This window comes from Oncorhynchus mykiss, chromosome 4 (genome assembly GCF_057628025.1).
Source record: "Oncorhynchus mykiss isolate SJ-2025 chromosome 4, ASM5762802v1, whole genome shotgun sequence".
Taxonomy (NCBI): Eukaryota; Metazoa; Chordata; class Actinopteri; order Salmoniformes; family Salmonidae; genus Oncorhynchus; species Oncorhynchus mykiss.
In genome coordinates, this window is record NC_143025.1 from 83283380 (window position 1) to 83355468 (window position 72089).

Here is a 72089-nt window from a genome sequence, read left to right on the forward strand (position 1 = left end):
GTAGAGGCGGACCAAAATGCAGCGTGGTTTCTTTGATTCATGTTTAATAACAAAAAAGATCAACACGAACACTCCCAAAAACAGCCCTATCTGGTGCAAAACACAGAGACAGGAACAATCACCCACAAACACATAGTGAAACCCAGGCTACCTAAATATGGTTCCCAATCAGAGACAATGACTAACACCTGCCTCTGATTGAGAACCATATCAGGCCAGACATAGAAATAGACAAACAAGACATCCAACATAGAATGCCCACTCAGATCACACCCTGACCAACCAAAACATAGAAACATACAAAGCAAACTATGGTCAGGGTGTGACATATCCTGTGACAAATAAACTTTGATTTGATTTTGATTGGTACTTGTTCTAGAAATGTACAGAATCAATGGATGGGTTGTCTCTAGGGTCCCAACTGGCTTTAGTTGAGTGGCTTCCATCTTTGGGGAGCCTGAGATGCTATTTTAAGGTAATTTCCTAAAGAATGTCAATCAGGTAATAAGGGCTCTAATACTTAAGCTGGAACTGACAGCACATAGCAACATGCAATATTACTCAAATCTGTTCATATACACCTCCAGGAAGAAACTGGAGATTTTTTAAAAACATTTTCTGACAAGCGAGCACTTAGATATGGTCATTTTCACGTTTTCATACATGCATAGAATGTTTGGGTATAACGTAGGGTAAGGCATTTGTGAAAATTCTATAACAATAGAGGGAAAGCAGACATGCATTTAGACAATCAATAGACAATGCAGTAAATAACCCCCCCCCCCACCCAAAAAACATCTGTATAGTCCAGGACCATAGTCTACAGACCGGTATGCCATAGCCAATCAGAGCTACAGTGGGCCTATATGCAAATAAGTAATTTGCCATACGGGCCTGACATCATTCACTTTGAACTGGACTGTGTGTTAACAGGCAGTAGCAACAGTGTTACTTTAGATCATTATAAAGCATTCAAGAGAGTCTAGCTTGCTACATTTTCATATACTTTTCTAATGTTGTAAAAGTCATTTCATTGCAAGTTAAAGCATACTGTTAGCTAGCTAGCTAACGTTAGCTGGCTGGCTCACTAGCTAACGTTACATGTATGATCTGTGTAGTAATATATATTTTTTACATTTATTTCACCTTTATTTAATCAGGTAGGCTAGTTGAGAACAAGTTCTCATTTACAACTGCGACCTGGCCAAGATAAAGCATAGCAGTGTGAACAGACAACAACACAGAGTTACACATGGAGTAAACAATAAACAAGTCAATAACACAGTAGAAAAAAAAGAAAAGAAAAAAAATAGTCTTATACATTGTGTGCAAAAGACATGAGGAGGTAGGGCAAATAATTACAATTTAGCAGATTAACACTGGCGTGATAAATTATCAGATGGTCATGTGCAGGTAGAGATACTGGTGTGCAAAAGAGCAGAAAAGTAAATAAATAAAAACAGTATGGGGATGAGGTAGGTAAATTGGGTGGGCTATTTACCTATGGACTATGTACAGCTGCAGCGATCGGTTAGCTGCTCAGATAGGGAGAAAAAAAGTCTCCAATTTCAACGATTTTTGCAAGACCTGCTCCAAAATCAAATTGGGATATAACATTAGGCCAACAAGACAGTATCCAAGCTCTACAATTCTTTGGTAGAATGGCCTATTTAGTCACACTCACAATTGTAAGCTATTTTCTCTTCTTCCGTAGTTACATTTGTCCATTATTGTCCAAAATATTGAGTCATTGAAACTGAAATATTGTATCCCAAATGGCTGGAGGAAGCAAACAACGTAGCAGGCCAGCTGTGATTTACAACCTAATAGCAATATTGGTTCCACTACCAAGAAATTAAACTGAGCAAAAATATAAACGCGACATGAAACAATTTTTAAAAAATGTAGTTAGTTACAGTTCATAAGGAAATCAGTCAATAGAAATACATGAATTAAGCCCTGATGCTCAATGGGTGATATGTCTGGTGAGTATGCAGATAATGGAAGAATTGGAACATTTTCAGCTTCCCAGAATTGTGTACGGATCCTTGCGACATGGAAATGTATGTCACGACAATGGGCCTCAGGATCTCGTCACAGCATCACCGTGCATTCAAATTGCCATCAATTAAATGCAAATGTGTTTGTCATCCATAGCTTATGCTTGTCCATACCATAACCCCACCGCCACCATGGAGCATTCTGTTCACAACGTTGACATCAGCAAACCACTCGCCCACACAACGCTATCACATGCTGTCTGCCATCTGCCCGGCACAGTTGATACTGGGATCAATCCGTGAAGAGCACACTTCTCTAGTGTGCCTGTTACCCGACTGAACTGCAGTCAGGTCAATAGCCTGGTAAGGATCAGAAGCACGCAGATGAGCTTCCTGAGACGGTTTCTGACAGTTTGCGCAGACATTCTTTAGTTGTGATAACCCACAGTTTCATCAGCTGTCTGAGTGGCTGGTCTCAGACGATTCCGCAGGTGAAGAAGCCGGATGCGGAGGTCCTGGGCTGGCGTGGTTACACGTTGTCTGCAGTTGTGAGGCCGGTTGGACGTACTGTCAAATTCTCTAAAACAACATTGGAGGAGAATTATGGTAGAGAAATTAACATAAAATTCTCTGGCAATAGCTCTGGTGAACATTCCTGCAGTTAGCATTCCAATTGCCAGCTCCCTCAAAACTTGAGACATCTGTGGCTTTGTGTGGTGTGTCAAAACTGCACATTTTAGAGTGGTCTTTTATTCTCCCCAGCACAAGGTGCACATGTGTAATGATCATGCTGTTTAATCAGCTTCTTGATATGACACACCTGTCAGGTGGATGGATTATCTTGGAAAATTAGAAATGCTGGGATGTATCCAAATTTGGGGACAACATTTGAGAGAAATAATGTTTTTTGTGTGTATGGAACATTTCTGGGATGTTTTATTTCAGCTCATGAAACATGGGAACAACAACTTACATTTTGTGTTTATATATTTTTTCATTATATATTAATCATGAATTTAACTGAATCCATCTATTCTGCCTTACTATACGTCACGGAATGTTTTGTCATAGAACCTCTTATAAAGTTGTTTTTGTTGCATAAACTGGGAATTTTATATTTTTTGCTGATATTATGATTGTCTGTTTGTTTCATATCTGCAAAGTCATTAAAATGCTGTCAGTTCCACTTTAAGGTGACCAGATACCCAGAAGGACTCTGTGTTCCTCTTCTAAGCTTTCTATGCCCAGCACTCCCCGTTGCCTAAGTCTGATCAGCACACATGTGCACACACACACACATATTACGAGAGGCATCCCCTGTCCAGGCTGTTTAGTTGGAGTCATTTGGTACGCCAAAGCCCGTTGTTTTTTTTACCCTAAATAAAAGATAAGTATGAAATTGCACAATAGCAAAGGGATTTCTCAAGCCAACTTTTATACTCAGTACAAGCTTGACTGAGAAATCAAAGGTGTGAGATTATTTAGAACTTACTTTTAAAAGTACATAGCCTCAGTAAACAGTAGAAAGCATCTGAAAACTAAATGTGTATTGTATTTCAGTTGCCATGCCAAAAGAACAAGTGACCACACTAAATATCAAACGGCCAAAAAACAATCTATTTCTAGAGATGTTCTGATATATTTTACTTGCTGCATCAAAATGAGAAAGTGAAGACAAAGAAAGTATCAGACTAATTGATTTACTCTGAATACATGAGGCTCCATCAGCGATTCTATTGAATGTCTGGAGGACTTGGCATAAATTAATTTCCTCTCGGTTACACACATCATTGCTCTCTCTCTCTGCGCTGGTCCAATCATGGTATTCATGTGTGTCTCTTGTGCAATAAGATATAACACCTCGACATGCATTATCAATGGTTAGCTTCATCTACTGTACATAGAGGGAGAGGTTGTCCTTCATCAAGGTGAATGGGGAAACATGGGGTGATACTGTATTGGTCTTTAGGTTGGGAGGAGGGTTCGTCTTTGGAGTCAGTATTTATTGTGCATTGAAGGGTGTCCTCTCCAAAGAGTAATCCATAACAATGCACTGAATATCAACCATGGCGCCGGCAGAGTGTAATAAAGAGGGGAGACAGCGAGCTGGTTTCAAGCACACGGCGCAGCAGGTGTTTATTACAAAGGACCACAGGAGGAGGTAGGTAGCTGGGTCCAGGGGCAGGCAGAAGGTCATACACAGGGGGTCCAAAAGGGCAACAGTACAGGCAGGGAAAAGGCTAGAAACGTAGTCCGGAAGATCAGGCAATAGGTAGATAACAGGAAATCCGCTAAAGTGCAGGCAGGGAATAGGCAAAAGGCATCATTAGTGAGGAAGGCAAAAACTATAATACAAGGGAAGAGTAAATCACGGGAAGAAACAGCCCTCTGAAAGATGTGTGTCACAAAACAAACAATACCACACAGTGATGGGGTGCAAAGAACTGAACTAAATAGTGTGTGATAAAGACATACAAGTGTGTGAACAGGTAATTAGAATTAAGGTGATTGGGATCTGGAGAGTGAGCTGCGTTCAGGGGATCTATGTGTTTGAGAGTGTGGGCTATGTGTTTGAGAGTGTGGGCTGGAAAGTGAACTGCGTTCAAGGGATGTTTGAGGTTGTGAGTTTGAAGCAGACGTTACACAGAGATGGTTGCCTTGCTTCGCATTCTTGGGAAACTATGCAGTATTTAGTTTTTTAATGTATTCATATTTACATTGTTACCTCAGCAAATCTTAAGTCTTATTACATAAAGATGGGAAGAACTATTGGATGTAAGAGCAACGTCAACTTACCAACATTACGACCAGGAATATGACTTTCCCGAAGAAGATCCTCTGTTTGGACCACCACCCAGGACAATGGATCTGATCCCAGTAGCCGACCCAAAACAATGATGCCGCATAAGGGGCAGAAGGAGCGGTATTCTGGTCAGGCGCCGTAGACGTGCACATTGCTTACCGCTCCCGAGTATACTACTCGCCAATGTCAAGTCTCCTGACAAGGTAGACAAAATTAGAGCAAGGGTTGTCTTCCAGAAAGACATCAGAGATTGTAACATTCTCTGTTTCACGGAAACATGGCTCTCTCGGATATTTTGTCGGAATCGGTTCAGCCATCGGGCTTCTCCATGCATCGCGCCGACAGAGATAAACACCTCTCTGGGAAGAGGAAGGGCAGGGGTTTATGTTTTATGATTAACGACTCATGTTGTAATCATAACAACACACAGGAACTCAAGTCCTTCTGCTCACCTGACCTAGAAGTCCTTACAATTCCTTACAACCATTTTACCTACCAAGAGAATTCTCGTCAGTTATAGTCACAGCTGTGTACATTCCCCCTCAAGGGAACACCAAGACCGCCCTCAAGGAACTTCACTGGACTCTATGTAAACTGGAAACCACATAGGCTGCATTTATTGTAGCTGGGGATTTTAACAAAGCAAATAAGAGAACAAGGCTACCTAAATTATATCAGCAAATTGATTACACAACTCGCAGGGCTAATAGTCTCGATCACTGCTACTCTAACTTCCGCGATGCATACAAAGCCCTCTCCCTCCCTCCCTTCGGCAAATCCGACCACGATGCCATCTTGCTCGTTCCGTCTTACAGGCAGAAACTTAAACAGGATAAACCAGTGACGAGAACCATTCAATGCTGGTCTGACCAATCGGAGGCCACGCTTCAAGTTTGTTTTGATCACACGGACTGGAATATGTTCCGTTCAGCCTCAGAGATCAACATTGACCTATACGCTGACTCGGTGAGTGCGTATATTAAGAAGTGCATTTGAGATGTTGTACCCACTGTGACTATTGAAACCTACCCAACCAGGAACCGTGGATAGATGGCGGCATTCACGCCAAACTGAAAGGGAGATCCCCCGCATTTAACCATGGAAAGAGGTCTGGAAATATGGCTGAATTTAAACAGTTTAGTTAATCCGTACGCAAGGCAATCAAACAAGCGAAATGCTGGTACAAGGACAAGGTAGAGTCGCAATTCAACGGCTCAGACACGAGACGTATGTGGCAGCGTCTACAGGAAATCACAGACTACAAAACCAAAAACAGCCATGTCACGGACAACGACATCACGCCTTCAGACAAACTAAACACCTTCTTTGCCCGCTTTGAGGATATTACTGTGCCACAGTCGCGGCTCAGTAAACAAAGACTGCATCCCCCCCTCTCCTTCTTCGTGGCTGACGTTAGTAAATCATTTAAACTTGTTAACCCTTGCAAGGCTGCTGGCCCAGACGGCATCCCTAGCCACACCCTCAAAGCATGCGCAGACCAGCTGGCTGGTGTGTTTACGGACATATTCAATCGCTCCCTATCCCAGTCTGTTGTCCCCACATGTTTCAAGATGGATACCATTGTTCCTGTACCCAAGAAGGCAAAAACAACTGAACTAAATGACTACCGCCCCGTAGCACTTACTTCTGTCATCACGAAGTGCTTTGAGAGGCTAGTCAATGATCATATCACTGCCACCTTAACGGCCACCCTAGACCCAATTAAGTTTGCACACCACCCCAACAGGTCCACAGATGATGCAATCACCATCACAATGCACACTGCACCATCCCATCTGGACAAAAATAATACCTATGTCAGAATGCTGTTCATTGACTACAGCTCAGCATTCAACACGATAGTACCCTCCAAGCTCATCATCAAGCTGGAGGCCCTGGGTCTCAACCCCACCCTGTGCAACTGGGTCCTGGACTATCTGACGGGCCGCCTCAAGGTGGTGAAGGTAGGAAACAACATCTCCACTTCGCGCCCCACAAGGGTGTGTGCTCAGCCCTCTCCTGTACTCCCTGTTCACCCACGACTGCATAGCCATGCACTCCTCCGATTCAATCATCAAGTTTGCAGACGACACAACAGTAGTGGGCTTGATCACAAACAACAATGATACAGCCTACCAGGAGGAGGGGAGGAAACTCGGAGTGTGGTGACAGGAAATCAACCGCTCACTCAACGTCAACAAAACAAAGGAGATGATAGTGGACTTCAGAAAACATCAGAGGGAGCACCCCCTAACCACATCAAAGATACATCAGTGGAGAAGGTGGAAATTTTAAGTTCCTCGGCGTACACATCACAGACAAACTGAAATGATCCACCCACACAGACAGTGTGGTAAAGAAGGCGCAACAGCACCTCTTCAACCTCTGGAGGATGAAGAAATTTGTCTTGTCACCCAAAACCCTGACAAACTTTTACAGATGCACAATCGAGCGCATCCTATCGGACTGTATCACAGCCTGGTACGGCAACTGCACTGCCCTCAACAGCACGGCTCTCCAGAGGGTAGTGTGGTCTGCACATCACATCCCCGGAGGCAAACTACCTGCCATCCATGACACCTACAATACCCGATGTCACAGGAAGGCCAAAAAGATCATCAAGGGCAATAACCACCCGAGCCACTGCCTGTTCACACCGCTATCATCCAGAAGGTGGGGTCAGTACAGGTGCATCAAAGCTGGGACCGAGAGATTGAAAAACAGCTTCTATCTCAAGGCCAACAGACTGCTAAACAGCCATCACTAACTCAGAGAGGATGCTGCCACCATTTAGACCAATCACTGGACACTAATAAATGGATCACTAGTCACTTTAAACAATTACACTTTAAATAATGCCACTTTAAAATGTTTACATATCTTACATTACTCATATCACATGTATATAGTGTATTTTATACCATCAACTGCACCTTGCCTATAGCGCTCGGCCATCGCTCATCCATATACTTATATGTACATATTCTCATTCACCCCTTTAGATATGTGTATTAGGTAGTTGTTGGGTAATTTTTAGATTACTTGTTAGATATTACTGCACTGTCAGAACTAGAAGCACTCACATTAACATCCCCTAACCATGTGTGTGTGACCAATACAATACAATTTGATTTGATTTATTATTCTGGGTTTCCTTTTTCACATCTCCATTTTGTTTAGCTTCATCATACTAACTACAATAAATCTATGCCATTTTATTTAGCTTCATCATAATAACTACAATAAATCTACGCCATTTTGTTTAGCTTCATCATACTAACTACAATAAATCTATGACACCCTGTCTCCTCTATTTATAGCATGGAATGTGTAAACACACAAATAAAGCGTAAAAAAAAGGTTTCTGGAGTTGTTGACTGTGGCGTTGCACAAGGAACTTGCTGGAGTTATTGATTGTGGCGTTGTACAAAAAGCTTTCTTCTCCCTTCAACTAAAGGTCACGTCTATGAAGCTATCCAATGAGTCTGTTCCTGACGGTCAGGAAACTAGACCCATCATGCAGAAATAACTCTTGTGGAAATGCTGGAGGTTACTCTGGCCTGTCTCGATCTCCAGCTGACTGAAGGTGCAGACATTGGAGTCGCTGCTCTGTTCCACCTGTAAGAAAAGTATTTTGACCTCTATGGAGATTGACTTTTAAAATAATGTTGTAGTACAGGGACCATCAATTCAGTTTGTTTAAGCGTGCAACCCTCAACTGTTGTCATATCTATCTTAATGGAAAGGAAGATACTGTGCCACAGAAATCCAACCGTGACTTCTTTCCTCTGAGGACAAAGTTGACATCACACACATGATCCTGGTCTCTGCTATGAATAAGGCTTTCTGTTGTGGGAACCTCTGCTGTGTCTAACATACCATCATGGTGTTGGGTCTGTATTGCTAGAGGCAGACTCCACACATCCAAAAGGTGTGGGTATTTATTTATGTGTGTGTGTGTGGGAGGGGGGTTCTGGGCCAGCAGCTGAGTTCACAAAGTATAGGTCAGCCACACACATGACAGTGGACCAACCGGAGCAGAAAATCTGAACCCGTGGAGTCCCTCAAAACACACACATACACACAAAACCACGTATTCCCCCACACTCGCACGTCTGAGCGGTCACCGAAAAAGAAACACATTCTTACTTAGAGTGCCAGTCACCTCCCTGAGACGACCACAGAAATGGGTCTCACTCGGCAAATGGGTTCAGGGGGAGCTGCCAGGGCTGTCTGAGACTGTCTGGAACAAACAGGTGGACAAGACATCAGGACACCTCTAATTTACATGTACCATGAGGAGCTCTGATCTCATACCTCGCCACGAGTTATGGTGTCTGTCACAGGAGATCGCCATGTCCTTGGAGACCACGTCCACAGGTATAAGACCTACCATGTATAGCTGCACATAAAGGAGGGCCCACTTGAATCCGACTATAGTCTCAAGGCTTGAGACAGCGGCTTTCAAAATGATATACTGTAGGGTTACCAAGGGATTCCAATTTTATCTGGATGGAACAAACCAACGACTCACAACCCAAGCTGTAAATCAAACGCCATTCTATGGTAATCTCATTCCCAAAGAAAGAACTAGAGTGGCGTTATATAAACCTGGCAAGCTTCCAAACACATTCTCTCTTTCTATGTGTCTCAAAAGAGGGCGAGTCATTCCATGAACCCTTATTTGACAGCTTAGGCCCCCATAACATAGCCTTATAATATTCAAACAAGAGGCCTGAAAGGCTCGAGTCCAATAAAAACAGGAAAAGCTGAAAGAAAATCATGTTTCAGCACAAATAAAGCCACAAGCGTGAAAGTGGATATATGGGAACGTGAAATGGCAATGCCTCCTCATCCCAACTTCAACCATCAAGCAAGACTCAGCAAAAAGCTCCACTGGCCCATGAGTCAGACCGATCTGTGTGAGGCCGACCGATCTGTGTGAGGCCGACCGATCTGTGTGAGGCCGACCGATCTGTGTGAGGCCGACCGATCTGTGTGAGGCCGACCGATCTGATGCATTCTGTGCAGCAGAACAACATTTTACTGCTAAAACACCATGACACTAAAACAATTACACCATCTACACCACAGTGATCCCGAGATTTAAATAGACACCTGGGATGTCATTTATACCAAACAACGATAGTGGTAAGTCGCTAGGGACCATTGCTCTTATCTTCAGCATCTTAATTATAAGTGATTGCCCGCTTTGGATGCTCTGAGGCAGTATCTTGTTGCTGAGAGCTTATAGGCAGTGTAATGCACTAGGTACAGTGGCTTGCAAAAGTATTCATCCGCCCTTGGCGTTTTTCCTATTTTGTTGCATTACAACCTGTAATTTAAATACGTTTTTATTTGGATTACATGTAATGGACATAAACAAAATAGCCCAAATTGGTGAAGTGAAATGAAAAAAATGCTGTGCGTGCATATGTATTCACTCCGTTTGCTATGATCCCCTAAATACGATCTGGTGCAACCAATTACCTTCAGAAGTCACATAATTAGTTAAATAAAGTCCACCTGTGTGCAATCTAAGTTTCTACACATACTGTATGTACACCTGTTCTGAAAGGCCCCAGAGTCTGCAAAACTACTAAGCAAGGGGCACCAACAAGCAAGCGGCGCCATGAAGACCAAGGAGCTCTCCAAACAGGTCAGAAACAAAATTGTGGAGAAGTGCAGATCAGGGTTGGGTTATAAAAAAATATCTGAAACTTTGAACATCCCACGGAGCACAATTAAATCCATTATTAAAAAATGGAAAGAATATGGCACCACAACAAACCTACCAAGAGCGGACCGCCCACCAAAACTTACGGACCAGGCAAGGAGGGCATTAATCAGAGAGGCAACAAAAGAGACCAAAGATAACCCTGAAGGAGCTGCAAAGCTCCACAGCGGAGATTGGAGTATCTGTCCATAGGACCACTTTAAGCCGTACACTCCACAGAGCTGGGCTTTACGGAAGAGTGGCAAGAAAAAAGCCATTGTTAAAGATAAAAATAAGCAAATACGTTTGGTGTTCGCCAAAAGGCATGTGGGAGACTCCCCAAACATATGGAAGCAGGTACTCTGGTCAGATGAGACTAAAATGTAGCTTTTTGGACATCAAGGAAAATGCTATGTCTGGCGCAAACCCAACACCTCTCATCACCCTGAGAATACCATCCATGAAACATGGTGGTGGCAGCATCATACTGTGGGGATGTTTTTCATCGGCAGGGACTGGGAAGCTGGTCAGAATTGAAGGAATAATGGATGGCGCTAAATACAGGCAAATTCTTGAGGGAAACCTGTTCCAGTCTTCCGGAGATTTGAGACTGGGACGGAGGTTCACCTTCCAGCAGGACAATGACCCTAAGCATACCGCTAAAGCAACACTTTAAGGGGAAACATTTAAATGTCTTTGAATGGTCTAGTCAAAGCCCAGAACTCAATCCAATTGAGAATCTGTGGTATGACTTAAATGTTGCTGTACACCAGCGGAACCCATCCAAGTTGAAGGAGCTGGAGCAGTTTTGCCTTGAAGAATAGGCAAAAACACCAGTGGCTAGATGTGCCAAGCTTAGAGAGACGTACCCCAAGAGACTTGGTGGCTCTACAAAGTATTGACTTTAGGGGGGTGAATAGTTATGCACACTCAAGTTTTCCGTTTTTTTTTGTCTTATTTCTTGAATGTTTCACCATAAAAAATATTTAGCATCTTCACAGTATGTTGTGTAAATCAAATGACACAACCTCCCCCAAAATCTATTTTAAATCCAGGTTGTAAGGCAACAAAATAGGAAAAATGCCAAGGGGGGTGAATACTTTCGCAAGCCACTGTATGTCTTATCGGGTTTATGTCCAAAATTAGAGCTGGTATGAAGCATGTCGATATGGCTGTATTGTTTCCCCCAGAACCATGGACATAATGACTTGTAAAGTAGCAGAGTAATTAAATAACCATATGTGACCATGGGAGAAGTAATAATATTGTAATAACTGTCGTCATAGAACACAGAATGCAGCTTTTCTGTATTGTACTGTACAGTCAATATTCTATACTGTACAGTGCCATTTCAGTGTTTTTGAGGAAAGTACTGTTGGACATGACCTTTGACCGGGCTCAAGGTTGTTACTTGTAAGAAGGTGGAAGGGGTCATGAAATGGACGTATAAAAACAAACAGAAAGACTACAGTCAAGTTGAGTCTGCTTTAAAAAAAAGAGTAACATGAAAAACAATCAAAGTTGCAGTCCATTCTTGGGCATTGCCATCCTTTTCTCTCTTTCTGGTAGACTTTTATAATCTATCTACCCAAACAAGTACCAATTCCCACAGAAAACTTTAGTACTGCCAGCATAGTATTTATTAACAACATTGCAACACTTTACATTTCCCCCGATCAGATGTTTTATTTCTCTGTTGTGTATCAGTACCCCAGGACAAGGAGGATTCTACATGCAAAGTCTAATATATGCTAATCTGTTGTGCCCCGTTTCCTACTATTGGCTGATGATGGTATTCATAGGCTCCCTCACACACAGCTGCCAAAGTCTAATGACCTCCAAAAAGTTTTTATCCTCAAGATTAACTCGCTCTGACCTTAGGTGTGGCAGATGCTTTGGAATAAACAATGTAGGCCTCCTGGTAACAAGCTGACCTGTTGGGAGCATTCATTGTCATTTCCTTCAGCTAACTTTCTTTCAAGGTGCGCTCCCTTTTGGCAGTTTGTTTGGAAGGTAGTTGGTGGCTCAGCAGGTTAGTCTCTCCCCAACCCAAATTATTCCTGAGAGGCTGGGAAAAAAGCTGTGGATGAAATATTGATGCGTTTAAGAGATCACATGAAGAATTTCTGTCTGGGTCCCGGAGATGATACATCAATCAGGGATGTATGCCCCAGGCATAAGCGACACAAGGCTGGGGGGCCCCTGACCAATTAAATATATATATTTTTTTAAACAGTCGGGGACTCAACTTCCTATTGAGAGTAAGAATATTAGAATAAACCAGGTGCAATTTCTACATTTGGTTGGGCATCAGCAGTTTTTGCTTGCAATGTCCCTGACAGTCACTCAATTAGCCTTGTCAGCTAACAATTTCCTGATTGGTAGCTAGTCTAGCCTCTTATCTAAACTTGTAGTAATCATCACCGTATACCGACCGGGCACGCAGGGCACGTGCCCAGGGGCCCTGACCTCCAGGGGACCACAATTGATTTTAATGGTCATTCTCACTTCGATAGCATTAGTCATGACAAAATGTGTAGAATTGCAAGAGATTAGCTTGAAAATGCAAAGAATTCTCTCCACCCCATGGCAAAATGGGTAGAATTGCAGGAAATGAACTGTAAAACCGCAAAATAATTATCTCTGCCCCATGGCGAAATGAGTAGAATTGCATTAAATGTTTTATAAAACAGCTCAAAATTCTCAATGCACCCATGGCAAAATGTGTAGAATTGCAGGAAATGTGTTAGAAAATTGCTTGTTTAGGGCCCCCAAGAGGCTAGGGTCATAATTGATCTGTTTATAATTTACCTGGTTAAAATGTATAAATAGAATATCATTACGCAATATAGTATGCATTGGGAAAGGATATCAGCTGGAAGACCAGAATGATGTACTGTAATTTGTATTCCATATCATATTAAGAAGTGGTGGAATAGTCGAGTGGACATTAATAGGGTAATGGCCAAGATGGAAGCTAGGATACTTTGTTTAAATGGCTAGAAGTAAACCATTGGAGTAGCAGTTATAGCTCTGATGTAGGTGGTTACCCTGACTGAATGTCATTTGCATACACATAAAATCTTGGCTACTACACTACACTAGACAGTTCATTACCTGTGTTTAGGCAAAACATTTTATGATCTTCGCTCTCAAAGCTATCGTAAACTTTGAATTGACTATGTAATCACTTTTAGACATTGCATTTCCTTCTTCCAAACTCCCAATGAGCTTTGAGTTAAATAGTGTTGTATTTTGTTGTATCTCAAAATTAACTGATGAATGTGCGACGAGTAGCGGAAACAAACCAGTTAGACTCCGTCATCACTAGGAAAACACGGCGTGAATAGCAGTTAGGGTTCATGTCACTCACTGTAAGCTATTCAAAAAGAGGGCGAAAGGTGCGACATCAGGATCTTGTGGTTCTCTTGATAATAAAGGTTCTCTCTCTCTCTCTTTCTCTCTCGGCTGTTGCGCTCTTTCCCTCTCTCTGTAAATGCTATCGTCTGTTCAAATTCCATAGTCGCCCAGCCGGCTGCACTTACTTTCATACGCTATAAACGTTGGCTGGGTCTGAAAATGAAATTTTGATGGGAAGAACGTTCTAATGTCCTTCTGGGGAATACAAGGGCGACACGACACTGTTTCAAGATAGACAGAGGTGTCCTCACACGCGTATTACAATGGATCTCTCATTTATGGCTGCGCAGGTAAGTCCTAGATACATGTTTGTTATTATTAATCAATAGAAGTTATGTGGGGTTTCCATGCAATTGTCGGAGAATAATTATTTGAATGAATATTTTGAAAAGCCTACTAATGTGCATAAGGTAGTAAGGAGAAAAAAACATGTATTCTGTATGGCGTCTGTCTGTTTATGTAGTCAATTAGAGCCTGCCAACAAGGAGTAGGGATACGCACGAAGTTTCTCTCTCGGTGAACTTGATTTTGTAATCAACAAGCTGAAATAAATGTTCGCGGTTCCCACCCTAAACCTTGAGATCAATATCATATTTTATTAGCTTAACCAACTTGTTGATTTATTCAAAACGGTATGTTTGGTCAGTAGCCGATAGGAAATGTCACAATCTTAAATATTATAGTGAACAAAGATATGGACGCAACATGCACCAATTTCAATGATTTTACCGAGTTACAGATCATATCATGAAATCAGTCATTTAAAAGCAATAAGTTAGGCCCTGACCTATGAATTTCACATGACTAGGCAGGGTTGCACCCACTGGGAAGCCAGGCCCAGCCAATCAGAATTCGTTTTTCCCCACAAATGGGCTTTAATATAGACAGAAATACTCCCCAGCACCCTGTCAGACGATCCCACAGGTGAAAAATACAGATGTTGAGGTCATGGGGTGGCGAGGTCTGTGGCTGTGAGGACGGTTGGAAGTACTGCCAAATTCTCTAAAACGATGTTGGAGGCAGCATATGGTAGAGAAATGAACATTCAGTTCTCTGGCATCAGCTCTGGTGGACAATCCTGCAGTCAGCATGCCAATCGCAAATCTTGAGAAATCTGTTGCATTGTGTTCTGTGACACAACGGCACATTTTAAAGTGTACTTTTACATCCCTACTGTAGCACAAGGTGCACCGGTGTAATGATCATGCTGCTTAATCAGCTTCTTGGTATGCCACTCCTGTCAGGTAGATGGATTATTTTGGCAAAGGAGAAATGCTCACTAACATGGGTAGAAGAAAAAAATTGTGCACAAAATTTGAGAGAAATAAGCTTTTTGTTCTTATGGAAAATGTCTTTGATTTTTTTTTTGAACTCATGAAACATGAGACCAAGACTTTACATGTTGCATTTATATTTTTGTTCAGTTTAGATAAGGCCAAAGATAATTTTAATTAATGAAATGTAATGTGATGAAATATGTAGGCTAATAATAGAATATACAAAAATCTATGCATGGATGTTTTCAACCATGTCCCATTATTTTACTCATCCTGATTTTCAATGCAGTTGTTATATCTGACTGAAATGTTACCAGACAACTTTGTAATCAACAGGATAATTAAAGTAATCAAATTGTAATCAGCCCAGATGAGATCTATATTATGCAATTACAAAAGACTTGGAGTTGATCAATATCCATTAAGATAGCATAATGGCAGACTACCGTGTCATAGAACCAATATGTGAGTCACAATGCAATATTACATTTTAGTAATTTAGCAGATACTCATCCAGAGAAACTTACAGTAGTGAGTGCACATATTTTTGTGCTGGTCCTCTGTGGGAATCAAACCCACAACACTTGTGTTGCAAGCACCATGCTTTACCAACTGAGCCATACGGGACCACCACTACCTTGAACATGTAACTCCACATAAAGACTCTAATAAATTAAACTTGTCCATGGACAAATGTTGGACAAATGTTTATGACTCACCTTGATTTTTATTGCTAGCCCACTTTAATTTATCTGATTATGAGTGTGATGCCCTCAGGGCTGGTCATGCATATCAATGAAGGTGGCAAGCTATGTCTTTTAGAAAACATGGCTGTCATTAGGGTGGGCAAGGGGAGAGAAGACAATTTTACCTGTTTTCTACTTACCTAAATTCTACTTAGCCCCCATCCTACATACATGTATTCTACTTACCATATCCTACTTACCTGGATCCTACTTATCTTCATCCTACTTACCTGTATCCTACCTCTGCTCTTGTCAAGAGCAGAGGTAGGATAGTGTTCAGACCACATGATGGTGTGTATAGACCACATGATGCTTTATCACCCAGTTATGGTCTATAAGATCAGGATGTGCCTTCAGCTTGTCAGTTTGGTGTAGCCTCTGAGCTGGTCTTAGAGAGAGATTACCTCAGCCTTCAGCTTGTGAGGTACATCAGTTTGGTGTAGCCTCTGAGCTGGTCTTAGAGAGAGATGACCTCAGCCTTCAGCTTGTGAGGTACATCCGTTTGGTGTAGCCTCTGAGCTGGTCTTAGAGAGAGATGACCTCAGTCTTAGTGTTTGACACAAAACCACATCCTCATTGTAATTCCTTTGCCACTTGCTAGTCCTATCCAATATCTTTGACTGTTGCTTGGGTGTTAGCCATGGGTGTGTGACTAATATAATAATAATATAAATATGTCAATTAGCAGAGGCTTTTATCTCAAGTAATTTCCAGTCAAACGTCTACACATTTCCATATGGGTGGCTCGAGCGGGAATCAAACCCATAATCCTGGCATTTGCAAGCGCCATGCTCTACCAACTGAGCCATGTAGAGCGGTATCAGCTGAAGTTGTATTTACAGGCTTTCTGATATAGAGATAAAAGTTTTCAAAGCTGTGAAGTGATGGCCGATGGGAGGACGCCATCGGTCAGACAGAGGGGTTGACACAGCTCTGCCTGCCACCTTGAGCGAGCACTCCATTAGTCTCTGTCAGAGGCGCCATGTCTCTCTACCTGGCCTCTCTACCATGCTCCCTGCTCTGCCCAGTGTCATCTCGCCCTCGATGCCCTAGCTGACAGGCAGGAGGTAGTCACTTTAATATTCATGCTGGAGATGCTGGAGAGCCTGCCTAGTTACCAAGTTCTATCATAGCAGGCCTGTGTTGGAGCAATGTGTCAGAAGAGGTTTTCCAAGAGCTTGCGATTAGGCACTCAGAGCCTCAGTTTCTAACTTCCCACTCACTCTTGTTTCATGACTTCCATTCTCATTCCATTGTTATTATTCCATTGCTATTATTCCATTGCTATTATTCCATTGCTATTATTCCATTGTTATTATTTCATTGTTATTATTCCATTGTTCTTATTCAATTTCTTTCTTCCATCTCCTTATGACATATATGTTCATCGGAAAAACTAGAGAGCGAGAGAGAACAATCATCTGTTTTGCATCTAACTGTATTACACTGTTGGTCAGGGGTGGACTGGGACCAGAAATCGGCGCTGGCATTTCAAACACACCGGCCCATTTCTTTCCTTGAGTTAGATAATGATCATTTTTTGCTCAAAAAACACAATTTAGACAGGCCCTAGAGGCTGAATTGGATAAGATGTTCTGATGACACATTTCTCTTGCTCTGCTAGCTTTGATCTGAAAGAGGAGCCAACTTGTAATGAGCCAAATAACTTTCCCTTTATCCGTACCCGTCATCTTGTGCCCTTGATGCAAATTTATCGTGGGCTATATTCCTTTTGACAGATGATGAAGGATGCTTGAAGTTTGCAAGTTTTTTTTCTCATAATGACCATGATTGCAATCAAGATTTCCCCTTATTGCTCCCTAGGCTTTTCCGTTTATCTCTTGCCAGTGATACTGACACCTTTTCCAACTTTAATTGAATTTCTCCTTTCTACTCGGCCACTGCTTTTGACAATGTCATGTTTCTACCCTAAACTAAAAAGTAACATTTCTGCTGCTTCTACAAGACTCATGCTGTGTATGTAATTTGTCACATATACTGATCTCGGCATCAATCCACCACGTTAGTATTTTCTAATTCATGCTCTCATGCTATTCTATACATGCTTGGTTTAATTCATGATGTTTGTTGCTACATTAACAAACAGCGCATGTCAACTGTCAGTAAGTGAGATGCTTGTGAGTGTCTTCCATAGGTTTGTAGAGGGTGGGTAGGCTACAACTGGTCCTGAACCTAAACCCTCTGTCTGAATGGAACTGATAGTTAAGATGGCTGTAGGTATGTAGCTGACCAATCAGTCAGCCAGCGAAACATAGTCAGTCAGCCAGCCAGTCAGTCAGCCAGCCCACCCAACATAGCCAGTCAGCCAGTCAGTCAGCCAGTCCAACATTGCCAGTCAGCCAGCCCAACATAGCCAGTCACACAGTCAGCCAGCCCAACATATTCAGTCAGCCAGTCAGTCATCTCAACATAGCCAGTCAGCAAGCTCAACAAAGCCAGTCAACAAGCTCAACAAAGCCAGTCAGCCAGCTCAACAAAGCCAGTCATTGATGGTCATAGATGTACTGTAAGTGCTGGATCTGCTGTAGCTATACACGCTATATGGATGTGGGTTCAGTAGGATCAGGAAGTGCGCTGTCACTTCTTGACTCGCTCGACTGCCACCAGATCGAAGTGCTCTAAGACCTTGACACCATCCTTCTGATCATCTCCCCAACCAAGGTCTTGTTTTCGGGACTTACCAACAGGCGGCAAATAGGCTTAATTATTTCACGAGAGCTGATTTTCCTCGGCTTAGCCCAGGGTGTGTCAGAGTGCATGTACTGTAATTAGCAGAGAGATAACGATGGCTTCTGGCTACCAGCTCTCCCGTAGTAATTTGTTATGCTTGAGCTAGCTGGCCTTCTCTGAATGAAGGAACTTTCAGACAAGGGTTGAAACATTGTGGGCTGGCAACAGTGTGTGTGTTTGTGTGTGTGGAACAGAAACACAGAGAAGATTAAGCAGTTGTGAGATGTTTCTTGGATTACCACTTCTCAGGAGTCCTCTGACACAGTGCATGAAATCGGATCAAGCAGTAAATATCTGAATCAGGGTGACTAGAGCTGTGGCAAAAAAAAGAGATAAGCACATTCTGTGGAGAGGGTGATTATGTCTCACGATGTGTGAGAATAAATGATGATGTACACCCATGATACTCATAGGTTGTTTACCCTGTAGACAAAGGAAATTGGAGTGCAAATGAAAATGGCAGGGCATTGAGGGGGAGGCCACAGAGGTAGTGAGTCAATAACTGTAGCCAGAGGGTGCCTTTCTCTCTGAGCTGCCTGCACAAGGAAGCAGCCTAAGCAGAGCACCCTGTTTCCAAACTTAATGGATTTCAAATGTCTTTAAAGATGTTTTGACCCCTAGTCCAGCCATTGTCAAGTGAACAAATGAGATTGTGGTCATAAATGACATCGTCTTGTTTACTCATCCCTGCTCCAGAGTTTTCTTCTCCTCTCTATTAACAGAGATACGTTGTGAACAAACAAGCTTGTCTATGAGTTACAATATTTAACCTTACAGACAAAAGGGGAAAACCTAGTCATTTGCACAACTGAATGCATTCAACTTAATTATTTCTTCTGAATATAATGGATTGTGTGTGGGGCTGCCTTAATCAACATCAGGGGAGCAGATGTTGTTGGGGGTTAACTGCCTCAAAGGTAGAATGGCAGATTTATTCACCTTGCTGACTTGGGGATTCAAACCAGCAAGCTTTCGGTGACTAGCCCAACATTCTTAACCACTAGGCTACCTGCCTCCCATACCTATACCTGACTTGCATAGCAGAGCATCAGGCAATAGTTCTGTTATCAGACAATTTTTCTAAGTGAATTTTATTTTTCATTATGTTCATGTCTGATGTTTTTATTGAATGGGAAAAATCATGATTCTGTATTTAGAGACAGAGACATTTGAATGTGTTATTTACATTCAGGCAAGCCTAATGGAGTAGAAGAGAAATTAATCTTTGTTTAAAGACAACTGATATTCTTCAGTTTTTGTAAGTACTGAACCATTATATTGTGTTCTCCCTAGGTTACCGTAGATCTTACTCTCCATGATAATGATATGGTCTATGTTCTCAAATAGTTGACTGAATACACAATCTCATACAAACAACTGTACAGTGCCATAGCTACTCACTGCCCCTACAAAGATTTGGCATGTTGAAGGCTATATCTGAGCTGGTGTCTTGCAGGAGCCCGAGGTCCCCTTTCTACCCTGGTTATGTCACATTACAGTAGACTCCACGCTTTGACGCAACTGACCTGGGGTCAGTGCTTCCACATCCTGTGTAACTCATCACCAGTAAAGGGTGGGGGAGGGACAAACCCATACAGTAGTCCTGCTCCTGGCCTGTAAACTGGTCATGGATTTCAAGTCAGACTTACTGGAGGGCATCTATCAGCCCAGTGAGTCATCCTGAACATTATAATAAAATGGGGCCAACGGTAGGAGTGTACAATAAGGATCACCCCTATACAGATGTAGGATCTTCATTTGAGCCAGTTTGCTACAGCAGGAAAATAATCCTACAGCAAAAGGAAATGTGAATTATTATGTGGATTATAATTAATAGACATTGTTGTTGGGGTTGATACATTTTTCGTTAGGGCAAATCAAGTCTGAAATTTCAAAGTGGAAATTACAAACATTAACAACCTTTTCAATACTCAAATACACTACACATTTGCATCTCCTGTAGTGTAGGAAAATTCTCAGCAACAAAAGAGAGAGCAAATTAAGATCCTACATCTGTGGCCCTCTGCACTGTGGAGCACAGGTAGATTTGTATTGTATTGCCCCTTTTCATGACGGTGCTAACAACCACGTGAGTGAGTGAGCTAGCTACTGACCGACAAGACCAACAACACAAACACATTGACTATACAGATACAAGTAGTGAGTGGAGTTACACATGGACTATACTAAACAAGTTAAATGTCTTACCTAGATGAAGTGTTTCCCCTTATAGACCTATAGCTACGTGTTGCCTACATTTCCCACTCTCCCATTCTGAATAGCCTGAAGCCACAGGGCTCTTCTAGCAGGCTCTATTCCCTATGTGGGAGCATTGTGAACTGTAGGTTGGACTTTTTGACCTGGTTACATTTACATTGCGCTACACAGCACCTAAACATCAACCACAAAGTTGGCTCTTTTACGCTTGGGGTCTATGGGAAAGAATGTTTGTTTTCCCCAATTTGTGGGCATGTTCAAGGGGAATTCCTTATTATTACGTGAATATCGACTCGGAGTGTAGCATTATTCAAATATTCCCCATGTAATGTTAATGGGGTGCTAACATGGCTGCCATAGGATTTGGAAGTGTCATGTAAACGCATCATAATTCTCATTCTAGACATTATATTCCCCATAGATGCAGTAATTAGAGGTCAACAGAACTCCACCAAAACAATGGCATTGCCAGGGAAACGGGTGGAGCAAAGGGCTGTGGGGGAAGCTAGCCTACTTTACAAATACAAAACAGGTTATCGCTTTAGGAGAAAAACATTGTTTTATCTTACATGGGCTAATCAATGTGGCTTGTCAACTGTAGCCTATCCAATAGACCTAAAGTTACAACTTTCATAATGAGCAATTAGGCTATGTTTAGATAGATAAATCGTTTTTCGGTTGATATTTCAGACAGGGGATATTTTCCTTTGCTCAGATCTCCATTTGCAAATGTTTCCAAGGCATTATCATTGTTTGTTTAGTATCATTAATAATTGACATTTAGTACACCCAACGAGGACCAGAAGAATATTGTAGAGTTTAATGTACAACATTATCTCATCATAGTTAAGATAATTCACTATAGACATACACAAGATGAGAATGTTTATAAAGCCAATGGACAGCAAAATTGATCTACATTTAGTTTATTATTTACATGTGTATTTCACACTATGTTGAGGTAAAAATCAGAGTATAATGCTTGTATGGATCATTAAAGATCCCATGGCACTTATCGTAAGAGTAGGGGTGTTAACCCTGGTGTCCTGGCTAAATACCCAATCTGGCCCTCAAACCATCATGGTCACCTAATAATCCCCAGTTTACAATTTGCTCATTCATCCCCCTCCTCTCCCCTGTAACTATTCCCCAGGTCGTTGCTGCAAATGAGAACGTGTTCTCAGTCAACTTACCTGGTAAGTTGGGGGCAATGCAAATAGTCTGGGTAGCCATTTGATTAAATGTTCAGGAGTCTTATGGCTTTGGGGTAGAAGCTCTTTAGAAGCCTCTTGGACCTAGACTTGGTGCTCCAGTACCGCTTGTTGTGCGGTAGCAGAGAGAACAGTCTATGACTAGTCTTTGAGTCTTTGACAATCTTTATGGCCTTCCTCTAACACCGCCTGGTATAGAGGTCCTGGTAGTCATTTAGGCAGGTTACCTTAGTGTTTTGGGGCACAGGGACTATGGTGGTCTGCTTGAAACATGTTAGTATTACAGACTCAGACAGGTAGAAGTTTAAAATGTCAGTGAAGACACTTGCCAGTTGGTCAGCGCATGCTCACAGTACACATCCTGGTAATCCGTCTGGCCCTGCAGCCTTGTGAATGTTGACCTGTTTAAAGGTCTTACTCACATCGGCTGCGGAGAGCGTGATCACACAGTCGTCCGGAACAGCTGATGTTCTAATGCGTGTTTCAGTGTTACTTGTCTCAAAGCGAGCATAGAAGTTATTTAGCTCGTCCAGTAGGCTCGTGTCACTGGGCAGCTCTCAGCTGTGCTTCCCTTTGTAGTCTGTAATAGTTTGCAAGCCCTGCCACATCCGACGAGCGTTGGAGCCGGTGTAGTACAATTCGAACTTAGTCCTGTATTGATGCTTTGCCTGTTTGATGGTTCATTGGAGGGCATAGCGGGATTTTTTATAAGCTTCTGGGTTAGTGTCCCACTCCTTGAAAGCGGCAGCTCTACCATTTATCTCAGTGCAAATGTTGCCTGTACTCCATGGTTTTTGGTTGGGGTATGTACGTACAGTCACTGTGGGGACGATGTCATCGATACACTTATTGATGAAGCCAGTGACTGATGCGGTGTACTCCTCAATGCCATCTGAAGAATCCCAGAACATATTCCAGTCTGTGATAGCGAAACAGTCCTGTAGTTTAGCATCTGCTTCATCTGACCACTTTTTCATAGACCGAGTCACTGGTGCTTCCGGCTTTATCTCGATGACCCATGAGATATTACAGTTTTTAATGTCCCGTTGGTAGGATATACGTGCTTTTAGTTTGTCCCATTTATTTTTCAGCAATTGAACATTGGCTAACAGTACGGATGGCAAAGGAAGATTAGCCCCTCGTTGCCTGATCCTCACAAGGCACCCCGATCTCCTTGTGTGAATTCTCAGTTTCTTTCTCTTGCGAATGACGGGGATGAAGGCCTGCTCAGGTGTTTGTTGTATATCCTTTTAGTCCGTCTCATTAAAGAAAAAATATTTGTTGAATTCGAGGTGAGTAATTGCTGTTCTGATGTCCAAAAGCTATTTTTGGTCGTAAGAGACGGTAGCAGCAACATTATGTAGAAAATAAGTTACAAACAATGTGAAAAACAAACAAAATAGCACGGTTGGTTAAGAGCCAATAAAACAGCAGCCATCCTCTCCTGCGCCATTCAACCCAGAGGCCCGGTTCCTTATCGCGGTGGCCAAGTTCACTCCTGTATGTATTCTCTATGGACATTTCTTGACTGTGGTAGCTGTAATTGAACTTGGGGGCTGTGGTGTAAAACGTGTGAAATATCTTTATTACAACCAAGCAAATAGGTCGCCTCTGTGGCTTTTATCTGGCCTACAGGCTGTCTACGGTGCATACAGGAAAACTCAGTATGAGATTGTTTATTTCTTCCCAAGCACAAGCATTGTACAATCCATAAGTTGTAGTATCATACCAGACTCCTTGGGAGACATTTGCTCAGTAAGGTACATAATGAAACCTACTATTCTTCATTAGCTTGGCAAGGCTGTTGATATACACTCTTTATGTGATTATTTTTCAGAGGAAACATGCCTTTCTGTGTGGGTGTTTGTTGCTCCCTCCTTTCATTGTGTGTGTGAGTGTGGGTTTGTGTGTGTGTGTGTCTGTGCATGTGTGTGCGTGCATAAGAGCATTTTGTTGTTCCCTCCTGACATTGTTAGCCTGAGAAGGAACAGATGAGTGTCCTCACACTAAGCAGCCTCATCCCTGTGATGCAGCCCAGTGGATAACGTTACATCACATGGAGCCCAGCCCCAGAGCAGCGCTAACACTCCGGGATCCCATTCACCTCTGTGTGCTTTACGGTCTGCTAGGTTAGCAACGCCCAGCTGCATACTACCACAGCACCTCTGTGTGCTTTACGGTCTGCTACGTTAGCAACACCCAGCTGCATACTACCACAGCACCTCTGTGTGCTTTACGGTCTACTAGGTTAGCAACGCCCACCTGCATACTACCACTGCACCTCTGTGTGCTTTACGGTCTGCTAGTTGGCCGGCTGCATTCTACCACAGCACCTCTATGTGCTTTACGGTCTGCTAGGTGGGCATCACCCGGCTGCATACTACCACAGTAAAGACTCACCCAGGCGGTGAGCCAGCAGGAGGGGAATGATCACAGCGTGGGGAATATCCCGTGTCCTTATTGTCGAGGTTGGGTGATGGACGTCTTGCTCAATTCGCTGGATGGCTGCCAATGTTATAGAGATGTGGTTAGCCCCACTCTGAGCCCAGACACAAGCTTTTAGGGGAAATTAGTAGTGGTGGGCACTGATATAAAATGGATAATTCAATATATTTTGTTACTGGCCGATATATTGTGGTATATCACTGTAGTATGCCATATCGCAATAATATTGTGGCAAATCATTCTTCTTCATTTATCGACACTTAAAATAGCAGTGCACATGTTCTGTTTGTCACGCCCTGATCTGTTTCACCTGTTTTTGTGATTGTCTCCACACCCTCCAGGTGTCGCTTATTTTCCCTGGTCTTTTTATCCCTGTGTTTCCTGTCTCTCTGTGCCAGTTCATCTTGTTTGTTCAAGTCAACCAGTGTGTTTTTCCCGTGCTCCTGTTCTCTATTCTCTTTCTCTAGTCTTCCCGGTTTTGACCCTTGCCTGTTTTTTCTGGACTCCGTACCCGTCTGCCTGACCCTTCTGTCTGCCACGCTTTACCTCTTGGACTCAGAACCTGGTTTTGACCTTTTGCCTGTCCATGACCATTCTCTTGCCAACTCCTTTTGGATTAAATAAACAACAAAGACTCTAACCATTTGCCTCCTGTGTCTGCATCTGGGTCTCCCCTTGTGCCCTTATAATGTTCCTTTATCCCCATAAAACACTCGCTGGGCAGATAGAAAATAGCTGGATGACTGTGCTGGGTCAAGGATGCTCCATCTTCAGTAGTATGACTGGGCTCAATCAGACTTGGGAAATGGTGCCTTGCCATGAAAATTCCATGACAATGGATTGTGGAGGCAGACATCCAATAATTGTGACACATTTTCCTAATCAATTGGTTGGTTATGAACTATGTGAAATAGTGATATCCTTTAAGATGACGAAAAATGCTTGATTTGAATAGAATATATTACCATAGCGATGGAAGGATGGAGGCATCACTGAGGGACATTCCACCAATCTACATAGATCAGGATATATAACAGGTTTAAATGTCTGGTCCGTAATAGCACATAGAATAACAATGTCTATATTGAAAAATGGTAGTACAGCTCAGAGTTTTATTGTGATGTGAACCAGGGGTTTATAGGTATTGGACTCCATATTCAAGTTCGTAAACAAAGCCAATGAGTATGTGGGCCAAACTTGCTATACGTGTGCATCCATGAAAGTGTTTCACTTTATGTTTTGTTAGATGTCATATCGGTTTCTCAAGTTTTGTACCTTTTGATTGTTGGGTCCTTTTCTGTTTGGTGAGGGAGAAAATAGTAGCTATGAGAGACGTAGACGTGGCTGATGCTGTGTGGAGTAGAGCTGGGATGGTCATGACATTTTGAATGACGGTATTAGTCAGCCAAATGACCACGGTCACCATTATAATTGTTTGAATAGCAAAATGTGTCGCTGCACAGCTGTTTTCAGGTCTCTCCAGAGATGTTTGTTTGGTTTCAAGTCCGGGCTCTGGCTGGACCACTCAAGGACATTCAGAGAATTGTCCAGAAGCCACTCCAGTATTGTCTTGGCTGTGTGCTTAGGGGTGTTGTCCTGTTGGAAGGTGAACTTTTGCCCCAGTCTGAGGTCCTGAGCGCTCTGGAGCAGGTTTTCATCAAGGATCTCTCTGCACTTTGCTTCGTTCATCTTTCCCTCGATTCTGACTAGTCTCCCAGCCCCTGCCACTGAAAAACATCCCCACAGCATGATGCTGCCATCACCACCTTGCTTCACCGTAGGGATGGTATAAGGTTTCCTCCAGACGTGACGTTTGGCATCAGGCTAAAGAGTTCCATCTTGGTTTATTCATATCAGAGAATCTTGTTTCTCATGGTCTGATAGTCCTTTAGGCGCAACTTGGCAAATGCCAAGCAGGATGTCATTTGCCTTTTACTGAGAAGTGGTTTCCGTCTGGCCACTCTACTTAAAAGGCCTGATTTGTGTAGTGCTGCAGGGATTGTTGTCATTCTGGAAGCTTCTCTCATCTCCACAGACAAACTCTAGAGCTCTCTCAGAGTGGCCAATGGGTTATTGGTCAACTCCCTGCCCAAGGACTCATTAGACCAAAGTCTCCCCCGATTGCTCAGTTTGGCCGGGCGGCCAGCTCTAGGAAGAGTCTTGGTGTTTCCAAACTTCTTCCATTTTAGAATGATGGAGCCCACTGTGTTCTTGGGGACCTTCAATGCTGCAGAAATGTTTTGGTACCCTTCCCCAGATCTGTGCCTCGTCACAATCGTGTCTCGGATCTCTACGGACAATTTCTTCGACCTCATGGCTTGGTTTTTGCTCTGACACGCACTGTCAACTGTGGGACCTTACATAGCCAGGTATGTGCCTTTCCAAATCATGTCCAATCAATTGAATTTACCACAGGTGGACTCCAGTCTAGTTGTAGAAACATCTCAAGAATGAAAATTGGAAACAAGATGCACATGAGCTCAATTTCTAGTCTCATAGCAAAGGGTCTGAACACTTATGTAAATAAGGTATTTCAGTTTTTTTATGTTAAACAAAGTTGCAAAAATGTCTAAAAACTTGTTTTTGCTTTGTCATGGGGTATTGTGTGTAGATTGCTGAGGATTTTTAATTTATTTAATCAATTTTAGAATAAGGCTGTAACGTATCAAAATGTGTTAGAGCCGTGTGTATAGGTGGCAGGGAAGTCAGGCGCAGGAGAATCAAACGGAGTGTAAAATGGAGTCTTTTAATGAATGTCCACGTAACATGCTCCATAACACTAATAAGAATAGAATATAAACATACATGGGTACGAGGACCCGTCGCGCACCTATACAATAAACACAACACTGACAAATAACAATCTCTGACAAAGACATGAGGGGAAACAGAGGGTTAAATACACAACAGGTAATGAATGGGATTGAAAATAGGTGTGTGGGAAGACAAGACAAAACCAATGGAAATGAAAAATGGATCAATGATGGCTAGAAGACCGGTGACGTCGACCGCCGAGCACCGCCCGAACAAGGAGAGGCAACGACTTCAGAAGAAGTCGTGACAAAATGTGGAGAAAGTTAAGGGGTCTGAATACCTTCCGAAGGCACTGTATATATACAGTACAGGTCAAAAGTTGGAACGTACCTCCTCATTCAAGGGTTTCTCTTTATTTTACTTATTTTCTACATTAGAGAATACTAGTGAAGACATCAAAACTATGAAATAACACATGGAATCACATAGTAACCAAAAAAGTATTAAAAATACATTTCTCAAAGTAACCACCCTTTGCCTTGATGACAGCTTTGCACACTCTTGGCATTCTCTCAACCAGCTTCACCTGGAATAGTTTTCCAACAGTCTTGAAGAGTTACCACATATGCTGAGCACTTATTGTCTGCTTTTCCTTTAGTCTGCGGGCCAACTCATCCCAAACCATCTCAATTGGTTTGAGGTTTGGTGATTGTGGAGGCCAGGTCATCTGATGCTGCACTCTATAACTCTCCTTCTTGGTCAAATAACCCTTACACAGCCTAGAGGTGTGTTGGGTCATTGGTTGTCCCACTAATGATCGTCCCACTAAACGCAAATCAGATGAGATGAAGTCTCGCTGCAGAATGCTGTGGTAGCCATGCTGGTTAAGTGTGCCTTGACTTCACCATTCACCTACTCTGTGTCTCAAGTTTGGACTCACCGGACCAAAGGACAGATTTCCACCAGTCTAATGTCCATTGCTCATGTTTCTTGGCCCAAGCCAAGAATTATTGGTGTCCTTTAGTGGTGGTTTCCTTAAAGCAATTCGACCATGATGGTCCGATTCATGCAGTCTCCTCTGTACAGTTGATGTTGAGATGTATCTGTTACTTGAACTCTGTGGATAACTTATTTGGGCTGCAATGTCTGAGGATGAACTTATCCTCTGCAGCAGAGGTAACTCTGGGGTTTCCTTTCCTGTGGAGCTCCTCATGAGAGCCAGTTTCATCATAGCGCTTGATGGTTGGACTGAACTTGAAGAAACTTTCAAAGTTCTTGAAATTTTCCGAATTGACTGACCATCATGTCTTAAAGTAATGATGGACTCTAGTTTCTCTTTGCGTACTTGAGCTGTTCTTGCCATAATTTGGACTTAAATCAAATCAAATGTATTTATATAGCCCTTCTTACATCAGCTGATATTTCAAAGTGCTGTATAGAAACCCAGCAACAACAAAAAAAAAACAGCAAGCAATTCAAGTGTAGAAGCACGGTGGCTAGGAAAAACTCCATAGAAAGGCCAAAACCTAGGAAAAAACCTAGAGAGGAACCAGGCTATGAGGGGTGGCCAGTCCTCTTCTGGCTGTGCCGGGTGGAGATTATAACAGAACATGGCCAAGACGTTCAAATGTTCATAAATGACCAGCATGGTCAAATAATAATAATCACAGTAGTTGTCGAGGGTGCAGCAAGTCAGCACCTCAGGAGTAAATGTCAGTTGGCTTTTCATAGCCGATCCTTAAGAGTATCTCTCTACCGCTTCTCTACCGCTCCTGCTATCTCTAGAGAGTTTAAAACAGCAGGTCTGGGACAGGTAGCATGTCCGGTTAACAGGTCAGGGTTCCATAGCCGCAGGCAGAACAGTTGAAACTGGAGCAGCAGCACAGCCAGGTGGACTGGGGACAGCAAGGAGTCATCATGCCAGGTAGTCCTGAGGCATGGTCCTAGGGCTCAGGTCCTCCGAGAGAGAGAAAGAAAGAGAGAATTAGAGAGAGCATACTTAAATTCACACAGGACGCCGGATAAGACAGGAGAAGTACTCCAGATATAACAGACTGACCCTAGCCCCCCGACACATAAACTACTGCAACATAAATACTGGAGGCTGAGACAGGAGGGGTCAGGAGACACTGTGGCCCATCCGAAGATACCCCCGGACAGGGCCAAACAGGCAGGATATAACCCCACCCACTTTGCCAAAGCACAGCCCCCACACCACTATAGGGATATCTTCAACCACCAACTTACCATCCTGAGACAAGGCCGAGTATAGCCCACAAAGATCTCCACCACGGCACAACCTAAGGGGGGGTGCCAACCCAGACAGGAAGATCACGTCAGTGACTCAACCCACTCAAGTGGCGCACCCCTCCTAGGGACGGCATGGAAGAGCACCAGTAAGCCAGTGACTCAGCCCCTGTAATAGGGTTAGAGGCAGAGAATTCCGGTGGAGAGAGGGGAACCGGCCAGGCAGAGACAGCAAGGGCGGTTCGTTGCTCTAGAACCTTTGCGTTCACCTTCACACTCCTGGGCCAGACTACACTCAATCATATGACCCACTGAAGAGATGAGTCTTCAGTAAAGACTTAAAGGTTGAGACCGAGTCTGTGTCTCTCACATGGGTAGGCAGACCATTCCATAAAAATGGAGCTCTATAGGAGAAAGCCCTGCCTCCAGCTGTTTGCTTAGAAATTCTAGGGACAATTAGGAGGCCTGCGTCTTGTGACCGTAGCGTATGTGTAGGTATGTACGGCAGGACCAAATTGGAAAGATAGGTAGGAGCAAGTCCATGTAATGCTTTGGAGGTTAGCAGTAAAACCTTGAAATCAGCCCTTGCCTTAACAGGAAGCCAGTGTAGGGAGGCTAGCACTGGATTAATATGATCAATTTCTTTGGTTCTAGTCAGGATTCTAGCAGCCTTATTTAGCACTAACTGAAGTATATTTAGTGCTTTATCCGGGTAGCCGGAAAGTAGAGTATTGCAGTAGTCTAACCTAGAAGTAACAAAAGCATGGATACATTTTTCTGCATCATTTATGGACTGAAAGTTTCAGATTTATGCAATGTAACGTAGATGGAAAAAAGCTGTCCTTGAAACAGTCTTGATATTTTCGTCAAAAGAGAGATCAGGGTCCAGAGTAACGCCGAGGTCCTTCACAGTTTTATTTGAGACGACTGTACAACCATCAAGATTAATTGTCAGATTCAACAAAATATCTCTTTGTTTCTTGGGACCAAGAACAAGCATCTCTGTTTTGTCCGAGTTTAAAAGTAGAAAGTTTGCAGCCATCCACTTCCTTATGTCTGAAACACAGGCTTCTAGCGAGGGCAATTTTGGGGCTTCACCATGTTTCTTTGAAATGTACAACTGTGTGTCATCCGCATAGCAGTGAAAGTTAACATTATGTTTTCGAATGACATCCCCAAGAGGTAAAATATATAGTGAAAACAATAGTGGTCCTAAAACGGAACCTTGAGGAACACCGAAATTTACAGTTGATTTGTCAGAGGACAAACCATTCACAGAGAAAAACTGCTATCTTTCCGACAGATAAGATCTAAACCAGGCCAGAACTTGTCCATGTAGACCAATTTGGGTATCCAATCTTTCCAAAAGAATGTGGTGATCGATGGTATCAAAAGCAGCACTAAGGTCTAGGAGCACGAGGACAGATGCAGAGCCTCGGTCTGACGCCATTAAAAGGTAATTTACCACCTTCACAAGTGCAGTCTCAGTGCTATGATGGGGTCTAAAACCAGACTGAAGCATTTCGTATACATTTTTTGTCTTCAGGAAGGGAGTGAGTTTCTGTGCAACAGCTTTTTCTACATTTTTTTGAGAGGAATGGAAGATTCGATATAGGCCGATAGTTTTTATATTTTCTAGGTCAAGGTTTGGCTTTTTCAAGAGAGGCTTTATTACCGCCACTTATAGTGAGTTTGGTACATATCCGGTGGATAGAGAGCTGTTTATTATGTTCAACATAGGAGGGCCAAGCACAGCAAGCAGCTCTTTCAGTAGTTTAGTTGGAATTGGGTCCAGTATGCAGCTTGAAGGTTTAGAGGCCATGATTATTTTCATCATTGTGTCAAGAGATATAGTACTAAAACACTTGAGTGTCTCTCTTGATCCTAGGTCTTGGCAGAGTTGTGCAGATTCAGGACAACTGAGCTTTGGAGGAATACGCAGATTTAAATAGGAGTCCGTAATTTGTTTTCTAATGATCATGATCTTTTCCTCAAAGAAGTTCATGAATTTATCACTGCTGAAGTGAAAGCCATCATCTCTTGGGGAATGCTGCTTTTTAGTTAGCTAGCGACAGTATCAAAAATACATTTCGGATTGTTCTTATTTTCCTCAATTAAGTTGGAAAAATAGGATGATCGAGCAGCAGTGAGGGCTCTTCGATACTGCACGGTACGGTCTTTCCAAGCTAGTCGGAAGACTTCCAGTTTGGTGTGGCGCCATTTCCGTTCCAATTTTCTGGAAGCTTGCTTCAGAGCTCAGGTATTTTCTGTATACCAGGGAGCTAGTTTCTTATGGCAAATGTTTTTAGTTTTTAAGGGTGCAACTGCATCTAGGGTATTGCACAAGGTTAAATTGAGTTCCTCAGTTAGGTGGTTAACTGATTTTTGTCCTCTGACGTCCTTGGGTAGGCAGAGGTAGTCTGGAAGGGCATCAATGAATCTTTGGGTTGTCTGAGAATTTATTGCACAACTTTTTATGCTCCTTGGTTGGTGTCTGAGCAGATTATTTGTTGCGATTGCAAACGTAATAAAATGGTGGTCCGATGGTCTAGGATTATGAGGGAAAACATTAAGATCCACAACATTTATTCCATTTGACAAAACTAGGTCCAGAGTATGACTGTGACAGTGAGTAGGTCCAGAGACATGTTGGACAAAACCCATTGAGTCGATGATGGCTCCGAAAGCCTTTTGGAGTGGGTCTGTGGACTTTTCCATGTGAATATTGAAATCACCAAAAATGTGAATATTATTTGCTATGACTACAAGGTCCGATAGGAATTCAGGGAACTCAGTGAGGAACGCTGTACATGGCCCAGGAGGCCTGTAAACAGTTCCTATAAAAAGTGATTGAGTAGGCTGCATAGATTTCATGACTAGAAGCTCAAAAGACGAAAACGTTATTTTTTGTTGTTATAAATTAGCTCTATTTGGTAAAGACCATCTTTTGTATACCAACCCTACCTTGTCACAACACAACTGATTTGTTCAAACGCATTAAGGAAAGAAATTCCACAAAATAACTTTTAACAAGGCACACATGTTAATTGAAATGCATTCCAGGGTACTACCTCATGAAGCTGGTTGAGAGAACGCCAATAGTGTGCAAAGCTGTCATCAAGGCATGGGGCGGCAGGGTAGCCAAGTGGTTAAAGCGTTGGACTAGTAACCGAAACGTTGCAAGTTGTCACGACTTCTGCCGAAGTTGTTGCCTCTCCTTGTTCGGGCGGTGCTCGGCGTTCGACGTCACCGGTCTTCTAGCCATCATCGATACATTTTTCATTTTCCATTGGTTTTGTCTTGTCTTCCCACACACCTGTTTTCAATCCCATTAATTACCTGTTGTGTATTTAACCCTCTGTTTCCCCTCATGTCTTTGTCAGAGATTGTTTATTGTCAGTGTAGTGTTTTTGTTGTTTTTGTTGTTGCGCGACGGGTCTTCGTACCCATATTTGTTTATGTTCTTTTCCTGTTTAGTGTTATGGAGCATGTTTTTATGACATTATTAAAATACTCCATTTTACACTCTGTTTGACTCTCCTGCGCCTGACTTCCCTGCCACCTATACACATATGCCTGACACAAGGTCATATCCCCGAGCTGACAAGGTACAAATCTGTTGTTCTGCCCCTGAACAGGCAGTTAACCCACTGTTCCTAGGCCGTCATTGAAAATAATAATTTGTTCTTAACTGACTTGCCTAGTTAAATAAAGGTAAAATAAAAAGGCAAAGAAAGGGTGGCTACTTTGAAGAATCTCAAATATAGAATATTTTTGAATGTGTTTAACTATTTTTGGTTACAACATGATTCCATATGTGTTATTTCATTGTTTTGATGTCTTCACCATTATTCTACAATGTAGAAAATAGTACAAATAAAGATAAACCATTGAGTAGGTGTGTCCAAACTTTTGACTGGTACTGTGTATTTTTATGACAGTGATTTTATCTTCATGGCGGTCTTGATCCATAATCATCGGTCACACAACTATACAGTAATTGTTCCAGCCCTACAGTATGTGGACGTTTCAAAGGCATGTAGTGCCCTCAATAATTATACAGTTACAGCCTTGTTAAATGGGTGACACATGCTTTGGGGCATTTTCTGTAGACGTGTGTGCTTTCCCTGCTTGGTTTGTATGAATGAAAGCATGATAATGGCTTGGAACAAGCTGTAAGTTCTTAGTAAACGTTTGGGAAAAATGGTGTTTGACAAAATACAATGCTATTTCCTTTCAGCATGCTTATAGAGAAGGGCACTCAACATGTACTGAACTGACACAAATGACTGATGATTGGTTGAAATAAATTGATAATAAGAAGATTTATTTATTTTTACCAATGACTTTTAAACAAAGTGTGTGTGTCCATGTATGCTGATGATTCAACCATATACTCATCAGCAACCACAGCTAATTAAGTCACTGAAACCCTTAACAAAGAGTTGGAGTCTGTTTTGGAAAGGGTGAACAGAAATACACTGGTCCTGATCATCTCTAAAACTAAGAACATTGTTTTTGGTACAAATCAATCCCTAAGTTCTAGACCTCAGCTGAATCTGGTAATGAATTGTGTGCCTGTTGAACAAGTTGAGGAGACTAAATTACTTTGCGTTACCTCTGATTGTAAACTGTAATGGTCAAGACATATAGAATTAATGGTTGTAAAGATGAGGAGAGGTCTGTCCGTAATAAAGAGATGCTCTGCTTTTTTGACACCACACTCCAACAAGCAAGTTCTTCAGGCTATAGTTTTGTCTTATCTTGATTATTGTCCAGTCATGTGGTCCAGTGCTGCAAGGAAATAACTAGTTAAGCTGCAGCTGGCCCAGAACAGAGCGGCACGTCTTGCTCTTCATTGTAATCAGAGGGCTGATATAAATGCTATGCATGCCAGTCTTTCTTGGCAAAGAGTTGAAGAGAGAAACAATGTGTTGAAAATCCTAAATTGTTCGCATAGTCAACTTACACACAGCTCTGATACACACAGCTCTGACACACACACACCCCACCAGATATGCCACCAGGGGTCTTTTCACAGTCGCCAAATTCTGAACAAATTCAAGAAAGCGTACAGTATTATATAGAGCCATTATTGCATGGAATTCCGTTCCATCTCATATTGCTCAAATAAACAGCAAACCAGGTTTCAAAATACAGATAATGCAACTCCTCACGGCACAGCGCCTCTACCCTATTTGACCTAGATAGTTTGTGTGTATGTATTGATATGAAAGCTAAGTGTGCCTTGAAAAAAATATATATGTAGTTTTGTCTTTGGGTTGTTCTTGTCTATTAATGTTCTGTATTATGTCATGTTTTATGTTTCATGCATTGTGTGGAAAAGTAGCTGCTGCTTTTGCAACAGCTAATGGGGATCCTAATACCATACCAAATACCAAACATTTGAATGAGTGTACACAGTAGCCTGTAGTTAATGGATGATATTTTCAGTGTGTTTAGGAGAAGAGAGGAGATTGTCAGAGTTGAAACCCATTGTCTCAATAATCCATTTGTACAAGAGACTGATTTTTTAATAAGAGTGAGTGCTGTTCACAGGTGAGTAATGTACAGCTGATGGAAGTGCTCAGTGTCATTACTATGTTTTCAGTTCAAAGTGGACATGTGAGCGCTCATTCTATGTTTCCGCTGAGCAAACAGGAGCTTTGGGCTATTGATTCTGCACTTGCGATTGAACACGTTACATCCTTTTTCTTCCTGCTGAATCCTCTGGCTATTCATGGGTTGCACATTTCGTCACAATATTGTTTTGAACATTCATTTTGGACTGATACCCGAATTCTACTCAATGCATTGTTAATGAGCGCTGATGAAGATTTAATCAGAAGTACATTACAGTGGCTTGGAAATACAATGATATTTCAAAGGGAGGTAAATAATTAGTAGGAAAAACTTTTGTCATCGTTTTAATGTCACCATGCTGACTTCATATGCAGTATAACTTTAGCTAGCTATCTAAGATTGAGGGGAGATCACTGGATTTTAGCTAGCTAACTTTAGCATTGTTTTACATTTTTTACAATCTTTGATAGCTAATGACAACATTGTCATCTGTCTAAAGAAAATTTGACAAGATGATGATGGCAAAGTTGTTTTCTACTAAATATTTGTCTACTTTAGAAATGTCATCCTCTTTCCAGGACACTATAGTGTAAATGAGACAAAAAGTTGCTAGCCTCCTTCCAGATTGACTGGATTTATCACAATTTTTGGGCACCGAGTAATGGAGGTGCAACCGGTGAATAGGACAGAAGATCATTTGAGGGCAATTTACATTACTAACATAAGTCTAGTGAGATCTATCACTCTTCAACATCAGATTTGCTCATTTTCTCTTTACAATAACCTTGGCTGTGGTGTGGCCTGCTTCATGTGTGAGTGTAGCTATTAGCATACCGTAAATACCATAGTATATAGACAAACAAAATAGGGATAGCAATTCAAACTATGCAGATGCTTCTCAGCTAAGACATATTATATTGCACACAATGTTGCACACTTGATTAATGCAATGATTCACAAATGTGTGGATATTTTAAAAGCCTTCCATTTTCAATTTGGTTAACAGAGCAAAAATGTTGTTTTTTGGTATTAATGTAAATAAGGTCATTATTGAAAGGGCATGTGATGTGGAAGAGCCCTTGTGCACTGTACCACTCAGACGGTGTAGATGTCTACCTCTGGAGGTAGTGTGGGAGACATCTCTTAAAGAGAGATTTGAATCTAGATCCGTCTCTTTACACAAGTATCTCTCTTGGACCTAGTTTGTATCATCAGAGTAGTGTATTGTAAAGAAGCCCCAGTGAACTGAGAGCAAAGTGCCATGACTAACAACAGGCTGAAGGCTTATTTGAGGAACTGCCCGCAGAAACGTAAAGAAACAGTGACTGCTTCTGACAGATGCATTGTAAAGAAGAATCCTAAAGTGCTCTCTAACAAATATGCTCCAGTCCAGGCTGTAGGGTTGACAGCCACTGACATACAGGAACTATCCTGACACTCATACCAGGATGTGGTTGGTTTTCTGTTGATGTTACATTTACATTTTAGTCATTTAGCAGACGCTCTTATCCAGAGCGACGTACAGTTGACTTACAGTCATCTTCAGATAGTTAGGTGAGACAGCCACATATCACAGTTGTAGCAAGTAATTTTTTCCTGAATACAGAAGTCATCAGAAAAGTCAGTGTTAGTAGGAAAAGACAAGTGCAAGGGGGAACAAGACTGAAGAGGTAAGATTTCAGACGTTTTCGGAAGATGGACAGGGACTCCGCTGTCCTAGCATCAGGGGGAAGCTGTTTCCACCATTCGGGTATAAGAACAGAGAAGAGCTTTGACTGCGCTGAGCAGGAGCTGACCTCCCATAAGGGTGGGAGGGCCAAGAGACCAGAGGTGGATGTTCACTCCTATGGGAGCTCTGTTGAAATGCATTGTTTTCTCTCCTGTTAAAAAATGGACAGAAGTATGGTGTTCTATGGATGTGCTAGCGTAATTTACTGTATACTACAGTAAGTGGTCATATTTAACACAAGCGATATTGTGAATGATGCATCTTACACTTCTTTTCACATTTATTATGTAAAGGATCAGCGGGTATCCTAACAAAATAAATACGAGCACCAGAGCAAGACAATAAATTGTGAGGCGGAGAAAGCACAATGAATAAAAAGACCAACTGTACACTTAGAGATTTACGTAGAATGTGATTGTGACAGTGATGAAGAGCGAGCGTCGAAAATCAACTGAATTGAGTTCATAAATCTAGGTCGCCTAGCCAGGGGAGTACCAAGGCTCCAGACCTAGCATCTTGTCGATGTCTCTTAATTATTGTCTCAGTTGTGAGTTAGCACTGTCTACACTGGGAAGCCAATATATATGCCAGAAAGCCATTTCAAAAAGGCGTTATGGCTGTGACAGACACCTCTATTACCCTGAACGTAGCACTTTAATGGTTAGTTGGAGCTGAACTTGCGTAATCCAATGTTAACGAATAAGCAAGTGTTGGCTCCATCTCTCATTCGGACAGAATGGTTTGTCTTCAAAGGCACACAGGCTTTGAGGGTAGGTCTCTGGGGCAGTCGGGTTGTTGTGTGCCTACGTGTCTGTGTGTGTGTGTGTGTGTGTGTGTGTGTGTGTGTGTGTGTGTGTGTGTGTGTGTGTGTGTGTGTCTGTGTGTGTGGGTGTGTGTGTGTGTGTGTGTGTGTGTGTGTGTGTATGACAGTGATGTTAAGAAGATGAAATAAGGAACAGTGATGGAAACAACACTTTTATGCCATTGCAGTTTTTCTTAGTTAACCTTGTAAGGAATTTATTGAATTTAAATTATTGACAGCATTAAATAGCAATCAAGCAGTCGTTAGTTAACAGGGTACTTAGCTTTTAAAAAAAATAATGTTTCAAAACCATTTACTTTGATCCTTTGTTCACATTCCCCAATTCTGTTTCAAGTGGTTTGAATCTTCTCTTCAATTGAATGGTTTGAATCTGCCCTTTACTGCTATAGCCCAGAGAAACGTGTTAAATGACTCATTCATGAATGGCAAAAAAGACAGTCAAAAACAAAATATTAAGAAACAAGATTTTAAGTGTTTGTCCTTTTTCTACGAGATACAAGAACATTTGTTTTTTACACATATATTTTTTTACACATATTTAAAAAACATTTTGGGTAGGCACAAAACCATTAGACACCATTATAATTTTTTACTAGTACCGGTTACATATAGAGGAGTCCCGTGACACTTGTGGGGGTCGTATAATGAAAGGGAGAACACCATCGGGTTCATGAGTCTCCCCTTTCATGATTTGTAGGTCGAACTGTTTGGATGCTAATACAGTGCCTTCGGAAAGTATTCAGACCCATTTACTTTTTCTATATTTTTTTTACGTTACAATGTATTAAATAAAACATTTTCCTCAGCAATCTACACACAACACCCTATTATGACAAATTGAAAAAAATATTTTTAGAATTTTTCAAAAATGTATTTTTGTTTTGAGACAAGAAATTGAGCTCAGGTGCATCCAGTTTCAATTGATCATCCTTGAGATGTTTCTACAACTTGATTGGAGTCCACCTGTGTTATATTAAATTGATTGGACATGATTTGGAAAGGCACAAACCTGGCTATATAAGGTCCCACAGTTGACAGTGCATGTCAGACAAAAACCAAGCCATGAGGTTGAAGGAATTGTCCGTAGAGCGCCGAGACAGGATTGTATTGAAGCACAGATCTGGGGAACGGTACCAAAACATTTCTACAGCATTGCAGGTCCCCAAGAACACAGTGGGCTCCATCATTCTAAAATGGAAGAAGTTTGGAACCACCAAGACTCTTCCTAGAGCTGGCCACTCGGCCAAACTGACCAATCAGGTGAGAAGGGCTATTGTCAGGGAGGTGACCAAGAATCTGATGGTCACTGACACTTCTCTAGAGTTCCTCTGTGGAGATAGCAGAACCTTCCAGAAGGACAACCCTCTCTGCAGCACTCCACCAATCAGGCCTTTACGGTAGAGTGGCCAGATGGCCACTCCTCAGTAAAAGGCACATGATAGCCCGCTTGGAGTTTGCCAAAAAGCACCTAAAGGACACTCAGACCATGAGAAACAAGATTCTCTGGTCTGATGAAACCAAGATGGAACTCTTTGGCCTGAATGCCAAGCTTCACGTCTGGAGGAAACCTGGCACCATGCCTACGGTGAAGCAAGGTGGTGGTAGCATCATCCTGTGGGGATGTTTTTCAGCAGCAGGGACTGGGAAACTAGTCAGGATTAAGGGAAAGATGAACGAAGAAAAGTACAGAGAAATCCTTGATGAAAACTCTGCTCCAGAGCACTCAGTGACTTCAGACTGGGGTGAAGGTTCACCTTCCAACAGGACAACGAGCCTAAGCACACAGCAAAGACAATGCAATAGTGGCTTCGGGACAAGTCTCTGAATGTCCTTGAGGGGCCCAGCCAGACCCGGACTTGAACCCAATCTAACATCTCTGGAGATACCTGAAAATAGCTGTGCAGCAATGCTCCCCTTTCAACATGACAGAGCTTGACAGGATCTGCAGAGAAGAATGGAAGAAATTCCCCAAATACAGGTGTGCCAAGCTTGTAGCGTCATACCCAAGAATACTCAATGCTGTAATCGCTACCAAAGGTGCTTCAACAAAGTACTGAGTAAAGGGTCTGAATATTTATGTAAATGTGTTATTACATTTTTTTTTATAAATTAGCAAAAATGTCTAGAAACCTGTTTTTCTAAATCATTATGGGTAATTGTGTATAGATTGATGAGGACCTTTTTTGTATTTAATCCATTTTAGAATAAGGCTATAACGGAACAAAATGTGGAAAAGTCAAGGGGTCTGAATACTTTCCGAAGGCACTTTCCGTTTTAATGACAAGACCGATTTTCGTGATGTCTCATGGTCTGACAAACACCTCTCTAGCTCTGCCACCTTTCACCACAGATGTAGAATTGAATGGGTAAGCCTAATAACCAACATATCGGTAACGCATTGCCTTTTTCCGGGTAGCCTGATTATTTTACACCTTCTCAACCAGAAAACCAGTTTTCAACCATGACATTACATCCTTAAGATGTAATACTCCATAGCTTTCCCACTGGGCATGAGATGAAATACATTTGACATGTGGGTGAGCTGTCTCTTTAATTCCTCTCTATTGATTCTCATTGAGGTGTGAATAGCTGGAGCAGTCAGGTGGAAAACAGACACATGAAAAACAGACACATCTACAGAAAAGTCATTACAGCCCTTTCTTTGATCAGGGCCCTTATCCACAAAGCAACTCACAATAGGGCTGATCTAGGATACGTTTGGCCTTTCTGATTATAATTAATACGATTATTTGAACAGGTGGAGTCTCCGGTTATCATGGAGACGACCTGATTCACTGAATGTCCTCTTAAAGAGATCACATTTCTTTTGGGATATTGCAAAATATGACTTTTACATTCATGACAGGAGAAACAAATTGATTCAGAAGATAATTTTAGTTACTCATCTTGTTTCTATTACTTTCTAGCATGTCAAGCTAACTAGGTAGCTAGCTTTGTAGCCATGGATAAATCAAATCAAATCAATTTTTACTTGTCACATTCGCCGAAAACAACAGGTAGACCTTACGATGAAATGCTTACTTACAAGCCCTTAAGAAGCCTTTTTGACCTAGATTTGGCACTCCGGTACTGCTTGCCGTGCGGTAGCAAAGAGAACTAGGGTGGCTGGAGTCTTTGACAATTCTTAGGTCCTTCCTCTGACACCGCCTGGTGTACCAGGCAGTAAAACAACCAGTGCTCTCGATGGTGCAGCTATAGAACGTTTATGAGGATCTGAGGACCCTTGACAAATTTTTACAGTCTCCTGAGGGGGAATAGGCTTTGTTGTGCCCTCTTCACAACTATCTTGGTGTGTTTGTACCATGATAGTTTGATGGTGATGTGGACACCAAGGAACTTGAAGCTCTCAACCTGCTCCACTACAGCCCCGTCGATGAGAATGGTGCCATGCTCGGTCCTCCTTTTCCTGTAGTTCACAATCTTCTCTTTTGTCTTGATCACGTTGAAGGAGAGGTTGTTGTTCTTCCACCACATGGCCAGATCTCTGACGTCCTCCCTATAGGCTGTCTCATCGTTGTTCGTGATCAGGCCATCCACTGTTGTGTCGTCTGCTAAATTAGTGATGGTGTTGGAGTCGTGCCTTGGCCATGCAGTCATGAGTGAACAGATTCCATGGTTTAACCAAGTACCTAGCTAGCTGGTGGATGTTTTCCTTTTGAAACCAGGACAGAGGAAAGCAACATTCACCTCCATAATTTCTGTTTACAGTATACTGAATGAAGCACTTAAAGAACCTCATGGGCACCCTTAACTTGTTAACTTAATTTAAGGGGGAAATTCACCTTAAAAGTGGTTTGTGTAAAGAAACTTTAAGGGAAAAGAAGGGGAAAATGTACTTCAGATGTTTTATGAAACTGGACCCTGATCCTTGATCAGCACTGCTACCCTGAAACTCTTTGTGGAAACGGGCCCAGGTCTCTAGGGACTTCAATCTGTCACTCTGGCTGTACTATTAATGTACCCCTACTGTACAATACACAAACTCCCTTTCTTATGAATTTGCTATAAATGAGCAAACAGTCAATCCCTAAAGAAATCACAGAAAACAAGGCACTCATGAAGGATCTGGTACTCCATGCCCTCTTTCTCATTTAGCATTTTCTTTCAGACAATGTTCACAAAATACATATTTTCCTCTACTGAAAATTACCTTAACATGTGACAGACTAATCACCACAGAAGAGGTTCACAGAAACAGGCCTTGTCAATCACATTATTTACCAGACTCTCTTATCCAGAGAAACAGCATCTATTTCCAATCGTCTCCCCTGTGGGAATCAAACCCACAGCCCTGGCGTTGCACGTGCCAAGCTCTACCAACTGAGCCACATGGGACCGCATCTATCTCCATCAACCTCTAATAAGAGGGGACCTCAGTGACAGATTTGTCATTTTCTGGTATGGGTGTTGTATAGGCTACACACTGTGTGAAGGAGAACACTTTTCTTATCCCCCTATCGTATTTTGGTGGTTTGGCTACCTGAGTATAGCTGTGTATTATTTTCTAAGAATAGTAGATTCTGTCATGCCATCCCCTCCCTACTGTCGATAGTATTGATACTGTGAGTATGTTCTGAATGTGTAGGTGTAGGAATCTATAGGTTCCATACTATCACTGGAGAAAGCATAACATTGACATTCCAGTAGCTTATTGTAGATAGCTTTCAATGAAAAGGTTTTAATGTATTACAAATAATCTTAATATACAGTATATGCTCCATTGGCCTATTTGAAATAGCTTCACCTTTCTAGATAAGGGTTCTGAATTCGCAATGAATCAGAGCCATAGCATCAAGGTTTTCAGACTATTTACTTTCTCAAGTCCAAGATAACGTTGGAAAGGAGACAAATGAACTGAATAGCTAATGAATATCGAAAGGGAGAAGAAGATTAGGCCTCTGGATTATATTGATAGGGAAACAGTGTTTCCAGTTATACATGAAATGAGTGTAATTCTAAGTCTAAAGCACTGTGCAAAACTCCGATATTTGTCCCTCTGAGTTGAATACACTTTGTTTTCTCTTTCAGTCGGTCATGGCGGGGGCCTTCATGGACTCACCCAATGATGACGACAGCACGGACCACTCACTTTTCAACTCCTCGGCCAGCGTCCACGCCGCCTCTATGGCGGCCCATGACCAGCCGGAGCGGGAGCCCATGTCCCGCGACGCCATCTGGCTTTGGATTGCAATCACCGCCACCATAGGGAACATTGTGGTCGTGGGAGTGGTGTACGCTTTCACTTTCTGAGTGGTGGAAGCCATGATGGAGACATGCCAGCAGGAGGAAGCTTCTGGACAAGACATTTGGACATGAGATAGGAACACCACAGCAGCCAACGGCCACTCTCAAGGCTACACTGTTACAGAACAGTGAATGATTCTTGCATTGGCATCTTGTCCAAGCATTTGAAAGACAAGGCATTGTTCACAATTACAGAAATTAATATGTGTAATAAGTTGGTCATGTTACTGCAGCCAAAGGTCAACATATGGAATATTGTATACATTAGTGCTGTTATAGTGAACAGTGATGTACTCTGAATACCCTCAGATGTCATTGGTCAATTCTGAAATCATTGGACGTAAAATATTCAGATAATAAAACCTTAGTAATGTGCTGTTTGGAGCGTTTAGAGATCATTGTATGGAAAGTAACACTGGTAAGTTTCAGCATGTCTTTAACATCACAGTCGTTACTGTATTCTACATCTATCTGCCCGAAATATGAAGTTTATGACAAACATACTAGACACAGAATGTCTAAGGATCTTTACTGTCTGCATGACAATATAGTTCACCTGACAGTATCAGTTTTGGATTAAGTTAATCTAGTTCTCCGCTTTTCTCTTATTTTTTGCCTCAGTGAGCCTTGAGTGCTGAATAGACAATCTTTTCCCAGCATATTTATATCTAAGATGGTATGGGTAACCTAAATCTATTTCTCTTAAACACCCCTATCAGACCTCAAACCCATATGAGCGGGAACTACAATTTATAGGAATGGATGTTCACCTTGAACACTTTTCACAGATGTTTACTTGTGGAAACAACATTTCTCACACTTAGAAGTCACTTGGATTCAAGTCTAGTGTACATACATCTTGATGTGACTGCTGTAACCATTTCAATGTCGGTCTTGATGTATATTTTGATCGAGTATTATCTTTCTTCCTCTTTATAGTCTCAAAACACATTGTAACCAAAACTGCCTTCCAAGCCAAATAGTTTTAATGAGCCCTGGATGTGACAATAGCCAGTTGCCATAGCGATGCATCTCTGTCGCTATGTGCCTCAAGGATACCATGTCTCTCGATCCCAGTGCAGCACACCTGTTTATCTCTCTCTAAACTCCCTAGCACATCTACCCAACAGACTCTCTCACACACACACACACACACACACACACACACACACACACAGGCTCTTTACATGTGGACATCGATCACATCATACATTAGCTGATAATGTTATAGACTAAGAGTCAACTTAGATAACATAGGTTGAATGATACTCAACTATTTGAGCTCTAAAGCTCATATATGTATTCTACTGCTGGTTGCCCTTAGATACCATAAGCATTTCATATTGTCTCCAACCCTGTTCCAGGAGAGCTACCCTCCTGTAGGTGTTCTCTCCAATCCTGTTCCTGGAGAGCTACCCTCCTTTAGGTGTTCTCTCCAACCCTGTTACTGGAGAGCTACCCTCCTGTAGGTGTTCTCTCCAACCCTGCTCCGTGAGAGCTACCCTTCTGTAGGTGTTCTCTCCAACCCTGTTCCTGGAGAGCTACCCTTCTGTAGGTGTTCTCTCCAACCCTGTTCCTGGAGAGCTACCCTCCTCTAGGTGTTCTCTCCAACCCTGTTCCTGGAGAGCTACCCTCATCTAGGTGTTCTCTCCAACCCTGTTCCTGGAGAGCCACCCTCCTGTACACCTACAGGAGGGTAGCTCTCCAGGAACAGGATTGGAGAGAACACCTACAGGAGGGTAGCTCTCCAGGAACAGGATTGGAGAGCTCTGCTCTGCACATATTGTGTTTACCCCGGAGAGCCAGAATAGTTGTCTACTGCTTTTACTGTGCGCCCCTGGTGCACACTGGTGTCAGCGGTGGGATTCAGAGACAGAGGGCATCCACACCTCCAAACCCCAAGGTCACTCTCTAAATTGCAGCAGCCAGAAACTAAGCTCCCCTTTAAGTGTAGCGTTGAGACTGGGAGGCTAAATCTCTGATGTGTCTCTGCCTCACCGTAGAGCAGACCCCAGGTCAAACAAACAACATTAATGCAGTCACAGCTTGTGAATAGTCAATGTCTGCTTTTCAAATGGCACCATATTCCCCAAGTAACACACTGTGGGCCCTGGTCAAAAGTAGTGCACTATGTAGGGAATAGGGCGCCATTTAGGATGCTGACAGTGGTTTGACTGTGACGGCAGGGACGGTCACCGCGTGATGTAGTCCTGGGATAGGGGGTACAATGTCCTTTTGATTATAATGGATGAGACCTTCTATGCATATGGTTTGGTGTGATAAGTTGGTCCATTATTAATCAATCATTAACGGAGAGATGGATGACTTGTTGAAGCGGTCTTAGTGATATCCTGATTAAGAAATCTCTATTTTTCTGGAGAAGTACGATTTTTTTTTATGAGATTAAGCTCAATTAAAATATATATATATATTTAATTTGGGCATAAATGGATTTGATCTGAAATCAGATATTAACCCCATTCTAGATTATCCATATAAAATCGTCCAAACAGCAAACTATTTCAAGACAATAACTCAGAAGACATACATGGATGTTTGAGTACGCTCTGCATACTCTGAGCAGTTGATTATGACGTTGTTCCAATTCATTAACTAAGTATTCAAGGTCTTACTGAAAATACCATTTGTAAAGATAGATGGTGTGATAATCCACATTGTTCTTCACTTGCACTGTAACTATGGTATTTTGTATCAGTTATTAAGTATGTACTATTAAAATGTAGTTTGGTAAATGTCATCAATAAATGTAATGTGGCTGGGTGTGATCATTCACAGAAACACAGAATCATACTTGAGGAAAATGGTATTTTATCTATTGTTATTAAAGTTGTCTTAAAATAAGTCAAGTATACTGTATGTTACAGGAGTAATTTAGCATGTTCTCATGTTCTTCTGTCATTGTCAATATTATCCTCATGCAATTATTATTATGTTCAGAGATAATAATCTGAATGGCATTTACCAATGGAGATGATTGATGAGTGTTTCAATATCCAAGCAGTTTCCCAACTTCAGTCGATCACAGAAATGCTGCATTATGTTTCATAAGAAGCTCTACTGGTTAGTATTTTAAACTCTGATGTTACAGATTACTTTTCGATTATAGACTGGTTACTTTTATCATGCCATTGGCCTACAGAATGCCCGTGGCCTACAGAATGCCGGTGGCCTACAGAATGCCCGTGGCCTACAGAATGCCGGTGGCCTACAGAATACCGGTGACCTACAGAATGCCGGTGGCCTACAGAATACCGGTGGCCTACAGAATGCCGGTTGCCTACAGAATGCCGGTTCCCTACAGAATGCCGGTGGCCTACAGAATGCCGGTGGCCTACATAATGCCGGTGGCCTACATAATGCCAGTTGCCTACAGAATGCCGGTTGCCTACATAATGCCGGTGGCCTACAGAATGCCAGTTGCATACAGAATGCCGGTTTCCTACAGAATGCCGGTTTCCTACAGAATGCCAGTTGCCTACAGAATGCCGGTTCCCTACAGAATGCCGGTGGCCTACAGAATGCCGGTGGCCTACATAATGCCGGTGGCCTACATAATGCCAGTTGCCTACAGAATGCCGGTTGCCTACATAATGCCGGTGGCCTACAGAATGCCAGTTGCATACAGAATGCCGGTTTCCTACAGAATGCCGGTTTCCTACAGAATGCCAGTTGCATACAGAATGCCGGTGGCCTACAGAATGCCGGTGGCCTACATAATGCCAGTTGCCTACAGAATGCCGGTTGCCTACATAATGCCGGTGGCCTACAGAATGCCGGTTGCCTACATAATGCCGGTGGCCTACATAATGCCAGTTGCCTACAGAATGCCGGTTTCCTACAGAATGCCGGTGGCCTACATAATGCCAGTTGCCTACAGAATGCCGGTGGCCTACATAATGCCAGTTGCCTACATAATGCCAGTTGCCTACAGAATGCCGGTGGCCTACATAATGCCAGTTGCATACAGAATGCCGGTTTCCTACAGAATGCCAGTTGCCTACAGAATGCCGGTTGCCTACAGAATGCCGGTTTCCTACAGAATGCCGGTGGCCTACAGAATGCCGGTGGCCTACAGAATGCCGGTGGCCTACAGAATGCCGGTTCCCTACAGAATACCGGTTGCCTACAGAATGCCGGTTGCCTACAGAATGCCGGTGGCCTACATAATGCCAGTTGCATACAGAATGCCGGTTTCCTACAGAATGCCAGTTGCCTACAGAATGCCGGTGGCCTACAGAATGCCGGTGGCCTACATAATGCCAGTTGCCTACAGAATGCCGGTGACCTACAGAATGCCTGTGGCCTACAGAATGCCGGTGGCCTACAGAATGCCGGTGACCTACAGAATGCCGGTGGCCTACATTATGCCGGTTGCCGACAGAATGCCAGTGGCCTACAGATTGCTGGTGGCCTACATTATGCCGGTTGCCGACAGAATGCCAGTTGCCTACAGAATGCCGGTGGCCTACAGAATGCCGGTGACCTACAGAATGCCGGTTGCCTACAGAATGCCGGTGACCTACAGAATGCCTGTGGCCTACAGAATGCCGGTGACCTACAGAATTCCGGTGGCCTACAGAATGCCGGTGGCCTACAGAATGCCGGTGACCTACAGAATGCCGGTGGCCTACAGAATGCCGGTTGCCTACAGAATGCCGGTGACCTACAGAATGCCTGTGGCCTACAGAATGCCGGTTGGCTACAGAACGCCGTTTGCCTACAGAATGCCGGTGGCCTACAGAAATTGCTCCTCAGTTATGGAGAAAAGCTCAGAGTAATATGGTGACATTGATTTAAAACGCTGCATTCAACCCAAGAAGTCAGATAATCATATAGTGATAATGATGCAGACAACTTGCCACCTCACTACACTTTCACATTATTAGCCAATCATGACACAAAGAGCCAGAAACCCAATATGTCACAAAATCTCTAAATGAGCCCAGGTTCGATCCATTGCTAAACAAAAAATTTGATCAGAATGAAAAAGTACTACCTAGTAACTTTTCATTTCAGTGGGATAAGGTACAGCTCTTTTCCCAGTCTTTGAGAGCAGGAGAAACAGGGGCCGCTGTGTGTAACCACTCATTATGCTGAGATACACTCTCAGTCAATCTGGACGTCTCAACAATACGGACCGCAGGCTTGAGCTGACACGCCGTCTCTGCTCCGCTCCACTCCTCTGGGACAGCTGCTGCCTCCTGAGAATTCACATCACACAGTGCCCTGCTGTGCCGCACTTAGCACAGCCCTCACGTCCAACACCGACCCACTGCACACACCACTCTTCACTGGGGCTGCAAAGCAAGCCGTGACCAGCCAACCCTCTCCTGATCCCAGTGCTGAAAACAGGGTGCACAAAGGGCAGTCAGTAAAAGCACAGCAGAGTGTCGATTTGAATGTCTTCATTGATGCTTGCAATAGTGACACACTATATTTCTTCCGCCATGCAGGTGTCAAGGTAGCTAGAATGTTTAAGTTTTGCTAAAATGGATTGTATTTATCTGTTTGTGTGAACGACAAATCCATGCCTGGCTTTAGTCAGTGAGTCATTTCCCGGAGCTTTTCCACTATTTTGTATTGTCCTCTTAGTCATAACATTTCTGAAACACCTCAGTGGTCATGTTCACACTCAACGCAACATGCCAGAATCCATTACTAGATACACGTCGCTTTCCTGTCTTTATTGGATCAATGAAAGTGCATTCACATTTCATTAAGTCATTTATTGGGCAACACCTCCACTTACAAAAAATACATATTCCTGTATGTACAGCAGAAAGCAATCCAGACTTCCTATGTCAGTAATGTTACACTGGATGGGATTTTTGATTTGCCATTGCTTTACTATGGTAGAAATTCCATGTCCAATCATGTAACTCAACTCACCCCTAGACTATAAAATGATGACTGTATATTGAACGTGCATTCTGCCAAAGGAAAACAAATCCAAACGTAAAACCCCAAATGACTGTTTTTTAACAAATAATCCCTGCCCTTTTTGTCATAGAGCGCAAATTTGACTTGGAGGTAAACCTGCTTGATGGATGTCAGGAAGATCCCCTTATAAGCATGATAGATGCTGTTTTCCCCTTCTAATTAAGATTAAACGAGGCTTAAAGCAGATTGGCCATTGAACTGGAAGTCAACAGAAGGTTGACCAATTGAAACACAACACCAAAGCACTGCATTTTGATAATTTACATGAGAGTGTCATGCCCGAATTTTCACCTTTGCTCATTCATGAAATTTCAAGTTTATTCCATAATAGCAACGCTTTCTCAGAGGAATCTGATAGAGCCATATGGTTTCCATAGTGTTACCAATATCATATCCATACATAACATCATTCGATTCACCTTGATGGATTTTTCCATAGCCTAAAATGTTTAATAAATAGATTCCAAAACAATGTTCAAGAGATAATATTACAGTTTCCAACAAATACAGCATGCTTTGAAGCAGCTCAAGTGCCATGATGAATTCAGAAAGAAGAGGAACGATTAGCCCCATAAAGAAAAAGAGTGAAAATTATATTGGACGGGTTTGTTGTCTTGTGACAATAGAAGCTAAATTAGCACTTGTCTATCACTGTGACAATAGTATAAAAAAATGTATAAACAAAGCCTTCTCATTCAGAACATAATCATTCAGGTGAAGGAGAGGTTCCCTGTAGCAGCTGCTTGGCTTTGGCTCTTCCTCTGATTAACCTATCAATCCCCTGTTAAACCTACTGACGAGATTGATGGCCCAGATCTCTCTGTTTATTATTTGTTCTTGACACGGTAGATGAGGCTTGGCTGTGTCCTCCATGACGGCTCTTTGGCAGATTGATTGAGACCAGTGGAACCTGTTTGACATCAGAGTCGGGTAAACACATTTTCCACCCTTGTGAGCCTGATGTGGATGAGAATGAGAGACAACATCAAACTGAATGGTTTCAAAATTTCAGGTTTGAACAGGTTTGTCTCTGATAAATCAGTTAATATGGATTGGATGCCAGCAAAACTATTCATCACTTCTGGACTTTACTGTCTTTGGTCCAGTTTCTCGGATATGCTACAGTAGCTACTTATCACACCAGAAGGTGGCAGTGCTTTGTCATTCAGAATAAGACAAAAAATGTAATGATTTCATTTTCAAATAAAATATTTAATTCCACAAATAAATTGTGCCATGAGGATATCAGTTTTTATCCTCCTATACTTCATTGGGAAAATGGTACACATTTTGTGCAATAAAAATGTTATAAGATTATCTCAAGCTGCAGGCTGTAGAAAGACCTGACAGCTTTGGTGAATTATCCTAATGTGTTATGTTCTTCTTCACTCCATGTAAGGCAGTGTCTCATGTGAATACTCCTACACATTTTTATCAAAATGGATTCATCAATAACATCAATGGAACTTGTATATGCTGAACACATCCAAATACTGTAGTCTGGCATCATGCACCCCCAAAATCTGAGTGGGCACAAAGTATGTGAGGACGGCTGGGGGGTGATCCAGAAGGGATCTAGGCCCCGTCAACATAAGTTGGCGAATTTAGCATTTTTCAAACACCTCTAACAGATGTTTCTTGAAACCTAGAGCCATAATCATTATGCTTAAACCTACGTAAGAAAAAACAGTTAAAACAAAAAAACGGAATATCTAAATCAAATCAAATTGTATTGGTCACATACAAATGTTTAGCAGACGTTATTGTGGGTGTAATGAAATGCTTGTGTTTCTAGCTCCAACAGTGCAGCAATATCTAACAATTCACAACAACACACACAATACAAACAACCTCAAATTAGAAGAATTTAATTATGGAATATACACTACAGGTCAAAAGTTTTAAAACACCTACTCATTCAAGGATTATTCTTTATTTTTACTATTGTCTACATTGTAGAACAATAGTGAAGACATCAAAACTGAATGGAATCATGTATTAACCAAAAAAGTGTTAAACAAATGAAAATATATTTTAATATTTGAGATTCTTCAAATAACTACCCTTTGCCTTGAAGACAGCTCTGCACACTTTTGGCATTCCCTCAACCAGCTTCACCCGGAATGCTTCTCCAAAAGTCTTGAAGGAGTTCCCACATATGCTGAGCACTTGTTGGCTGCTTTGCCTTCACTCTGCGGTCCGACTCATCCCAAACCATCTCAATTTGGTTGAGTTCGTGGGATTGTGGAGATCAGGTCATCTGATGCAGCATTCCATCACTCTCCTTCTTGGTCAAATTGCCCTTACTCAGCCTGGAGGTGTTTTGGGTAATTGTCCTGTTGAAAAATAAATGGTAGTCCCACTAAGCCCAAACCAGATGGCATGGCGTATCACTGCAGAATGCTGTGGTTGCCATGCTGGTTAAGCGTTCCTTAAATTCTACATTAATCTCAGACAGTGTCACCAGCAAAGAACCCCCACACATCACACCTCCACCTCCATGCTTTACGGTGGGAAATACACATGCAGAGATCAATCCGTTCACCCACACTACATCTCACAAAGATATGGCGGCAGGGACCTAAATCTCAATTTTGGACTCCAGACCAAAGGACAAATTTCCACCAGTCTAATGTCCATTGCTCGTGTTTCTTGGCCCAAGCAAGTCTCTTATTATTTATTATTGGTGTACTTTAGAAGTGATTTCTTTGCAGCAATTCGACCATGAAGGCCTGATTACCACAGTCTCCTCTGAACAGTTGATGTTGAGATGTGTCTGTTACTTGAACTCTGTGAAGCATTTATTTGGGCTGCAATTTCTGAGGCTGGTAAATCTAATGAACATATCCTCTGCAGCAGAGGTATCTTCCATTCCTGTGGCGGTCCTCATTTAGAGCCAGTTTCATCATTGCACTTCATTGTTTTTGCGACTGCATTTGAAGAAACGTTCAAAATTCTTGAAATGTTCCGTATTGACTGACCTTCATGTCTTAAAGTAATGATGGACCGCCGTTTCTCTTTGCTTATTTGAGCTGTTCTTGCCATAATATGGCAAATAGTTTTACCAAATAATTCTATCTTCTGTATACCCCACTACCTTGTCACAACACAACTGATTGGCTCAAACACATGAACCTTTCTGGCGCAGGAGTTCTGCTAGCAACCCACCTTGACAACATCCGGTGAAATTGCAGAGGACAGCGCCCCACATACAAAAGCATGAAAAACATTTTTCAACCAGGCAGGTGTGCCACGAAAGTCAGAAATAGTGATAAAATAAATGCCTTACCTGAAGATCTTCTTCTGTTGGCACTCCAAAAGGTCCCAGCTACATCACAAATGGTCATTTTGTTCGATAAAGTCCTTCTTTATATCCCCAAAAACTCAGTTTAGCTGGCACGCTTCATTCAATAATCCACCGGTTTCCCTCCTTCAAAACGCATACAAAATTAATCCCAAACATTACCAATAAACTTCTCCAAACAAGTCAAACAATATTTATAATCAAATCGCAGGTACCCTAATACATAAATAAACAATCAAATTTAAGATGGAGAAACATTATTGTCTTTACCATAGATAAACAACAAAGAAGGCGCTCTCATCCACGCGCATGAAAACACTACAGCCAAAATGGGAGCCACGTAGAAAAACTACAAATTCTAGCTCATTTTTCTAAAAACAAGCCTGAAACTCTTGACTGTTGGCATCTAGTGGAAGACTGTTGGCATCTAGTGGAAGCCCTAGGATTTGCAATCTGGGAGGTTTTCGCCTCATAATAAACATGACAGCCATTGGAAACATGGTTGTCCTCGGGTTTCGCCTGCCATATCAGTTCTGTTATGAAAATTTAGAGTGTTTTCTATCCAAATCCAATTATATGCATATCCTAGCTTCTGGGCCTGACTAACAGGCAGTTTACTTTGGGAACGCTTTTCATCCAGGCGTCAAAATTCTGCCCTCTAGCCCAAAGAGGAAAGAAATTCCACAAATTTACTTTTAAGGTGGCACACCTGTTAATTGAAATGCATTCCAGGTGACTACCTCATGAAGCTGATTGAGAGAATGCCAAGACTGTGCAAAGCTGTCATCAAAGCAGAGGGTGGCTATTTGAAGAATCTCACATTTTAAATATATTGTAACTTGTTTAACACTTTTTTGGTTACTACTTGAGTCCATATGTGTTATTTCATAGTTTTGATGTCTAGTATTCTACAATGTAGAAAATAGTAAAATAAAGAAGAACCCTTGAATGAGTAGGTGTTCTAAAACTTTTGACCACAAAATATAGTTTTGGCAAGTCGGTTAGGATATCTACTTTGTGCATGACACAAGTAATTTTTCCAACAATTGTTAACAGACAGATTATTTCACTTATAATTCACTGTATGACAATTCCAGTGGGCCAGAAGTTTACATACATTAAGTTGACTGTGCCTTTAAACAGTTTGGAAAATTCCAGAAAATGATGTCATGGCTTTGGAAGCTTCTGATGGACTAATTTACATCATTTGAGTCAATTGGAGGTGTACCTGTGGATGTATTTCAATGCCTACCTTCAAACTCAGTGCCTCTTTGCTTGACATTATGGGAAAATCAAAAGAAATCAGCCAAGACCTCAGAAACATAATTGTAGACCTCCACAAGTCCAGTTCATCCTTGGGAGCAATTTCCAAACGCCTGAAGGTACCACGTTCATCTGTACAAACAATAGTATGCAAGTATAAACACCATGGGACCACACAGCCATCATACCACTCAAGAAGTAGACTTGTTCTGTCTCCTAGAGATGAACGTACTTTGGTACGAAAAGTGCAAATCAATCCCAGAACAACATCAAATGACCTTGTGAAGATGCTGAAGGAAACAGGTACACAAGTATCTATATCCACAGTAAAAAGAGTCCTATATCGACATAACCTGAAAGGCCGCTCAGCAAGGAACTGCTACAAAACCGCCATATAAAAAACAGACTACGGTATGCAACTGGACATGGGGACAAAGATTCTACTTTTTGGAGAAATGTCCGTTGGATCTGATAAAACAAAAATAGAACTGTTTGGTCATAATGACCATCGTTGTGTTCGGAGGAAAAAGGGGGAGGCTTGCAAGCCGAAGAACACCATCCCAACCGTGAAGAACGGGGGTGGCAGCATCATGTTGTGGGGGTGCTTTGTTGCAGGAGAGACTAGTCCACTTCACAAAATAAATGGCATCATGAGGAGGATAATTATGTGGACATATTGAAGCAACATCTCAAGACATCAGTTAAAGCTTGGTCACAAATGGGGTCTTCCAAATGGACAATGACCCCAAGCATACTTCCAAAGTTGTGGCAAAATGGCTTAAGGACAACAAAGTCAACGTATTGGAGAGAACATTTGTGGGCAGAACTGAAAAAGTGTGTGCGAGCAAGGAGGCCTGCAAACCTGACTCAGTTACACCAGCTCTGTCAGGAGGAATGGGTCAAAATTCACCCAACTTATTGTGGGAAGCTTGTGGAAGGCTACCCAAAATGTTTGACCCAAGTTCAACAATTTTAAAGGCAATGCTACCAAATACTAATTGAGTGTATGTAAACTTCTGACCCACTGGGAATGTGATGAAAGAAATAAATAGTGAAATAAATAATTCTCTCTACATTTTACGTTATTAAAATAAAGTGGTGATCCTAACTGACCTAAGACAGGAACCTTTTACTAGTTTTAAATGTAGTTTAAATGTATTTGGCTAAGGTGTATGTAAACTTCTTATTTCAACTGTACATATGAGTAAAGTAAAAATATGTAAACATTATTAGAGTGACTACTGTTCCATTATTCAAGTGGCCAGTGATTTCAAGTCTATGTATATTGGGCCAGCAGCCTCTAAGGTGCAGGGTTATGTAACTGGTTGGAAGCCACCTAGTGATGGCTATTTAACAGTCTGATGGCCTTGAGATAGAAGCTGTTTTTCAGTCACTCGGTCCCTGCTTTGATGCACCTGTACTGATCTCACCTTCTGGGTGGTAAGCGGGGTGAACAGACAGTGGCTCGGGTGGTTGTTGTCCTTGATGATCATTTTGGCCTTCCTGTGACTTCAGATGTTATTGGTGTCCTGGAGGGCAGGTAGTTTGCCCCCGGATATCTAAGCATACCTCTTGAGCTGTCTGTATCCTCCTGACTTGTGGTTATTTTTTTTAAGAAACTTAATATGCTTTTCCACAACTCTGCTAAAATCTGGGAAAAGATTGAAAGTAATTTGTGTGTCTTATTCAGTACATTTGTATGTGTCGAACTGCTTAGCTTTTTCTTGGCCAGGTCGCAGATGTAAATGAGAACTTGTTCTCAACTACCCTGCCTGGTTTAATAAAGGTGAAATAAATCAAATAAAAATGTAGTTATTGCTTGCTTTTCAAAAGTGTACCAACCTTGCCAGCAGGTATGCCAACTAAGATACAATAGTTAGACAAGCTAGCTAATACAACTTGATTGATAGCCTGAAATGGCTTTTTGGTACATACTGTAATCATGAGGTTGGGAGATTGGGAACCTACAGTATCTGGGCTACCCAAAGCCAATTTCATAAAATTGCTAGGTGGCTAGTGTCACGAACCGGATCGAAGCCCATAACCAAAAAGGGGGACAACGTGGAGATGAAGAATAACAAAATATATTTAATAACTAAGGTAACCTATATACAGTTAGCAGTGGTGTGTGTAGTCAGTAGTGTAAGTGAGTGGTTCCATGTATAGATGTGATAACGAGGAGTGTTGAAAGATGCCAAAGCAAGCAAACAAACAAAAGCAGCCACAAAACATGCCACAACTAAAATCAAACAGTGTGTCTGCATGGAGAGAGTCTCCTCAATGAATGGGGAAGAGGTGTAGTTATCCTGGGACACACCTGGGCCCAGGTGTGTCTCAATTCGGGCGGCAGGTGGCCTAGTGGTTAGAATGTTGGACTAGTAACCGAAAGGTTGCAAGATCAAGTCCCTGAGCTGACAAGGTAAAAATCTGTTGTTCTACCCTGAACAAGGCAGTTACCCACTGTTCCACTGTTCCTCAGTCTTCATTGAAAATAAGAATTTGTTCTTAACTGACTTGCCTAGTAAAAAATAACAATTTCACTGACAACCCTTCTGGCTCTGCCTAACAACATCCTGATAAGAAAAACAAGTGCAAAGAGAAAGAATTTGGAAAGTCATCACACTAGTAGTATTAGAAAATATATTTTAAAAATGACAAATCTGAGGGGGAATCTACCCCTGTGCCCCATATGGACATGATGCCTCTGAGTGCTTATGAAGTGTCTTGTATCTTCAGCTTTGTTAGCAAACTTCAAGCCAAGTGACACAACATAGCACTTGACTGCTCCAGGCTCCAGGCTCCAGGCTGCTGTGTTTATCCTCTTCTAAAGCACTTGTCACCATAGGCCTTGTCAGTTTGATGCTAATCTCGATTACGCAGAAGTAAAATTCTCTTGCGAAAGTTTGTAATATCCTGTTTGACTTCTGGGGGAAATGGCGTTAACAACTGTGATTACCTTTGTGCAAATGAAGGAAGCGAAGTCTCCTCCCTCTCAAACGGAAAGTCTCAGCCAAACCCTTTACTTCTGATAGTTTCACTCCTGTTTATCGAGACCAAAAAATACATGGTTGTTTTCATACATTTTTACAAGATGGACAATTCTGTGGAAAACATTCATCATCTGCACACGGGGTTGAAAATCAACAGTTTAAGCACCGCCTTCGCCCAATCCTGATTCGTCCAATTAATCGGCGATGAAAAACTAGGAACTACTGCTGCTCGCAATCACATACTGTAATTGTACATGAGCCTTGACAGATTTTTGCCGTTTCATCTGTCCACAAGAATCTGTCCACGATAGATTAGTTTGATGCTCACCCAACCTGACGTTAGTGAATCACTTTCTCTGAAACAGAAAGGGGGAATCATCCGTGTGATTCTAGTTCCTGTAGCCCTGTTCCCATGGTGACTTGGGACAGGAAATCTATTACCACCTCTCCTTGACTTGATCTTCTGGATCCCAAGGGTGCTGGAACCTTTCACAGACTTTCCCAGGTATATGTTGTCCACCTCCTGTCACCTCACAGTTAGCTGTTTGAGCTGTATTGTAAACTCCTATGTATAGCTAACTATAGAGCACAAACAGCTCTGGGGCTAGACTACTTGTGGACTAGAGGCTCTTGATATTGAATTTCTGCCTCTCCACCAACACCTCATGTATAGCCAACTCAACAATATATGCTTTCATCCACCTCAACCTCCAGGTCACTAGGCAACACACTGAGACTGTGTAGCTGCTACAACAACAGAACTAAACCACCTCTTGTTACTGGAAATAAACACAGACATCAACAGAACTCTAAGAATAAAGCTGAACAAGATAACAGGGAGGCGGGTCATACAGTTATTTATGTTAATGGAGAGATTAATTGTCGGTGGTTGTCTGTGTTCCGTGTGGGCTAGATTAAAAGGACATGCATCGTCTCCTCTGAAACATCCCAGCCTTGGTCTTGACAGGAGGAAGGACTCTTATGATCAGGGAGAATGTGTCTGTGTAAACAGCCGCCTGAGGCCTGTGACGCAACAGCCCCAGACACAGGAGGAGGAGGAGGTAGGAAATGAAATAGTGAACTGGCTCTGCAGACTCTCGCTCTGCTTCTGTTTTAGCAGTTGGCTCAGAGTTGAAATCGCAGGCTGTTAACAAAACAATCTGTCATAATATCTGTCGCAGGAAAAAAACAACAACAGCAAGTGAAAGGCCAAATAGAGACGTTAAGAGGCCATTCTCTGCCAGGCACTGATGATAGCATATCGTACACTGGCAGACTTTTGGTACCGGCTGCTCCTCAAAATGCTAAACAAAGAGCCAGTAACAGTATTGAACACTAATAATTGAAGGAAACAATTACTTCCACATTGTGATTGTTGACCAGACTTGATGAAACTGTCACAATCTGTCAGATCTATTTAATGAAAAGTCTTCTGCATCATTCTTTCTAACCAATTATCTTCTGGGTGATGTAATGGCATTCCTGCGTGGTCAACATACCTGCATGTTACGCTTCCCTCTGGAGGAGGAGGAGGAGAGAAAGGTGGAGGACAAAAGGATGAGAGGAAGGAGGAAGAGGAGAGGAAAGAGGAGGAGGAGGATGAGACCAAGGAGGAAAAGAGAAAGGAGGAGGAGAGAAAAGAGGAGAGGAAGAGAGGCCTGGATGAGTCAGTAGAGGCTCATTGAGCCCCAGTTATTGGTTGACTCTGGGGGTTTCAGAGAAACATCCCACTGGTAGTGCAGTCACATCCCACTGGGACAACTGGTTGAATCAACATTGTTTCCATGTCATTTCAACCAAAAACTTCAATGTGATAAATTTGAATCAACATAAAAAACAATGTCATCATCGTGAGGGAATTTCTTTCTTCTTTTGTTACCCAACATTTAAACTTAATCTAGTGACGGGGAAGACATTTTTGGTTGATTTCACGTTGAATTCACGTTAGTTGACAACTCAACCAAATGAAACTCAAAACTACACTGTAAAACCGGAGAAGTTCTGGCTACTCAAACATTTTGAGGAAAACGATTACTTTAAAAATAGTATGTTAAGAAATGTAAATAGCTGAAGTGAGCAGTACTACTGTACCTTCATATGAGTAATACATATTCATTTTTTTTTCATTAAGTAAGGTATACTTAAATGTAACGCCCCAACTAAGCCATTCCTCCAATAGTTTCCCAGTATGCCTTGCCTTTTCAATTGAATTGTAGAGTTACCACCCATGACTGTATTCGTTAGTGACAGAGACATGCTTGCTGAATTAATTCATTGTCAATCCTGTAGCCTTCACCAAGTGTATAAGTGTATAATGTATAATATCATAATATCAGGGACCTGAAACTCCTAGTTTACAGGCCACATCAGGCCTACAAGTAGGGTTGTGAAATTCCACAAACTTTCCCCCCCAAAATTCCAGTAATCTTCCTACCAGGATTTTCTAAAAAATTAGGGAAATTTACCAGAATTTGCAACCCTAACTGTAAATCCCATTATGCTGGCTTGCAAAGTGATGTGTATTTTCTATTGGAATCTAGCCAGCGTTAGACTATCCAACTGTTGAAATTTGTATTCATCCACAACCTGCATTCATTATGACTGCCAGGGTTAAGAACAGTGAGAAGTAACTACCTCAGCCAGTTAAACTGGAACAACCATTTCTAGGCTCTATCACATCCGGCCGGGATTGGAAGTCCCATAGGGTGGCGCACAATTGGCCCAGCGTCATCTGGGTTTGGCCGGGGTAGGCTGTCATTGTAAATAATAATTTGTTCTTATTTGACTTGCCTGGTTAAATAAAGGTTAAATGAAGAAAAAAAAGAATCACTAACAGGTGCAAAAACACAATGATTGGATGAGTATAGAAAACATTAATCTTTGTGTACCATAACAGTTAATCAATCAATGACTCAATATACATTCAAAAACACAGACATGAAAAAAAAATATTAAAAAAAAATATCACTGCAGTAGAGCATGCTGGGGAAAAAAGTAAATTTTGGTATCATATTTTAAAATACATTTAGTTGGTGTGACTTCTCATTAGTTCTGAGTCAGTACCACAAATATTTTAAGTAATAATGACTTTGAGACTTTGAGTACAACTTGCCTTGGGGTTTATAGTGAAGAGATTGAACTGACATCTGTGTCCAGTGGTATTCCTCTCATGATTAGAGCCATTAGGCAGAGACACACGGCACTGGAGTTATGGTCAGCGTATACTACTCCCACTCCCTAAAGTCTTCACCATTAGCCAAAAGGAAAGCAAAAGAGCAAGCACAATTTATCTTTCCATTTGTAGGCAGTTGGGAAATTATATTAAGCAGTTTTTGATGAAATATATGGAAAAATGTAGTCACAATGTTTATCCATCTCTCTGTGACTGCCGACTACAAATATAATGTAAAGCATCACAAAAGATGCTTCACAAAACTGAGATGACTGCATTAAAAGATAAGTAGCATACCTACAGCATTGGCTATAAGAATATAAACAGAGTGTACAAAACATTAGGAACACCTGCTCTTTCCATGACATAGACTGACAAGGTGAAACCAGATAAAAGTTATGGTCCCTTATTGATGTCACCTGTTAAATTCACTTCAATCAGTGTAGATGAAGGGGAGGATACAAGTTAAAGAATGATTTTGAAGCCTTGAGACATGGATTGTGAATGTGAGACATTTAGAGAGCGATTGGGCAAGACACTCCCTTCCCCCCCTGGGTCAGATCCAAGGGACACCATATGGCCATGGCTCGCCTGCCTGGCAAAAGGGGATCTTATTTCTGTGTTAAATAACCTTTGAAACATGTTTTATGAATGCTAATGATTTGACCTTTGAGCTGGAGAATGAGAGTCAATGGAGAGGAATGCCTAAACACGAGGACTGCTCTGCTCATCAGGGCACCAAAGGTAGCTGCAGTATAGATCCTCTGGGACTGGAAGAGTTGTCTAACACTACTTTCACAACAGGAAATTACTATGGGGTTAGAGTCTAACTACCCAGCTAGCACTTGGACGTTTTGAGAACCATACTATTCTTAGTGCTTGGTGACAGCGTGCTTGTCCTATGGTTATGGTGCAGGATATCCAGCTAACACATAACGTTCTGAGAACCATGTTTCTTAGGTAGGAGTTTCAGTACTTCAGTTTAACGTTTTCAACAGGTTTCCTCATGGTTCCATTTAAAGTCCTCAGAACATTAAGAACACTTTCCATAAAAAAAACATAATTAAATATTAGTAACATTCTAAGAATGTTGTTTAAAAACATATACATTCTGTTCTGAGCGTCAACAAAACTCTCTCTATCCTCTATCTTTTTAAGTGTGTTGGCCGTGCCCACTAATTGGCCACACCTGATCTTTATGAGTGCTTTTTTCCTTTGAAATGGGGTCCATTTGAATAGACTAAAATGAAAAGCTTTGTATGAGTAAAAAAACATGGCATGCTAGCTCCATCCTGGTGGTGCAGTGGACTCATTCCATGGATAGAGAACAGAAGATCATTGGTTTGAATCTCACTGATGCTGAGCACCAATAAAAAAATAAATGTGTTTGCATGATTAATGACTAATCAGATGAATTTCCATGTGTCCTATCTGTGCTTGGACTTCAAGCCAGTTAACCCAAACTAAGCTAGAGGTGTAATTCTTATTGAAACATGTTTTCAGAACGTTATTTAATTACCTTTAAATAACCTATATTTTCCATCCTCAGAAGAATGTTAATAAAACCTCCCAGGAAAACCTTCAGGGAACCATATTAAAACGTTATCAGAACCTCCCTACAATCTAAAAATGTACATTCCCAGAACAGGTGAAATGTTCACTTCCATTCTCAGAACATTTAAAAACGTATGGCTTCATTCCCAGAACCAATGGGAAACTAAAAACATACAATCCCATAATTTCCAAGGAACCAAATGTGCTAGCTGGGTTTACAGACACAACCCTGATATATATATATATATATATATATATATATATATATATATATATATATATATATATATATATATATATATACAGTATATCACAAAAGTGAGTACACCCCTCACATTTTTGTAAATATTTGAGTAAATCTTTTCATGTGACAACACTGAAGAAATGACACTTTGCTACAATATAAAGTAGTGAGCTTGTAAAACAGTGTACATTTGCTGTCTCCTCAAAGTAACTCAACACACAGCCATCAATGTCTAAACCGCTGGCAACAAAATTGAGTAAATGTCCAAATTGAGCTCAAAGTGTCAATATTTTGTCATATTTTCCAGCACTGCCTTAACCCTCTTGGGCATGGAGTTTACCAGAGCTTCACAGGTTGCCACTGGAGTCCTCTTCCACTCCTCCATGACGACATCACAGAGCTGGTGGATGTTAGAGACCTTGCACTCCTCCACCTTCCGTTTGAGGATGCCCCACAGATGCTCAATAGGGTTTAGGTCTGGAGACATATTTGGCCAGTCCATCACCTTTACCATCCTCAGTTTTCTCCTATCACAGCCAAAAACTATGTAACTGTTTTAAATCAACATTGGCCGGTGACTTTTCAATTTGAATTAATTTGTAAACATTTCTAAAAACAAAATTCCAGTGAGACATTATGGGGTATTGTGTGTAGATCAGTGACATAATTTCAATTTATTTCATTTTTTAATTCAGGCTGTAACACAACAATGTTGGGTTGCTACCATGCAGTGTTGTCATGTGTTGCTGCCATGCTATGTTGTTGTCTTAGGTCTCTCTTTATGTAGTGGTGTGTTGTCTCTCTTGTGATATGTGTTTTGTTCTATATTTTTATTTAATTTATTTTTATTTTTAATACTAGCCCCCGTACCCACAGGAGGGCTTTTGCCTTTTAGTCAGCCATCATTCTAAATAAGAAATAGTTCTTAACTGACTTGCCTAGTTAAATAAAGGTTAAATAAAATACATTTTAAAAAGTGATTGTTCTTGTAGATCAATCTGCCATTAGCATCCGTCACCATACCTGCCTAATCAATCTGCAATAGCCCATGGAACTGTAGCCTACTCCATCTCTCTTCATGTTCTTACCAACACACCACCATGGTAGCCCATACCAACACCAGCAAACCAAACCAATCTATACAGTCCTTTCAGCCTACCAGTTTTTACATTCTGAATAGGATGATACCGGATTATAATATGAAAGGGTCACACCCACCACCACTGACCTTCAATCATTTTTCGGGCTGATTGATTTAGCTATTTCAGCTTCCGACAATGTGTCCAATCGATAGCTCTCACACACAAAAATGAAGTACAGGTAAGTAACATTTCATTAAGCCTGTTTTTGTGCAAGCGAGATTTTCTTTGAGCTGCCTGAGCAGGCTGGAGAGTTAAAGGATAGGAATTCCAAAACAAGAGGACTGCTCTGCTGCTCATGATCCTCTGGGACAAGTAGAGATGTGTAACACTACCGTCACCGCAGGAAATGACTGTGGAGTTAGTCTAACTAGACCATTACTGCACATTCATTTGAAAGGAATATGAACTCATCATGTTGATCACCTCTTCACTGTTCAGTCATTTGGCAAGGTACACCAGAAAACACTTGTGCGTTCTAACTCATTTTCACGCTGAACAGTTAGTAATTCTGGGGGAAATTATGTAAATGAGAAGCATACGAAGGTCCAAGTTACATTCCCCAGTGTCATGACTGTCCACCAGAATCCAAATAGGTCAGATCAGGTTTGCAATTAATACATTCTATCAGACCCCCTCTCACTGTAGAGGGGGAAGGAAAAAACATGCGCTCTCAAGATTCACCAAAGGAATGTCTTTGTTTCAACAGACTTTTTCCAGCTGAAACTCTAACACATTCATAAGCAAATACTGGAACAATATTTCTAACATTGAACATGGGGAATGGTCAGAGGTGATCTATAGAACACTAATGTAATTTTGATATTATTTTGTGATGTCATTAAAAATGTTATAAAGGAAATACTGTAACTTGGAAAGTTTACCCAATACATGCATGAAGTTTCCATACTCTTTGTTGTGCATGTAATATGAAAAATAATTAAAGTGTTTTTGTTAATTAAGAGAGTGATGTGATTTGAGGAGCTATACGAGATAATTGTTTTACCTAACTTTGCACACTTTGTTACCGCCCGGAGTGAGGTCAGGGAACGTGCCAGCCTGCCAGAACCGCCCCTTTCGAGCGAACTGCATAAATTATGGGTTAAGAAAAAAACACATTAGACCAGAAAGACGTGAAGCTGCACGTTTAAAGTGGTTTGAATTTCAACACGAGGTGGAGACGATAAACTCACCTCCCGGACAATCACTGGTACCGCTGATTAGCTGACCTAAGTAAAGTATCTTCGAAAGTGACTTTAAGTAGAACCATCCTGTTACTCTGCTTAAACCATCGATACGGCTGGCTAGCCTATCTTCAAAAAAGCATCTTTAAGAGGGAATGAAAGGAAAGTCAACTCTGTAGTTCTGTTCAGGACTACATGACAAGTCACCAGATAACGGACAACTACAAAGAAGGACAACAATAGAAGACTTGTTGGAATCATTTCAGACAATCAGAGCCTTGCAAGTGTGCGGTGAAAAGGCCCAGCCCCCTATCCAAGGCTGCCCTGTTCACCGAGAGACCCCCAGCGAACCCAGGCATTTCACGTGAATACATTCATGATTTCTTACTCAAAGCGGGTGACGGTTCGTGAGCAAAGATTATGGTTACTGTAGGTGAGAGCAGTTTCTGAATGTACCAATGTTAATTGTCTCTGTCCCTCTCCCTCTTCATCTCTTATTTAACAAGCATCAATGTCATTGTCATTCCACTAGGGACCTGTTTTCAGCATATCACGTCTCCAGTCAATAACCGGTGCAGAGTGTGTATGTTTAACCTGTGTTCCCATTTAATTGGTAAATAAATTATTAAAACAATTTGTGTAGTACTGAATCATAAATAAGGCTCCGGTTTTTGCAGATGCAAGGAGGTTACAACTGTTCAGAATGATGATATGATATGAGGTTACGATTAATAAGTTGACTGTTTATAGATGTGATAGGTAAAGACCATTTAGAGTTTAATTCGGGTGATGGTAACTCTTTAAAGAAGCACTCTAGTGGTGCTGAGTCCAACCGCTGTGTCTTTGTGAGACATAGTAGGTGAACAGATGATATCCACATGTGTGGTTCCTACCATGAAGCATGGAGGAGGATGTGTGATGGTGTGGGGGTGCTTTGCTGGTGACACTGTCTGTGATTTATTTAGAATTCAAGGCACACTTAACCAGCATAGATACCACAGCATTCTGCAGCAATATGCCATCCCATCTGGTTTGCGCTTGGTGGGGCTATCATTTGTTTTTCAACAGGACAATTACCCAACACACCTCCAGGCTGTGTACGGGCTATCAGGCCAAGAAGGAGAGAGATGGAGTGCTGCATCAGATGACCTGGCTTCCACAATCACCAAACCTCAACCGAATTGAGATGGTTTGGGATGAGTTGGACCACAGAGTGAAGGGAAAGCAACCAACAAGTGCTCAGCATATGTGGGAACTACTTCAAGACTGTTGGAAAAGCATTCCAGGTGAAGCTGGTTGAGAGAATGCCAAGCATGTGCAAAGCTGTCATCACGGCAAAGAGTGGATACTTTTAATTACTTAAAAATCAAACAATGTGATTTTCTGGATTTTTGTTTTAGATTCCGTCTCTCACAGTTGAAGTGTACCTATGATAAAAAAATTACAGACCTCTACATGCTTTGTAAGTGGGAAAACCTGCAAAATCGGCAGTGTATCAAATACTTGTTCTCCCCACTGGAGGAGCCTTTTTTCCCTGTTGTATTTGTGGGAAGTTGACTTTGTTAGAGGCATCAAGCTTCACGGTTGTTTTGTATTGTTTATTGTTTTCGTTGGCGTCATTCTAATAAAAGGAATATGTACGCTGACCACGCTGTGCTTTGGTCCACTTATTCCTTCCATGAAGACGGCCGTGACACATGTCAAGTTCAGTTTTTATAAAGGCCAACATGTGCGTGAAATGGCGCATGTTTTGGGGTCTATTTAGTGCATACACAAAGTTAATAAATGAGGCCCCAGAGGACTGTCTCCTCCATACCCCCAACACACACCCTTTGTCTAACACAGTGCTATACTCGGTTAACAGTTGACTGATCTACAAATTGTGATGCAGCTTGCCTCCCTGGATGCTCGTGCCTGACCTGATGAGAGAGAGAGAGACATAGAGAGAGGCAGTGGTGAGAGAGATCGGTAGGCCAGCCTGTCACAGCAACAGCGCCCGGCAGTTCTTGGCACAACTGTGGTCCCCAGGCAACTGCAAAACATGTACACACAACACATTGCATGTCTCCCTCAGATTAACACATGCTGATCCACATGATGGATGGTGAAGACTAATCTGTTGTTAGTGTGTTCTCTTCACCAGGGGAGCGGGGAATCGACCCAGCACGCTTTGTCCCTGACGACCCCCTGGAGAACCAACTGTGGCCAATGCCTGCTGCTCTCCTATGCAGCCTCTGGACGATACCAGATTATGATGTGAATGAGGCGCACTCACCACCACCACTGGCCTTTCATTCATTTCTTGGCTCATTGATTTAGCTATATAGCCATTTCAACTTACAACCATGCAGCTAATCTATAGTTCACATGTAAAAAAAATTATGTTCAGATAAACAAAAGAGGGTTAAGCCTGTTTTTGTGCCAGAAATATGTCTCTGTTGTGGGTAATGACCTGAATAAGGATGAGAGGAGAGACTCCAAAGGATAAGACTACACAGCAAATTTGAAAGTGATGATTTAACACCAGGTGTGTTAATGTTAACACTCATCCAGTATTTATATAGGTTCACTCTCATCAGTGTTAATGTAACACTTTTTGTAGTGTTAATAATAGTGTGTTGAGATATAACACTTCAGATGTTGTTCAAATGACCCATGGGATTGTTTTTTCAACACCCTCAGTATTAAGCAGCGACACCTTTCAGTATTGAGGATCAACTCTAGAGAATGCACCCTGTAGGTGAATTGACACCAGGAAGTATATCAGTATATCACAGGCACCTCAGAAGGAAATCAGTGCATCAGAGGCATATCAGAATGAAAATACGTTCCAAAAGTGGAGAATGAAAAAAGATTTCTACTGTAAAGAATGTTGGAAATGGTAGGAGGGACTTAAAGAACAATCATGTTAAATTCGTTACTCATTTGTGATGTAACTAAGGACAGTAGAACAACATAACTGTGTATATTTCCCAGTTATCAGATTTAGATCTAAATGTTGTGGACCTTATATGATTAAGTACAAAACTATTTGTGTGCCAGTTCTCTTCCCTCCTGCTGGTAGTGGGGGATGAAGCAACAGCATGGAGGACATATCATTGTCCCAGTCTGAGGGCAAGCAGTAACAGCATGGAGGACATATCATTGTCCCAGTCTGAGGGAAAACAGTAACAGCATGGAGGACATATCATTGTCCCAGTCTGAGGGCAAGCAGTAACAGCATGGAGGACATATCATTGTCCCAGTCTGAGGATAAGCAGTAACAGCATGGAGGACATATCAGTGTCCCAGTCTGAGGGCAAGCAGTAACAGCATGGAGGACATATCATTGTCCCAGTCTGAGGGCAAGCAGTAACAGCATGGAGGGCATATCATTGTCCCAGTCTGAGGGCAAGCAGTAACATCATGGAGGACATATCATTGTCCCAGTCTGAGGGCAAGCAGTAACAGCAGGGAGGACATATCATTGTCCCAGTCTGAGGGCAAGCAGTAACAGCAGGGATGACATATCATTATCCCAGTCTGTGGGCAGGAAAAGGCAAACATCACATAAAACAATATACAGTGGCAAGAAAAAGTATGTGAACCCTTTGGAATTACCTGGATTTCTTCACACATTTTACATCAAATTTGATCTGATCTTCATCTAAGTCACAACAATAGACAAACACAGTGTGCTTAAACTAATAATACACAAATTATTTAATTTTTCTTGTCTATATTGAATACATCATTTAAAAATGTACAGTGTAGTTTGGAAAAAGTATGTGAACCCCTAGGCTAATGACTTTTCCAAAAGCTAATTGGAGTCAGGAGTCAATTAACCTGGAGTCGAATCAATAAGACGAGATTGGAGATGTTGGTTAGAGCTGCCCTGCCCCTCAAAAACACTCACAAAATTTGAGTTTGCTATTCACAAGATGCATTGCCTTATGTGGGGCGGCAGGTAGCCTAGTGGTTAGTATTGAGCCAGTAACTGAAAGTTTGCTGGATCGAATCCCTGAGCTGACAAGGAAAAAATATGTAATTCTGCCCATGAACAAGGCAGTTAACCCACTGTTCCCCGGTAGACCGTCATTGTAAATAAGAATTTGTTCTTAACTGACTTGACTAGTTAAATAAAGGTTACATGTAAACCATTTCTTGAAAAAAAGAGATCTCAGAAGACCTAAGATGAAGAATTGTTTCCTTGCATAAAGCTGGAAAGGGTTACACAAGTATCTCTAAAAGTCAGTCCACGATAAGACAAATTGTCTAGAAATAGAGAAATTTCAGCACTGTTGCTACTCTCCCTATGAGTGGCCGTCCTGCAAAGATGACTGAATGCTCAATGAGGTTAAGATGAATCCTAGAGTGTCAGCTAAAGACTTACAGAAATCTCTGGAAGATGCTAACATCCCTGATTTTATTTTTATTTATTTATTTATTTCACCTTTATTTAACCAGGTAGGCAAGTTGAGAACAAGTTCTCATTTACAATTGCGAACTGGCCAAGATAAAGCAAAGCAGTTCGACACATACAACGACACAGAGTTACACATGGAGTAAAACAAACATACAGTCAATAATACAGTAGAAACAAGTCTACATACGATGTGAGCAAATGAGGTGAGATAAGGGAGGTAAAGGCAAAAAAAGGACATGGTGGCAAAGTAAATCCAATATAGCAAGTAAAACACTGGAATGGTAGATTTGCAGTGGAAGAATGTGCAAAGTAGGAATAAAAATAATGGGGTGCAAAGGAGCAAAATAAAGAAATAAAATAAAATAAATACAGTTGTTTGGGCTAAATTATAGGTGGGCTATGTACAGGTGCAGTAATCTGTGAGCTTTCAAACAACCCAACTTTAGTTTCATCTGTCCACATAATATTTTGCCAGTAGTGCTGTGGAACATCCAGGTGCACTTTTGCAAACTTCAGACGTGCAGCATTGTTTTTTTTGACAGCAGTGGCTTCTTCCATGGTGTCCTCCCATGAACACCATTCTTTTTTAGTGTTTTACGTATGGTAGACTCATCATTTTATTTTGCTCCTTTGCACCCCAGTATTTCTACCTGCACATTCATCTTCTGCCGATCTACCATTCCAGTGTTTAATTGCTATATGGCCTATTTATTTCCTTAACTTACCTCATTTGCACTCACTGTATATAGACTTTTTGTTTTATTTTGTTCTACTGTATTATTGACTGTATGTTTTGTTTATTCCATGTGTAACTCTGGGTTGTTGTATGTGTCGAATTGCTACGCTTTATCTTGGCCAGGTCGCAGTTGCAAATGAGAACTTGTTCTCAACTAGCCTACCTGGATAAATAAAGGTGAAATAATAAATAAAAAGGTAGATGTACAAGGTAGATGTCAATTATTCGTGGCTAGCTAGCTAGCTAACAGCAGTTACTAGCCTGGAAACTATTTGGAATTTTTGTCTGCGTTGTCGTGACCGCTCTTTCCTGTGGATTTCTGAACATAATGCGACAAACAAACGGACAAACAAACTGAGGTATTTTGGATCTAAAAATAATCTTTATGGAACAGAAGGAACATTTGTTGTTTAACTGGGAGTCTCGTGAGTGAAAACATCCGAAGATCATCAAATGTAAACGATTCATTTGATTGCTTTTCTGATTTTCGTGACCGAGCTACCTGATGCTAAGTGTACTTAATGTTTTATCGTGCGATCGATAAACTTACACAAACGCTTGTATTGCTTTCGCTGTAAAGCATCATTTCAAAATCTGACACGACAGGTGGATTAACAAACGGCTAAGCTGTGATTTCCTATGTTGCACTTGTGATTTCATGAATATAAATATTTATATTAATATTTATTGTATGTAGTGCTATGCTATTCAGCGGTTGTTGATGACATTTATCCCGATATCGGGATTGCAGCCATAACAAATTAAGGAGAGCTATATATATATAATTCCATGTGTATAACTTGTTATATCAACTACATTTATGATGAGTATTTCTGTTGAATCGATGTGGCCATGCAAAATCACTGGATGTTTTTGGAACACGCCAATGTAAACTCAGATTTTTTTTATATAAATATGAAGTTTATCAAACAAAACATACATGTATTGTGTAACATGAAGTCCTATGAGTGTCATATGATGAAGATCAAAGGTTAGTGATTAATTTTATCTCTATTTGTGCTTTTTGTGACTCCTCTCTTTGGCTGGAAAAATGGCAGAGTTTTTCTTTGGCTTGGTGGTGACCTAACATAATTGTTTGTTGTGCTTTCGCTGTAAAGCCTATTTGAAATCAGACACTGTGGTGGGATTAACAACAAGATTACCTTTAAAACGGTATAAAAAACATGTATGTTTGAGGAATTATGAGATTTCTGTTGTTTTGAATTTGAATTTGGATCCCTGCACTTTCACTGGCTGTTGTCATATCATCCTGTTAACGGGATTGCAGCCATAAGAAGTTTTAACACTGGGCAATTTGCTGTGTACTGGAAATGTAATATAGAGAAAAGAGGGTAATTCTCATATGTATTTCACTCTACTTTATGTATTGCAGAACAATGATCTAGAAGCTAAAAAGCTAAGCTGTCACAGAAATTATGGAAAGTAATCTCCCTGTAGTGACCCTTCACCAAGATCTAAGTAAACATGCAGGCCAAGGTCATAACATAAACACCTTAAGGACGATGACGGGCTTTATAATGATGTTCCCCAAATCTAATAGCATTTCTGTACGAACATGATAAACAAATTACATCAAGGGTTTGCTGGCTGTACTTTACAAGATTACGGTGAAAAAGCCCAGAGTCTCAGGGGATTCAAAGGTCAGTCTTCCCACTGGTCCATAAAGATTTGGATGACTGGTTGCTTTAGTGCAATTACAGTCCTATAGCCTAGCCATGGCTGTTTCCTCTGGAAACTGTTTAATTTCTGATGTTGGGAAGAGAGTCTGAATTTTCAACTGAATTTCCAATGAACATGACAGAAAGTGTCATACTTTACACAGTGTGTTTCAACTGTATATTTCATGTTCAGTTTACCCTGTAACATGTATATGGCATGAGTGGTGAAAAGAGACCTGAGACAAGCTCCACAGCCAATTGAAATACTGTATCCTGGGATTTAATCAACTAATACGGGAGAATGTTAAACTCTGAATAAATGTATTCTAAACATGTTATCCTCTCTAATGGACTTGCCCGCACTTGTATGGCTCTAGCGCACTGCAGTTTACTTGCAAAACATTACTACTGTAAATGTGTCTCTTATTAAATATCTCCAAGGGGAAGTAAGTGGGTTGTGGTTTAAATTACAAATATACTGAACAAAAATACAAAACGCAACATTGTAAAGTGTTGGTCCCATGTTTCATTAGCTGAAATAAAAGATCCCAGAAATGTTCCACACGCACAAATTCTATTAAATCTTTGCCAAGATAATTTATCCACCTGACAGTTGTGGCATATCAAGAAGCTGATTAAACAGCATGATCATTACACAGGTGCACCTTGTGCTGCGAACAAGAAAATAACATTTTATCCATGGCCATTTGAATGCGCAGAGATATCGTGATGAGATCCTGAGGCCCATTGTCGTGCTATTCATCCACCGCCATCACCTCATGTTTCATCATGATAATGCAAAGACCCATGTCACAAGGATCTGTCCACAATTCCTAGAAGCTGAAAATGTCCCAGTTCTTCCATGGCTTGTCTACTCACCAGAAATGTCACCCATTGAGCATGTTTGGGTTGCTCTGGATTGATGTGTACGACAGCATGTTCCAGTTCCCGACAATAACCAGCAACTGCACACAGCCATTGAAGAGGAGTGGGACAACATTTCACAGGCCACAATCAACAGACTGATCAACTCTATGTGAAGGAGATGTTCCATGCTGCATGATGCAAATGGTGGTCACACTGGTTTTCTGGTCCACGGCCCTACCTTTTTATTAAGGTATCTGTGACCAACAGATGCATATCTGTATTCCCAGTCATGTGAACTCCATCAATTAGGGCCTAATTAATTTATTTAAATTTGCTGATTTCCTAATATGAACTGTAACTCAGTAAAATCTTTGAAATAGTTTCATGTTGTGTTTATATTTTTGTTCAGTGAGCCAGAAAGAACTAGGTTTACATAGAGAAAAAAATTGTCTCTGTTTGAGGGCAGAGTGACGACATTGTAATGATCTGTGTTCGGCTCAAATAAGAGTGTTCATCCTCTCAGAACACTCTTCAGTTGAGGAGAGATGCTCATGGTGATGATACATGGGGAATGAACACAGAGGACGTGTACATCAGGAAGGAG

General features: G+C 41.6%; 1 protein-coding gene across 1 annotated transcript; it reads left to right on the plus strand.

Annotated features, from left to right (window-relative positions):
- The first annotated feature begins 13828 nt into the window (after nucleotides 1-13828).
- Nucleotides 13829-45783, plus strand: LOC110522532 (uncharacterized protein C14orf132). The gene is made up of 2 exons (XM_021600979.3): nucleotides 13829-14229; nucleotides 42772-45783. Exons 1-2 carry the CDS (start codon nucleotides 14203-14205, stop codon nucleotides 42991-42993), a joined length of 249 nt encoding a protein of 82 aa, XP_021456654.1. The 5' UTR covers nucleotides 13829-14202; the 3' UTR covers nucleotides 42994-45783.
- The last annotated feature ends 26306 nt before the right edge of the window (nucleotides 45784-72089 follow it).

Excerpts from the sequence above, each read along its gene's own strand:
- LOC110522532 (XM_021600979.3), top strand. The coding sequence starts at position 14,203 with ATGGATCTCTCATTTATGGCTGCGCAG. Across the intron at positions 14,230-42,771 it reads TCTCATTTATGGCTGCGCAG|TCGGTCATGGCGGGGGCCTT; the intron begins GTAAGTCCTAGA and ends TTTCTCTTTCAG.